At 43.7% G+C, this 72,089-nt stretch overlaps 2 protein-coding genes across 2 annotated transcripts; one reads left to right on the top strand and one right to left on the bottom strand.

Moving 5' to 3' along the window:
- The first annotated feature begins 22,017 nt into the window (after window positions 1–22,017).
- LOC148030404 (uncharacterized) lies at window positions 22,018–69,496 on the top strand. Its single transcript, XM_087686728.1, has 3 exons — window positions 22,018–22,896; window positions 23,187–23,309; window positions 69,129–69,496. Exons 1-3 carry the CDS (start codon window positions 22,129–22,131, stop codon window positions 69,348–69,350), a joined length of 1,113 nt encoding a protein of 370 aa, XP_087542854.1. The 5' UTR covers window positions 22,018–22,128; the 3' UTR covers window positions 69,351–69,496.
- On the bottom strand, window positions 48,257–48,838 carry LOC148030405 (uncharacterized). Its single transcript, XM_087687094.1, has one exon. It carries the CDS (start codon window positions 48,836–48,838, stop codon window positions 48,257–48,259), a length of 582 nt encoding a protein of 193 aa, XP_087543220.1.
- Window positions 69,497–72,089: the final 2,593 nt, after the last annotated feature.

The raw sequence follows: 72,089 nt of genomic DNA, 5'->3' as shown, positions 1-72,089 counted from the left end.
TGGGTGGTGATTTAGTCACGATGCCTACAGGTCTTTGGCAAATGCGATATCTTGTACTTGCTCGTGAAGTCTTGACTAATCAAGTGGAAGGGTGAGCTCTACATACTAAGAAAACAAATGTAGTGTGTACTTTTCTCTTAGAAGAGATCTTTTATCGATATGGTTGTGTGGGAAAAATTACAGCAGATAGGGGTGAATTGGATGCAGATGAAGCCCATAATTTCTTTCCATGGCTAGGGATAAATCTTGCTTTAACTTCAACTTATAACCCTAAAGGAAATGGCAAATGTGAAAGATGTCACCCACCTCTTGTGAAGGCATTGGCAAAAGCATGTGGAGACAAGGGAAAAGAGTGGTCACGATTGCTCCCTTGTGCTTTGTGGGCTAACATAACAACTCAAAGTGCTATTACAAGATATATACATGGTGAATTGATGTATGGTCAAAAACCTATCATGCCGATAGAAGAGATGACAATCACATAGAGTGTGCTACCTTGGGAAGAGGAGTTGAATTGGGAGGAGTCATTGGCCTTACATATTAGACAATTGGAAAGAAAGTCAGAAGACATAGAGGCAGCAATTGCAAAGTTAAGGACAACAAGGATACATAACATGAAACGGTTTGACAAAAGTCATAGATTGAGGCCAAGAACCATACAATATGGGGATTGGGTACTGGTTTATGACATTAGTTTAGACAATTACCATAGTGCCATGCGTAAAGTCTCCAAACGATGGTTCAAATGATACAAGGCATAGCTAAGAAGATATGGAAGATGAAGAAGCAAATGATATGGTTGTAGAGGATGAGGAGGACTTAGAATTTGGTGACAATTAGGACTTTGGCATATACCAGATGATGTGCAGATTCAGAGGGAGTGGATGTTGTGCGACTACGTAGGCACAATGTGAAAAAACCTAGAGTGCATCATCATCCGGCTTTCTTATTAATCTAGAGAGTCAATGTCACCATAGTCATTACTGCTAGTGTCCATAGTATGGTTAGTTTCAAAATATGGGATTTTTGGACAAGTTTAGCTTAATTTTGATATTTTGAATATTATTTCTTATAAATACCCTAAAAAGATGTAGAAAACTTATAGAATAGGGTGACATGCAAAAAAGCAAGTTGCTTTCAGCTTGTTTGGGAGATCTCATACAAAAAGAAGGGTTTTCAAAATCACGCGGCGCCGTATGATCGCAGCTGACAGGCAACAAACAGCACTTTGAACTGTGAGAAAAAGAAGAAGTGATCTGGAAGAATTCTGAGGAGGTGTCTTGCGGTTTTACCCCTCTTTCGAAGCTAATAAAACCATCAGATTTGCGGTTTGAGCAATTGAGAAGAAGTTAATGTGTGCATTTTTGGTCTACGAAGGTGGTCCAGGAGATCTAATGCTTAGAGATTGCTTCCGAGCAGTCCCACATAAGGATATTATTTATCTTCTCCAGCTCTATCAATATATAGTGCTTTGTCTTTATCTTTTGTACCTCTTGTCTATTCTTTTTTTTCTCTTGTATCTCCTATTCTCTACTTCCTTCTCTCTTTGATCCCTGGTGGATATGACCTTTTGATTAAAACCCCACTGACAACGACATTATTTGCATCATAACATGCGTCACCATTTGCAATGCCTATTGGAATGATTTTGTAGAGACGTGTATGCTAATGGTTTTAGTGATGACAAGAATAGTTTTTTAAATGAATAATTTCATTGCTTTAAACATTGGTATATGACTCGTATCTTGTAGTGCTAGTTAAGTTAATACAATAATAAGCACAACAAGGATATAGGAGTATAGTGACAGTCATTTCCAACACAAATTAGCGGCATCGCTATTTGCGTCAAGTGAAAAAAAGCAGGCTGAAACCCAAGCGTGGCATTTTGTGTGAAAGAGCAAAAGAGGGAGCCAAAGGGAGAGTGAACTACATCTTGCGTTTGAGAGGGAGAGGGAGAGAAAGAGAGAAAGAGGAAGAAGAAGAGCTTCTCACCGCCGTTGCCGCCACTATTTGTGAAGAAGAGGAGGAAGTGCATGGAGGGTGAAGAAAAACCGCCAAATCCATCCTCGGGCCTTTAGGGTGAGTGCGGTGTTCCCTCTTGGTTTGTTTTTGTTTTTTCTCCTTTTCTTTTGCTTGTTTTTGTTAAAAATGATGTGTACTGAGAGAGAAAGAGAGAAAATGAGAGAGGGAGAGGAAGAAAGAAAAAGAAAGAAGGAACGAGAGAGAGATGGAAAAAACATGAAACATAATAAAGAAAGAGAGAAAGAGAGAGAGAGGAAGGGAGAGAGGAGAATAAGGGATAAAAACAAAGAGAGAGTAAGATTTTATTCTTTAATTTCTCATTTTCTTATTTGTAGTAGTAGTAATAGTAGTAGTAGTAGTAGTAGTTCTTTAATTTCTTCTTTTCTTATTTGTAGTAGTAGTAGTGGTGGTGATGGTAGTAGTAGTACCATACCTCTATGAAAACGTGGCTTGCTAGGTACGAGCAAGCTATCAAAGATCGGGAAGAAGAGTGATCTGAATTTCGACATAGTATACACCATCGACCGATTTGATATCCTGAGTACATGGAGGATATGTCACGGTTTATGTCAACGCGATGGTTGCATGGAGCTTTGACCGTAGTGTCTCATGAAGGGGTGGAGGTCTCAATAGAGGAGTGGAAATTCTCGAGGGGATGTAGTCCAAAGGTGACGACGTGTTTAGGGTTTGTTGTATCTACATTCTATATGCAACAACTAATTGACTATTTCAATGTACAATACAAAATATACAATGCAGCGTGGTCACGCAGATGACATTTCTGCGTGGAGCTTATCAACAAAATGTGCTCAATAATAGATTGTGGTATCATGGCAAAGTTTAAGCAAGAGAGCTAACGACGAGTAACAGATCCAAATATCGTTATAGATGAGATGGAGTATTTTGAAAACTTGCAAAGTATTATCATGATAGATTACTTGGTGTGCAAATCGGATGCCGTATGCATACGTAGCGAGCACCGGAAGGTCCCCAAGTACAAAGAACTCTACTTTTTGCTCAAAATCCAAGAGAAAAGACTTGCACGACATGAAGCAAGAAGACCAATTGGGTACAATCTCCCTCCATGCCTTATGTGAGTGCTCCACAAAGCATGTATTTAATATATTATTCATCTCCAAGCTCAAAAATAGCCCAAATTTACAATTAGCATGCTTTAGCTTTTGTGTTTACTTTTGTCCAAATAAAGAATAAAGCGGTTGGACGCCCCAAGTGTCGGGCTGTGCCCAAATACAATGACCAATAATGAATATTTGAATCGTGTGTCCATGCATATACAAAATAATAAATATATATCAAACGCTTTAATAAATAAGCACATTAAAATAAATATTAGCGCCACGTCTAAGACGCGCACCCATTAAAAATGATAATTTTTTCTAAATAACTTGAATACATGCTATCGCCTAGTGCTTTCCAGCGGCACCGCCGCCTGCTCTACACATCAACTAAAGCACTCATAATTGTTAGAAAATAATAAAATTAAACCGACAAAAGTGAATACTTAGCAGTCTTCAGCTACAAAATAAATAAATAGGTTAGAACTCTGTCCTAACCTTGATTTAATATGAGTGCGCACTCTAAACTCATAAACGTCCATTAATTAAAATATGTATTTTGCGAAATCACATGATATGGAATCACCCACTTGCACATTAAATTAACGAGATGCCTGAAAAGGACAGATATCCCCATCGATTTTTTGCACAAGGAATCCACCTTCTATACGAGCGTTGGCAAATAAATATAATTTTATGGAATCCACTGTTGAATATGCCTCCTGACATCATTACTGTAGCTTCTCCATGATCCTATTCGATGTGCAGTGGTTCAAAGTGGTACTTGAAGGAGCTGGAGCAACAGTTCGACGAGATCCATCTGGATTTCTCGAAATAAATTTTGAAAAAAGATGGATGGATTTGCGTGACACATTTGTGTTGCCAGTCCATTGTGAACATATGTATGAACTCATGGTTTTTTAAATTTTATTACGACATGGTACATGTTACAAAAGTTAAATCTCTCTTGTATGTGATTTTGAACAAGTAATTTTCTATCCAAACCCCCGAAAACTTCAATGGTAGTATGTTATACCTTCAGCTCCCCAAAGTGCAAGAGTATATTATTAAAGCAATGTTCCCAGCATAGATGAGGACATTATGCAAATAGAGGGGTCGATATTGCAAGGGGTGGAGGCCGCTGAAAGCTTGGACCATGTAGAGGAGTCAGAATCGGGTAACAATGATGGAAATACAAGAGTCCAAGAATTCTTTGAGAACGAGGTGGACTCATTCTTTTGGGGTGACTTGTCTATCAACCTTCCAGTATATGCGGAGTTGTGTCAGGAGATTGACATGGGACCATAGGGTACTTCATACTTGGAGCATCCACCTACTCAATTCGTTGACAAATTGCTTACAAGGATACATAAGATATGCGTTTTTAAGTAAGATTATTTTTCAAAAATTTATATTACCATACTTTGCTTGATTTATATTGATTATGCTAACATCAAATTTTATATGTGCAAGTGACCTTTGTGGATATTTAGATCATCACGATGAGTCAAGGGATGAGCGATGAGGAGCTACAGGAGATCTTCCCACATATATCTCTAGATCAGATGGCTCGATTCAAAGATATGGCGGACCAGGAGTTGTCTCCTCGAACACCATTAGGCCGTTCTATTAGATCTACTTTGGTGTGCTCTAATGCTTCAATTTCCAGTAGAAGAGGTTGATACTCTAGACTTGGGCTGGACGGAGGGACACTATAAGGATACAGAGGCATAGCGACAACGCTTTTCGACACAAATTAGCGACGTCGCTATTTGTGATGCAAATAGCGATGGTACTCAGACGAAAAAATGCGGGCTGAAACCCGAGCGCATTGTTTTGCGCGAACGAATGAAAGAGAGAGCGCATTGTATTTGAGATGGAGAGGGAGAGAAAGAGAGAAAGAGGGAGAAGGAAAGCTTCTCACCGCCGCCGCTGCCGTTTGTGAAGAAGAGGAGGAAGTGTATGGAGAGTGAATAGGAGCCGTCGTCGCGAAGACGAGCTGCCGAATCCATCCTCGGGCCTTTGCGGTGAGTGCATTGTTCCCTCTTGCTTTGTTTTTATTTTTTCTCCTTTTTTTTACTTATTTTTGTTAAAAATCATGTATATTGAGAGAGAAAGAGAGAAAATGAGAGAGGGAGAGAAAGAGAGAAAATGAAAGAAGGAATGAGAGAGAGAGGGAGAAAACATTAAACATAATAGGGAAAGAGAGAAAGAGAGGGAGAGGGAGGAAGGGAGGGAAAGGTTATTGTTATTATTATTGTTGTTTTATTTCTTCTTTTCTTTTTTTCTTGTTTGTTGTTGTTGTGGTAGTCGTAGTAGTGGTAGTGGTAGTGGTAGTGGTAGTGGTAGTGGTAGCGGTAGTGGTAGTAGTTGTTTAATTTCTTATTTTCTTGTTTGTTGTTGTTGTGATAGTAGTGGTAGTGGTAGTAGTAGTGGTTTAATTTCTTTTTTCTTGTTTATTGTTGTTGTGTGGTAGTCGTAGTCGTCGTAGTCATGGTTGTAGTAGTAGTAATTGTAGTTTTCTTGTTTGTTGTTGTTGTTGTTGTTGTAGTTTTTTCTTCTTTTCTTGTTTGTTGTTGTTCTTGTTGTTGTTGTTTTTTATTATTTTCTTGTTTATTATAGTGGTAGTGGTAGTAGTAGAGAGAGAGAGATGTTTTGTTAAAGAAATTTGGTAGTAAAGAGATAAAGATATTTTGTTAAAGGAAATGAGAGAGGGAGAGTAAGAGAAAAAGAAAGAAGGAACGAGAGAGAGGGAATAAACATACAACATAATAAAGAAAGAGAAAGAGAGAGAGAGATGGAAGGAGAAAAGAGAATGAATTGATAAAAAATAAAGAGAGAGTGGTGGCGAGATCCGATGCAATACCACGAGACGGAAAACACTCCGACATACATTAATTTGTGGGTGGGTGGAGACTTTACATACGTTAATTTTGTTGAGTTACAAGAGAAAAAATCCCTTCTCAAACAATTTAAGAAAGAAAAAAAGAATGATAACAAAAACAAATTGTTTGTCGTAATGTAGACCAAATGGAAAACGATGAAGGTTATGATGTTCAAGATCGCGAGGCGTATCTTAATCACCATGTGCCATGTCCTTGCTCTCAATGGAAGCTGGATTAGACGAAAACGTCAATTGTCTATAGAATATGTACGATGCTTTGGTGAGTTTCAATCTGAGATCATTGATCAAACGATCTCAGATTTTGAGCAAATGGTAAGAAAAGTGTATATCAATCATGCATTGTATTCGCAAGCTAATTGAATACCATATACAAAAACATTGGGTGTAGCTAGCAAATTTTCTATCCAGGGAGGTGATGTCTCGTCCCAAGGAGGAATGCATCCTTTGCGGCCAATTAGAAGAGTTTGTGGGCATGCGATGGATGGAGTGCCTAAGCCAATCCACCACTTGGAAGATACTACCCAATCTATACAATCAATACTGGAGGAGACAGACAGCCTTCCAAACTTACCTATAATCTTGGAGCCTGAGATGGAGACAATGATCGATACATTGATGCCCATGGATGTCGAGACTTCTGATCCGCTTAGAGAGAAAGCATCCATACTATTATATGATGGGTGCCGAGTATCTCTCCTAAAGACATTGCTTGCACTCCTAAGTGTGTAAGCAAAATACGAGTGGAGCGATGCGAGCGTGACTGAGTTGTTCAAGTACCTTGTACGTACGCTTCGTTGATTTCTTTTCGGCACTATCGTTAAAAACATTTGTGATTTTTCAAGGTATTTTATGAATTTTTTTTCAGGTTACTGAATTATCATATATTACTACTTGCAAATACCATGCCTGAGTCTCGTGATGATGTGCGACATATTTTACGAAATCTTGGCATGGACTACAACAGTATCCATGCATGTATCAACAATTGCATACTGTTTCGAGGAGAATACGAGACTATGGAGACATGTCCAAAGTGTGGTGCTCACAGGTATCAATAGGACTTGCAAGGGCAAACCATCCCTCAAAAAGTTCTTAGACACTTTCCGCTTATCCCCCACATAAACCACATGTTTCGTATGTCCAGCATGGCGAGCTTGACAACGTGGCATGCACACAATAGATCCACAGATGGAGTTCAACGAATATCAACGGATTTACACGCATAGAGCCACCTTGACTCTACCTTCCCAAGCTTTGCCTGAGAGCCAAGGAATCTTCAGCTCGGTCTTGCTATGGATGGCGTGAACCCATTCGATCTGCACTCAACTTCTTACAGTGTGTGGCCTATAGTCCTTGTCAACTACAATATCCCTCCATGGCTTTCTACGAATAAAGGACATCTCATCCTTAGCTTGCTCGTTCCCGATCGCTACAAAGTCAAAAATATGAACGTGTATCTTCATCCATTAGTCGATGAGCTTAAGATTTTGTGGGAGAAGAGGGTCACCATGCAAGATATGAGCAAGTCCGATGGTCGATGATCCACCAATATTCGAGCCATTCTCATGTGGACCATGCATAACTTTCCAGGATTCAGAGAGTGCTCAGGTAAGTAGGCTTCCGTTCTCATTGGTAATATCTATCATAGCTCGTTCAAGTTTGTATTCACTAGATAGAGGTATTGAGACATGTCTGGTTACCTCAAGCTATCATGCATGTCCATTGTGTGGGCCATAGTTAGACTCCCCAAGGTCGCAAACCATGAAAAAGACAGTATATCAAGGACACGCTACTTTCTTGCCAGAGGGTCATGAACTCAAGGAAGGTTTTCTTGGATGACCTCCAGCACGTATGAATACCCAAAGCTGGTACAAGTTGAAAATGGTCCACACGGAGTCATATCTAAACAGAATGTGACGGTTCCCAATTTTCTACGAGTTGCTATATTGGACCCACTTACAGATCAACCACTTATTGGATCCCATGCATATTTTCAAGAACGTGGGCAGCTTGCTATGGGACCACATCACAGGAAAGAGAGACACTATAGAGGCGCGAATGGATTTTAAGGAGGTAGGCAAGATGAAGGCACTTTGGCCGTAGTCGAGTGCTGATGGTTGCTTGCAGCTACCTCACGCTCCTTGGGTTTTGTCCACTAAAGAAGAGCACATTGTGAAGCAAATAGTCAAGTTTATCCAAACTCTGACGGGTATGATGCGTTCTCTTAGTCCATGTTTTCTAAAGACGACCAATTATCAGGGCTAAAATCCCATGATTGGCATAAGATATGTCAAGTTTGTACTATGAATATATTGTAAGTGGCATGCGTATTTTGCTATTTAGAGTGTAGTCATTGTTCACAATGCTTCCTCGTTTGTGACAGTTTGTACTATTGACATGATCACATGATGTCTTACTCCAGAAATACACGGGGTGATTTACAGGTTGTCGACTTTAGTACAATGGATCTCATAGAAGAAGATTAAGACGTTCTCTATTGAATCCGCAAGGTGGGGAACAGTGGAGACTGTATGTCTCTTTGAGAAATACCTGCCTACCAGCATACTCACGATACAAATCCACCTTCTTGTGCATCTTGTAGATGAAGTGGAGATTGCTCGACATGTTCGAACACGATGGATGTTCTTCTCGGAGTGCTTCATGAAAACCCTGAAATACTTTGTGTGATAATGAGCTCGGCCAGAAGGTAGCATAGTTGAAGGTTGGTTGGTATCTGAGGCGTTATTGCATATTTCACGATGGCTACCAACGGTGGATTCAAACAACATTATGCTGTGGTCGCTGAAGGACGATGATAGACTAACTGGAGATGTGGTGGTTGGAAATGGGATAGAAAAAAGAATGGATGCTGCAATGGATGAGAAAGTAAATCGCTTTTGTATGTTGCACCATGCCTCTATGGAGACATGGCTCGTTAGGTACCAGCAAGCTAGGGAAGATCGAGAGGAAGCGCGATCTAAATTTCAATGTAGTACGCGCCATCAACCCATTTGATATCCCAAAGGACATGGAGGAGATGCTGCGGTTTATGTCAACGAGATGGTTACACGGAACTTTGACCATAGTGTCTCACGAAGGGGTGGAGGTCTCAACCGAGGAGTAGGAATTCTCGAGGGGATGTAGTCCAAAGGTGATGACGTGTTTAGGATTTGTCGTATCTATATTTTATATGCGACAACTAATTGAGTGTTTCAATGTACAATACAAAATATATAGTGCAGCGTGGTCGCACGAACGGTATTTCCATGTGAAGCGTATTGACAAAATGTGCTCCACAACAGATTGTGGTATCATGGTAAGGTTCGAGCAAGAGAGCTGACGACGAGCAACACATCCAAACACGATTATAGATGAGATGGAGTATTTTAAAAACTTGCAAAGTATTAACACAATGGATTACCATCGCTTCTCCATGATCCTATTCGATGTGCAGTGGTTCAAAGTGGTACTGGAAGGAGCTGGAGCAACAGTTTGACGAGGTCCATCTGGATTTCTCGAAACAGATTTTTAAAAAAAGGACGGATTTGTGCAACATGTTTGTGTTGCCTGCCCATTGTGAACATGTGCATGAACACATGTGTTTTTTAATTGTATTACGACATGGTACATGTCATAATAGTTAAATCTCTCTTGTACGTGATTGTAAACATGTAATTTTCTATCCAAACCCCCGACAACCTCGATGGTGATACGTTATACCTTTAGCTCCCCGAAGTGCGAGAGTATATGATCAAAGCGATATTCCGAGCATAGATAAGGACAGCATTCAAATAGAGGGGTCGATATTGCAATGGGTGGAGGCCACCGAAAGCTTGGAGCATGTAGAGGAGCCAACATCAGGTAACAATGATGAAAATACAAGAGTCCAAGAATTCTTTGAGAACAAGGTGGACTCATCCTTTTGTGGTGACATGTCTATCGACCTTCCAGTATATGTGGAGTTGTGTCAAGAGATTGACATGAGACCATAGGGTACTTCATACTTGGAGCATCCACCTACTCAATTCGTTGACAAATCGCTTATAAGGGTACATAAGATATGCATTTTAATTAAGATAATTTTTTTAAGATTTATATTACCATGCTTTCTATGATTTATATTGATTATGCTAACATCAATTTCTGTATGTATAGGTGACCTTTGTGGATATTTAGATCATCACGATGAGTCGAGGGATGAGCGACAACAAGCTACAGGAGATCTTCATGCATGTCTCCAAATCAGATGGCGAGATTCAGAGATATGGCGGACCGGGAGTTGTCTTGGACACCATTAGGCCGTTCTATTAGATCTACTTTGGTGTGCTCTGATGCTTCAGTTTTCAGCAGATGGGGTTGATGCTCCAGACTTGGGCCAGACGGAGTGAAAGGTAAGAATGATCGAAGCTTGCACTCGAGAGCTATGGTGGGAGAGCAAGAGCAAGAAAGAGAGAGACAAGAAATGGGAACTCCAATAGTCACAATGTGTGACCGGACCTTCCTTTATTCGAACTATCACTAAAAGAATAAAGAATAAAGTGACGGTGACTCGCGCCCACCACCTATAGTGTGCAGTGGCGGTGATTGTCAGTGTAGTAATACACGGGCAGCTAGGCAGAGTCGCCTTTACCCCCAATAACCTCCCACTTAAAGGCAAATCTGCCCTAGTGAGGAGTGAAAAAAGAAGAAGAAAAAGACAATACAACATGTACACATGTACAACAGGATGAGGAAAGACGTCATCTTATCCCATGCCCATCAACCTCCTAAGGAAGGCAAAGCGCTTTGTAGAGAGGCTTTTCATGAGCAGATCTACAGGATTCTGGTCAGTCGAGATCTTGACAAGATCAACAAACTTGTCCTCAACGACCCCACATATGAAGTGATACCACACCTCAATGTGTTTCGTCTTCGCATGGAAGACCGAATTCTTGGCTAACTAAATAGCACTCATAGAATCCGAATGTAGTGTAGGGATAGCATCAATACCAAGGTCAGCAACCAAACGACCCAACCAAATGGCCTCCTTGCAAGCCTTAAAGGCTGCAATATACTCGGCCTCTGTAGTAGAAAGGGCCATGCATTTCTGCACCATGGACATCCAAGAAACAACACCTCCACCATAGGTGAATACATAGCCGGAAGTGGACTTTCTACTATCTGCATGTCCTACATAATCAGAGTCAATGTACCCCACGACTCCTATATCCTAGATGCCATAGCATATGCACATATCTGTAGTGCCCTTCAGGTACCTCATGATACCCTTCACGGCATCCCAATGCTTCTTGCCAGGTGTAGCCATATAGCGTGCCACAATACCAATTGCAGAGGCAATATCTGGACGAGTGGCGATCATGGCATACATAAGACTGCCCACTACGGATGCATAGGGAATCTTGGCCATCTCGGCCCTCTTCTCATCTGTCTGTGGACAATCAGCCTGTGATATCTTCACATAAGAAGGCAATGGACAGCCAATAGGCTTTACGTCCTGCATGCGGAAGCGCTCAAGGACTTTATGAATGTACTCCCTCTATGACAAGTAGAGGAGTTCCTGATGCCTGTCGCGTCTAATGCGCATACCAAGTATGTGAGAGGCATGTTCCATATCTTTCATCTCAAAGCTCTTCTTGAGCTAGGCCTTAAGAGCATCTAGCTCATCATGAGCTTTCCCTACTATCAGCATATCATCTACATAGAGCACCAAAATCAATAAAGAACCATCACAGGCTTTCTTCGTGTAAAGACACGGATCCATTGCACTCCTGCTGTAGCCCTGTGACTGCATAAAGGCATCAAACTTATGATACCACTCCTTAGGTACCTGCTTCAAGCCATAAAGACTTTTCTTCAATTTGCACACTAGGTGCTCCCTGCCAGGTTCTGCAAAGCCCTTAGGCTGCTCCATATAAATCTCATCATGCAAGTCCCCATATAAGGAAGCCATCTTGACATCCATTTGGTATAAATCCAAGTCAAGCTGAGCAACCAAAGCCAAGACTAAGCGTATGGTGGTCATCTTAACCACAGGAGAAAAGATCTCATCAAAGTCCACACCATGCTCCTGCTTAAAACCCTTTGCTACTAGTCTAGCCTTGTATGCCAGCTTGGGGTGTCCAGGGGTACTTTTCAGCTTGTACACCCACTTGCATGGCAAAGCCTTCTTGCCCATAGGCAAGGAAACCAAATCCCAAGTGTCATTCTTATGCAAGGAGTCTATCTCAGACTGCATAGCCCTCTCCTAGGAGTGACTGTCACCCCTGCGCATAGCCTCATCATAAGTGAAAGGCTCTCCTGCATCTATAACCAAGATAGAATGCATCGAGGACTAAAATCTATCAGGTGGACGTCTGTCTCTAGTAGACCGTCTCATGGCAGGCTCTGCTGCCTGCCCAGCTGCCTGTCCAACACCCTAACCATGAGCATCTGCTGCAATTGTAGGCTGTCCAACTGGCTGTGCGAGAGCTCTCGGCTCCTCTTGAAATATGACCCTACAGATCTCAACAACTCTCTCAGGGTGCCGATGCATCTTGTCTTCATGGAAGACTACATCATGACGGCGGATGACTTTCCACACCTGCGGATCCAAGAGACGGTAACCCATCTCGCCTGCATCTCCATAACCAAGGAAAATACATTTGACACTTTTAGAATCCAGCTTACTTCTCTTGTCCCTAGGCACATGGCAAAATGCCTCACATCCAAAGACACGGAGATGCGCATAAGAGGGAGGTTTTCTAGTCCATAGCTCCTCTACAACCTAGAAATCCAAACCACTAGAAGGTAATCTGTTTATGATGTGTATAGCTGTACTAATTGCCTCAGCCCAAAAGCTCTGTGGTAGGCTTGCCTGGCTAAGCATACTGCATACACGCTCCTAGATGGTTCTATTCATCCACTCAGCCAAACCATTTTGGGGGGTGGGGGTGTAGGGGGCGGTCAACTGACGCTTAATACCTCTCTCATCACATAACTACTCAAAAGCACATGAGACATACTCACCCCCATTATCTGTCCTTAGGCATTTTAGTCGATACCCAGATTGGTTCTCAACCAATGCAAGCCATCTCTGAAACACAACCAAGACATCGGATTTTAGCTTAATAGGATAAGCCCAAACTTTCTGTGAAAAATCATCTATGAAAGTAACAAAATACTTTGCACCACCCATAGACTGACAAGGCATAGGCCCACAGACATCCGAATGTACCAATGCCAAGGGCTCACTCATGCATGGCCTATCAAACTTCTTATACGTAGATCTAGTTTGCCTGCCATAAAGAAAATGCTCACATGAATCAAAACATGCATAATCAAGGGGCGGTGAGTATTGCAAACCAGAAAGCATTTTCATTCCCTCCAAAGACATATGGCCCAAACGGGCATACCAAAGAGATACATGTGGGATAGAACCCACAGACAAAACATGATCAAGGAAAGAAGCAGATACAATCAAGGGATAGAGGCTGATAGCTTTGGCACCTCTTGCAATCACAAGTCTGCCACGAGTGATCTTTCATGCAGAGTCTCCAAAAGATACATGATAACCTACATCATCAAGCTGTCCAACTAACATGAGACTGTGTGTCAAAGCAGGTACATGACATACATCCTGCATAACAAAACTGCTGCCAGAGGGAAACTGCAATCTAACATCACCAATGCCCAAAATATCAAGAGAGTTGTCATCATCCAAGCGCACAGAACCCAAAACAGCACGGTATGAATGAAACCACTCTCGGCAAGGTGTCACATGAAAGAATGCACCTGAGTCCAAGAGCCAACATTGTGCATACATAGAGTATATTTCTATCATCTGTGAAGCACTAGAAGAAGCTGCAAGGATATAATCATGATCAACATCCTCAGGCTGCATAACATTGATCTCTTCAATTTTAACACTGGACTTTGCATGCACTATGCTGCGATCAGAAGACTTATCTTGCAATTTGTCTTTCCCCTTATCTTTGCGCCTTTCATTGCACAGTTCACGGCATTGTGGCCTAATATGGCCATTTTTTCCACAATGGTGACAAGTAACATCTGCATTCCTGCCATGGGATTTGCTACATAACTTCTCACGAGACTTGGACCGATATTTCTGAGAATCCCGTCCACAGCCATTGCCACTCCCATGCTTTTCATATCCATCATTCATGCCTCTAACTGTCATAGCATGCGACACACAAGAGGTATCCAAATTCTTACAGTTAACCTCTTCCTGCAGAAGAGCACTCTCAACATCACATAATTTCAAGGTAGCAGTAGAGGCACATAATGCAGTGCGGAATACATCCCATGACTCATTAAGAGTACCAAGCAAGAAAAGAGGAGTGACATCCTCTGCAAAAGTGATGTCCTGCGAAGTCGAGTTCTTGAGTATAGCATGGAACTGGCTCAAGTGAGCAGACATTGTCACATTCTCCTTCATGCGCAGATCCATAAGCTGCTTCAGCCAATACATCTGACTCGCTGGATCTTTCTTGTCATAGAGATTCTTGATTTTATCCCCACAACTGCCATGCACTCTGTTCTTCCTCAAATACATTGTAATGAACCTGTTCTATGAGAGATAATACAATAGTGGACTTGCATAACTCATCAAGCTCCAACCATTCCTCGTCTGACATAGTTGCATGCAACTGCCCCACCGAACCTCAATGGTTTGATCTACGATTTTTGCATCGACACTTGCCAAATCTGGCTCTTCCAATAAGAGTAACTCGTACCTCAAGCTTAGTGATGTTGAAAATAGCATGATCAATGGATGAACTCACTATACTGCAGGTTGGAAGACTGTAGACAGTTCAAAAGTACTTGCTGTTTACTACAGAAAATGACTAAAAAATCACCAAAATCGAGAGAAAATGGCAAGAAAAGTGTAACCAAAGTTGTTGCCCACCAAGTACTAGTGAAAGTACATCATTTCAGAATATTTCAGCATGAAAAATCCATGTCAATCCGGAGTTATATGTTTGCTGTAATAAATGACAGCAGGGTACTGTGAGAGTCAATTTTTGACCAAATCACTGCACCAAGTCAATAAATGATAACCAAGACATAACCAGCTATAAATGGGCATAAATCAACACCAAACAGTCATCAAGACCCTGAGCAAACATCCAAACATGTCACCAAAGCATCCGTCAGTGAGTAGACATACCCCCTAGACAATAGGGCAAAGTATACATAACACTGGCAAGACCTGACACCAGTAGTGTATGCTCACAAGAGTGCAAATCCCAAGCTCAGGTCAAAGGCAACTCCAACATATCAGTGCATGAACCATGCAACATTTCAGTGTAAGACATCCTAAAGTCTCAAGTATCTGCAAAATGCTCAAAATAGCATAAATCTCCTGCTCAATGTCGGTCAAGCATACAAGATGCTCCCACTGGCTCAAAAGGCGGATAAACGAGCTCAACAGCTTAAGCAAACCAAGTCAAAGTACCAAAGACAAGTAACCAAGACAATGCCTCAATAGCATCTAAGGTCGTAATGGAAAAAGCCAAGTCGTAATGGAAAAATCCAAGTCAATGTCCAACTGCTCAAGTGAATACTCAAATGAATGTCGAGACGAGCTCAAACAACTGCCATCTACAACCAAAGCATAAAGCATTCCCTAAGACATCATAACCCATAGTACTGGGTAGCCTAAGCATAAACCATGTCATAGATGAAATGCTAGTTGTAAAGAAGTGACAATCAAACCCAAATCGAGCTCTAATCTCAACTCAAAAGAATTCCGGATCATAAAAAAGACATGTGGCATAGTCCAAATACATCATGACATCATACCGAGTAGCCGGGAGCACCCCGTGACCGATAGGCATAACTCAACTGTAGCATAAATAGCTTCAACCCTGAAGTTTTTAGCAGTATATAACCTCTGTAAACTGAGCAAATCAGTGCTCAATCCAAGATCAAATCCATAGGCAAACCATAGCATACATTCCCGTATGTATAGGCACCAACTGGGCATAATCGGACATCAAATGCCAAGACTTGTAAGCATAAAATTGAAGTAACAGGTGGCTGCCCTATTAGGGACAAATCTGGTATTGTTCAAAATAGTCAATGGCTGAGCTAAATCAGCTCCAAATGTGTCTCACATAAGAGGCATAATATCCACAAGTGATCTGGTATCAATAGACATCAGTAGAAGCATCCATAAGCCATAGGCATACAAATACATGCTGTCTCAGACCTGAATCTATTGCAAAATATTTTGTCATCAGAATTTGACAAATCCGATACTACCATTGCGTTCGAAGCATGCCAAAACCCCAACTTAGACTCTTATCGTGCTTGAATTGGGTTCTGAATGCCCGAGATATGACAAAAAGAGTGATTTTTGGGGCCAGATTTTGAAACAAGCACAAAAAAAATGTGAGCTGGCTGGGGGGTCTGCTATCCCACGTGCCAACAATGGGCCCCAAAGGGGGCAGAAATGGGGGCCAAACAAGGCCTACACCAAGCCTCAGCAAGTCTTGATAGGTTGGAAGCAATATCCAGGTGAAGGAAGCTCCAAGAGGTGTGAGCTATGGCTGCCCACAACATGTGAAAACCCTGTTTACCTAGACATGTGGACTGAAGTAAAACTCTGAAATAATGAAGCAATACCTCAATGTCAATGCCCTGATGGTGCCTCAATAGGCTGGGAATAAGCTCGAGAAGTCGAGGAGTGACGGGAGCTCAAGAGAATGAGCTATGGCTGTCGGGAAGGAGACCCAATGCGAGTGGAGAGTCAATGGGAAGCTGAGAATGCCACAAGCCAAGCTCAAGAGTCGGGAAGCAGTGCTCTGATACCAGTTGAACGGTGAGAAGGATCGAAGCTTACACTCGAGAGCTATGGTGGGAGAGCAAGAGCAAGAAAGAGAGAGACAAGAAATGGGAACTCTAACAGTCACAATGTGTAACCGGGCCTTCCTTTATTCAAATTGTCACTAAAAGAATTAAGAATAAAGTGACGGTGATGGGCGCCCGCCACCTGCAGTGTGCAGTGGCGGTGACTGTCAGAGTAGTAATACACGGGCGGTTAGGCGGAGGCACCTTTACCCCCAACACGGAGGGAGTGGTTCAGGGGGATGCTGTGGAGATCTGTATGTAGTGAGCCCGCGGTCAGCTCGGGATACAGGTGCTACTCCTCGCTCTCGTGGCAGTTCGAGAGAACGTGGCTTAGGTGGTTAATGTGGAGGTACCGACGCAGTGTCTCCGTCTCATTGTTCTACTAGAGTTGTGTCACCTGTAGGATTTGTCACACTTGTGGGGACGTCTACTCCAATCACATCTTTTGCTCAGCCGTTCGCAGGTGGTACCCCTATGGGTGCTACTCCGAGAGATACTACCCCCGTAGGTACACCAGATATACAGGGGTCTCCTGGATATGCCTAGGAGCGTGGTCGTAGGTGGGAGATGACCCATCTTAGGGATACCCCAGAGGGGTATGCCTACCTTGTAGATGATAGGATAGGAGCTATCATCATGAATGATGAGGGGAGGAGGGTGATGGCTCGTATGAGAGAGTTGTGCTAACAAGTTTTTCAGCACAACGTCTTGGATCATTGGAAGAACATACTAGAGGGAAGCAAGGACTACATAGTAGTATCCTTGCATGAGGAGTTTTCGGTACCAACCGCAGCATATAGTTTTTCAACGGGTTGGATGATGGAGTGCATGCATGCATACATGTCACACAGACAATCGAACACACGCAAGGCACTCAAGAGTGGGGCTTCAAAGTCTGAGTGGCTAGACGCGGACGACTGGTGCTAACTCAGGGATGAGGCTACAGATTCTCCAAGACGTTGGAGACAGCAGCGCGAGGCGGCGAGGGCACGACTAGAGGCCGGAGTGGTCCATTATCTTGGGAGTGGCGGCCACAGGACATATGTGGAGGACTTTGTAAGTTTTTCTTTTGTTCTGCTTGCTTTTTTTTTTGGCAATATCCTTTGTATTGACAATCATGTTTCTAACAGTTGTATTTTATTTTCTTTGCAGCACTCCATTATAAACCGTGATCCCACCGGTCTTGAGACTTGATATACAGAGAGGCACAGCCTCGCTGCATTGATTGACCGATTGTATGGAAGCGGCGGCCCTGTAAGTCACACATATTTCTTGTCCGTACTTACTAAGTTTAATTAAAATGCATTATTGTATGGTGGACTGATGTGTAGTTTCTTTTTTGGTAGAGTCCGTTCGATGCTCCTTTGCGGCAGGACGAGGTTTCGGATGGCGAGGATCTATAGCTTGCCCTTGGATTCCTCGAGCTCACATACTCTTCTTTTTTAGTCACATGATCTGTGTAGACATTTTCTATGTAGTAGTAGTATCTTGCCATGATTGTATTTGGTCACTTTCATTACGCGATCATGTATTTATTTTATGTATCAATGTTATGATTTAAGTACACTTTGCATTTATTTACACGAGCATTGTACACATTACTGAAACTATTTTGTATGGCCCAAATAAAGCATATAGTGCTATATGTGGCAGGGCAGCTTGCTGCCCTGCCACAATTTTTTTTTCCATGTTACCGTTACTATTAGCATCGCAAATTTACTACACATGTCGTAAAGCGTCGTCATCATCATGGGTATCAGCGACGCTAATACCAATGCAAATAGCAACGCAGATAATAATTCTAATACCGACTGTTCTACGGCGTCGCCAATAACGACATTTTTTGTGATGACGGGAGCCAATTTCTTTATGAACATTTTCGTCACTTTTAATGTCAGTATAAGGCCTATATCTTGTAGTGGGAGTGGTTTTGGGGGATGCTGCAGAGACATGGATGTAAAGAGCCCGTGGTCGGCTCGGGATACATGTGCTACTCCTCACTCTCGTGCAGGTTCGAGAGAGAGTGGCTCAGGTGGTTGTTGTGGAGATACCGACGCAGTGTCTCCGTCTCGTTGTTTTGCTGGAGTTGCATCACCTATGGGATTTGTCACACCTGTGGAGTCGTTTACTTCAACCACTCTAATTTTTACTCAGCCCTATGGGTGCTACTCTGAGAGATTCTACCCCCGCAGGTACACTAAATGTACAGGGGTCTCCTGGATATGCCCAGGAGCGTGGTCACAGGTGCGAGAGGACACATCTTAGGCATATCCCAGAGAGGTATGGATATATTGTAGATGATATGAGCCATAATCATGAATGATGAGGGGAGGAGGGTGATGGCTCATATGAGAGAGTTGTGCCAACAAGTATTTCGGCATGACTTGGATCATTGGAAGAATATACCGGAGGGAAGTGGGATTGTATAGTAGCATCATGAGGAGTTTCGGGTACCCACCATAGTAGATAGGTTTTCCATAGGCTGGATGATGGAGTGCATGTGTGCATGCATGTCTCACAGACGATCGGATGCACGCAAGGCACTTAAGAGTGGGGCCTCAAAGCCCGAGTAGCTAGATGCAGATGACTGGCGCCGACTCAGGGAGGAGGCTACAGATTCTCCAGGATGTTGGAGACAGCAACGCGGGGCGTCGAGGGCACAATTGGAGGCAAGAGTAGTCCATCATCTTGGGAGTGGCGGCCACAGGACTTATCTTGAGAACTTTGTAAGTTTTTGTTTTGTTTTGCTTGCTTTTTTTTTTTGCAATCGTGTTTCTAACATTTGTATTTTGTTTTCTTTGCAGCACTCCATTACAAACCGTGATCCCACCGGCCTAGAGACTCGATATGTTGAGAGACATGGTCTCACTGCATTGATCGACCGATTGTATGGATGCGGTGGCCCTATAAGTCACTTATCTTTCTTGTCTGTAGTTAGTAATTTTAATTAAAATGCATTATTGTATGGTGGACCAATGTGTACTTGTTTCTTTTTTTGCAGAGTCCATTCGATGCTCCTTTGCGTCGGGACGAGCTTTCGGATGGCGAGGATCTATTGCTCGCCCTTGGATCCGTGCAGCGCACATGTTCTTCTTTTTTGGTCATGTGATTTATGTAGGCATTTTCTATTTACTATGTTATTACCATCCTTTGTATCTTGCTATAATTGTATTGTTGCTTTCATCACGCGATCTTGTATTTATTTTATGTATCAGTCTTATGGATTTAAGTACACTTTGCCTTCATTCTGATGAGAATTGTACACATTATTGAAACTCTTTTATATGGTCCAAATAAAGCACATAGTGTTATTCGTGGCAGGGCAGCTTGCTGTCCTGCCACAATTTTTTTTTCTATATTACCGTCGCTATTAGTGTCACAAATTTATTGCATGCGTTGCATAGCGACTGTTCTATGGCATCGCTAATATCGATGTTTATTGTGACGACGAGGGCAAATTTCTTTATGAACATTTTCGTTGCTTTGAACATCTGTATAAGGCCTGTATCTTGTAGTGACACTAAATTAATACATTAACTCTAAGTATTAGTAATGCTAGTTAAGTCAATATACTAAGTTAATACACTTAATAATACAATAACTAAATAATACATAAATACAATACACTGATTGGATTATCTACACTATAACTGTGTAATCTAATGCCAATACATTGTAGTATAATACTATAACTACATAATTGAATTAACTCACTATAATCGAATTTATAATCAAATTCAATTGATAATAATAAAATTAACTGTAATATAACTACATAATCGACTATTATATAGAATAGTATAACTACTAATCGTATTAATATCTATCATCATTATAATTGACTATTTTCATCATCATATAATAATCGATTATAGTATATAATCGAATTAATCTATTATTATTATTATTATTATTATTATTATTATTATTATTAGTAATCAACTTAAGTATATAATCAAATTAATCGACTATTTTCATTGTCATTTGATAACTATGGTATAAGTTGACTATACTATATATAATAATCAAGTATACTCGAATTAATCCACAATTTTCATATAATCAAATTAATGGACTATTTTTATCGTCATCGAATCAATCAACTATGAAAGTTCTTCCGGTGAGTGACTATTGTGCAACAATACTGATGGGTAAGAGAAGGGTGCCAAGAACGTCCCGATGACTAGTGCATCTGGTATGAGATACTACTACCCATGATTCAATACGGTATTATAATTAACCATTATAATAATTGAAATGGAGTTAATAGACTATTTTCATTGTTATTGACGACTATAGTATAAATTGACTATACACGAATGAAATGACTATTTTCAACAACTATACTATACATTATGCACCTGTTGGAATCTTTGCCAACACATGCATCACACATTGTCGTTTGGCAATAGTTGTGGTCGCAGGCATCTACATGGATTCACATAGCAAAGGTGTACTCTTTACATGAGCAATATATAAAGAAGAGCAATGTGTGCTCTTTATGTGAGCATTGCTTTTGTGTTAAGCAATATTATGAGCATTGTTTTTGCATTAGGCGATGTTAAAAATTGATGAGCCAATGAGTTTGCAAATAGCTATGTTTTAATAAGAAAAACAACGAAATGTGGCTGAAGCCATGATGGACTTGGACTTGGCAAAAAATGCATTGCTTTAGAGTGCTAAGACTTCCACTGCGTTAATTGAATTACATTTAGAGAAGCAAATGCCAAGCCTCTTACTATTCTTTTAGGGTAAAGGGGCCAATAACGTAATGCCCTTCAAAAGGAAAGCACATCCACCCCAATCGAGTGACAATTTTACAAGAAAGAAGTGGCTTTTTTAGTCATTTAATAATATAATATGATTTTTTTAAAATTACAGATGAGCTTAACTTAAGTCAGACAATTGAGCCATGTAAAATTTTTCATATTTTAGATTTTGTAAAAACCCTAAAGCAATGCATCCTCAAGTGACACTCTATTGACCTCTCATTGTCCCTCTTTTATGAACCTTTTGTTTGTAACTAATGCTACTTGATAAAAATATAAAAATAACCCAATATTTTTTCTTTGAGCTCTATATAATATAAACAATTTGAATATTAAAAAATATTTATGCAACGCATTTGGAAAAAAATTTTATAATAAAGGATTGTTAGATGAAAATCTATTGACCCCTTTACCCTATCCTGCAGTTCCCATGGTCTGCTGGCCCTGAGATTTCCTGTTTTCTTCTTCCTTCTCCAAAGCTCTCCTGCACTGTTCAGGAATCAGGATGTATCCCTATAACGGCCACAGCTCGGGAGAGTACCATAGCCAACACGGTCACAGCTCGGGAGAGTACCATAGCCAACACCACCATCACGAATCGAGCTTAGCAGATGCAAATGCCTACCATAGCTATCCGCATCCTCACCATCACCACTATCATCCGGAGCAGCACACGGATTCCTACCATGGCCGTCCTCAGTACTCTGATTCCCCTGAAAATCATCCATCGTTCTATCCACCAGGACCTCCCCCTCAAATGCTGCATCAGTATCCACCTGATCCATTCGCAAGGTTCCCTCCCCCTGCCTATCCGCCCTCTGTGTACCCTCCCCCTCCTCCTCAAGCTTCACAGCCCCCCTTCTACCCCCCTCCAGCCGCGGCTCCCTCGATGCTAGGCCAGTACCCCCCTCCCCCAGCGCAGTATCCCCCTCCTCCTCCCCAAAGCTACCCCTACCCACCCTCGGAACCCGCAGATCCCCGGCCTTACACCAGACCCCACACACAGCTCCATGTGCCGCAAGCTCAAGGCCATGCCCCCAATGTCCCTGCCATTATCGCAACAGAAGCAGCGCCGAAACCATCCCTGCCTTTGGCTGCCCCACACGGCAGCAGCCACCACCATGCGGCTGCAGACGTTCACCTGCCTTCTCAGGTTGAGCTTCCGAAAGGCCAACTTGTCAGAGTTTTCTGCAAGGCCGGCCGGAGCTTCAATCTAGCAGCACAGGATGGTCGGCTTGTAATGGGACCTGCAAACTCAGAAGATGATTCTCAGGTATTGTAAGGTTCATTTACCAATTACTTGCACTTAAGGCTAGATTGGCACGGTTTTTTTTGCCGATCTTAACATCTAACCGTACTTTTCATGTAATTTTTAGACATGTAGGATTTACGTTTCATACAATGTGTTCAAAAGTATTTTCTCCAATTACTTGGCATCAAAATATAGGACGTTATGGTCATCCAATTTACAGACATGCAGGATTATTATCTTATATACTATATACAGAAATGTAAGGTACATTACTGACCTGAATTCTATCGATGTGATGGGAATGGCTGCAGCAATGGCTTAGGGATGACAAATTTGGCTTCCGTGTAAGAGACAGTTATGGCCATCCAGCGTTTATGCTTATAAACAAGGCTTGCAAGAAGGTTTTGAAGCCCGCCAAGGAGGATTCACAACAGGTATATATCGTATCCCCCTTTTCCAATAAGCCACCAATCCAATAAAGCTTTGATACAACGCACTTTGAAAACTCACACTAAACAGCTTAGCTTGCATTGTACATGCTTGAAAACGCACCCTCAACGAGGCTGGATTGGACTTGCTTCAGTTAGATCAGTGACTTGAAATATTTGTGGCTTGGCTGCTGCTGCCCTGACTGCCAGAGGCTGCCACAAGCCTGCTGTAGCTGCCCCCTGGACTGGAGGAGCTGTCTCCAGCCCTGACAGTCTGCTGCCTGCTGTTCGAGTGATATCGTTGTCAAACTGGGGACCTGCTGCATTTTCTGCTCTCGAGGCTGAATCTTCAGCTGCCAGGAGAACTGCTTATGTCATCATTGGCCTCATTATCTTAGTGAAATTGGGCTGTGTTTTAGCCTGCAAATCTGCATTTTGCTGCCCTGGAATCTTTGCCCCGACCAGAGGACTCAGTTTGGCTCCTTCCATTGCTGTGCATGTAATCTGACATTCGGGAATTTCTGCACTCAGCACTCTTCCTCAGCCTGCTCCCATGAGAGACATTGGCTGGAAAGCCTCCACTTCTTGAGCTCCCACATGGTATCTCATTCAGCATTATTCATTCATTCCTTGAGTTTTTGAGGTATTGCCATTGTTAGTCACCATCGTACATGTCTATGTTTCCTCTCTTCAAACTATACCTTTTTCTATGGTATCAAAGCAGAGGTGTCCTTGAGGTAAAAATCATATATCTTCCGTGGGTGAGTAGAGCTTTCCAAGAGCAACATGATCTACTCTTTCACATCTTAGATTCCTACCCTCTATTTTCCCTCTTCTATTGCCAGTCTCTTTTGAGAGTGAACTCCATACCTTGTGAAAGAGGATTGTCATATGAAAATTGTTTTTGGAAGGTTGCACTTGGCAAACTTGCCCATGCAAGCTGAGAGAGGGTTGTTTGGGGCTGGCTGAGTGTAGAGGCAGTCATTTAGAAGGGTGAGGAAGGATCATTCCAGCCACATTGATGGCTGTAGCATATGTCCATTGGAGAAGGAGAAGCAAGGTAAGCTCGAACCCGAAGTTAAAGTGGTTATAGTATGACCATGAAGGGCTACAAACTCTATGACCCAAAGAAACGAAAGGTTGAGGCAAGGATGGATGTGGTATTTGATGAGGCTGTGGCCTTCGATGATCTGATTGATGGTGCTTCTGCTATAGGTGGTTCTTTGTCATCGATTGGAAAAGACCCCCTCCCTCCCTCCGCCCTTACATCAGCCCCTCCCTTTCCTTTGAGGTTACCCATCAGCACCTTTTTTTCATTATGATTCCTCCCCTCCATCCCTATTTTCTGCCCCTCTTGCTCTCCTTCCACATTTGATGGCTCCTCCTATTCCTTCCTGGAGTATTTCTACTCTTTCCCCATCCTTTCAAGTGTCTTTTGGGGGGTTGAGCTGTCCGAGGGGGAGCTGCATTCTTCTGAGAAGGGGGATGTACCTTCTAGTCATCTGACATGAAAATAAACAAAGTAGTAGGTGTGGTTAGTGATGTACACTGGACACCTTGTTAGTCCCAAAGCTGGCACTCCTTGTTGTATTTCTTTGACTTGTATTGATAAGGGTTGAGTACATGGAGATCCAACTCGATCTCCTTCGATCTTCAATACATCTTGTTGTCCATAGGAACTGACAAGTCTTCAAACCAAATTGCCCCTTGGTGTGCTTGGGCATTAGCCTTCGATTTGCTCCTTGGATGACAAATTTTGCCATGAATATAATGTTGGGTGGTTGGCCTCTTGAAATTCATCGGAATCCCCAAATCTTAGGTTTTGAATTTTAAATACCAGGTTCCAATTTCTAAGCACTCTTCCTAGGGTGGCTAGTAAACCCTAATTTTTGCTGTAAATTAGGGTTTTGCAGCTGAAATTCTTCAATTGCACCCTCATAGCAACTAAATTTGGCCAAGATCTCTTGATAAATTGGTTGAGAGAATAGAGAGGAAGTTGAAGAGAGAGAATTGGCTGAAATTTAATGCTGTTGTATTGTAAATGGGTGATTGATTGCAACCCACTATCAATAGGAGCCCTACATGCAGCTGCCTACCCTTGTAGGCCCCAAAATTGTTGTCACTTCCATGCAGATAGCTTGTACGAGCTACCTATCTCCAATGGCCTCCTAATCAGCTGGCAACTCCTCTTTGGTAGTCTCCAATGGTTGGGCTAATCACCAATGGTTGGAAAATTGCAACAAGGGCTCTCACCTCCTCTTAACCTCCACAATGTTGGAATGAGGTAGCCTAATTAAATTAATTTTCAGAATATTTAATTTTGAAAATTAATTTAGTTATTAATTATTTCTCAAAAAACTAATTGTGCTAGCCAACAATTAAATTGGCTAGGCCAATTTTTCATCCATGTATTCTTGAGCATTTATTAGCTCTTGAATTGACATTAATTAATTAATTAATTAATTAATGCCTAGTTCCTAATGTCATCATTGAAATTAATGACTAATAATATCTTCTAGGCCAAAATCTAACATCGGGTACCACCTAGTACTTGTCAAGGATAACGTATCATAGCTTTTGCCTTTGATACCCACTAACTTCTCAAGGTCTTTGGCCTATCATTATAAAATAACTAACTTGAACATTACGAGTGCACCTTACATTTGCACATTTAATTAACATTTAACCAAGTGCTAACCAAAGTATCAAAATTTCATGTCCTCGTGACAAGGTGGGGAAATTGTGCTACCTCCTTGAAAAGGACCCCCTCTCAACCTCCATGTAGTGGCATCACTATTATCAAAGGGAGCTAAGGTTGTTGGATGTAAAACACATAGCTGTGCATGGTTTAATCTTAGGTGTGGGTCTAATACCCTTGGCCTTTAAATGACAATTGTCATCTACATGACTAGATTTTTGGCAAAATGTATAAAACCTATAGTCTTTTGTTAGATTTATTTATCCTCATATGTGAACACACATTATTGTGTAAAAATATATGTTTAGGTGTGAACACCTTTTATAGCCTATATATATAGGGCCTATTACTTGTACTTGCATATCACACTTATCATTATCAATCTATGTTTCAGTTTGTGTACTTGCAAGAGCTCTGTGTTCCCCCCCCCCCTCTCTCTCTCTCTCTCTGTGTGTTTCTGTGTGTGTGTGTGTTTCCCATCATCCCCCCCCCCCCCCCCCCCCCCCCCCCAAAAAAAAAAGAGTTCCATCCACCATAGCTTATTGGTCATGCGAGCTCTATATCCAATAGTGTGTAATGTTCGGCTGGTTCTCTTCACGCGGCCATTTTTCTTGTTGCCTAGTGGTTGTCCACTATGCAATGCCCTAAAAGAAAGTAGTAGTAGAAGAATAAGAAGAGGAAGAAGTTCCCGCAAGCGTGCAACTATTGCCTTCATTGTACCTATTGTGCAATTGCCTTGAAATGACAGCTGATTGACATTTGCTAATTGTTGATTCTTGTGCCCTGGTCTGCTTGCCATTCTACCTCGACACATCAATATTAGTTCGCCTCACGTTTGCTTGACTAATGTTTGCATTGACTTACGTCTATCTCAACTGCTTGCTTGATGACGCATTTGTAGTACACGTGCCGTTGCTATGTTGACCTAGCTTATTAACAGTGCATCGCCTGCCCAACACCACATCACATCAACTTGTGTTGGAAATTGAACCAACTATGGCGGAGAGAGAAACGAGAGAGATAGTAGATAGTGTGAGTTGAAACAATAGTATACCTGTTGAACTAAAAGTAATAGAATGAAAGCACAATCTTAGATCTAAGATAGACCAAATCCCTAACTCAAGTGAAGTTAGATAACTCTAGAACTAAGTCTAAACGTGGTGACAACTTATTAACTGAGTTGAGTTTACATGACAAACTAATTGACTAAGAGATTGGGCATTCCCCATAAAATTGGAAAATTCCAACAACCCTGTGTAGTGCCAATGTGATAGAAGTACAGGAAGATCAATCATCGAAGGGTAGCAAGTTCAAGGACTTTCGAAAAGTCTCAAACTTCTCATGAGGAAGTGCTTTGGCGAAAATGTCTGCAACATTCTCATGTGTAGGGACAGACATCAAATTGATCTCTTGCACAACATCTCTCTTTGACATAGTGGTAATGTACCTCAATGTGTTTTGTGCGAGCATCAAACATAGGATTCCTTGCCCTTACAATAGCACTCTGGTTGTTAGAAAGAATGGGTGTAGGACCCTCCAAAGAAATCTATAGATCAGCCAACAATCTACGCAACCATGCACATTCCATTGTTGCTGTGAAGGCTGCCTTGTACTCGGTCTCACAAGGTGAGGTAGCTACTGTAGGTTGTTTTCTACTTAGCCACAAGATGCACGAGTGGCCCAGAAAGAAACAATGTCCACCAGTTGACTACCTAGTGTCTAAATCACTAGCCCAATTTGAATTGCTATAAGCTTGTAATTGTAAGTCTCCGCCTTGGGAAATAATAAAGCATATCATTGAGTATGAAATCAGCCTTCCTTTAGTGGAGAGGTGGTAATAATCTAATAATAACTCAATTACAACAAGCAATAATTAATTAAATGCTGAAACACAAACATTTACCAATCAATCTTAGACATTGGACGCCCTGTTGGCCCCAAAATTGGCGCCCCTTTTGGCATTTATTTATCTTTAATTGCAATTGAGTTTGAATACAATGGGATTCCTTCAATCCTCTTCATAATCCAAAAGCCCCTTGCTGTCAATAATGACCACCAAGGCTTCAAATTGATTTGCTCTATGATTTACTCGGGAAATTGGCCTTCATCGCCTCCCTGGGAATTGAATTTTCCCCAAATTCGAATGTTATCTAGTCCCTCACTTGAATCTTACTAAGAATTAATTCTTAGCCCTAAAAATTCTAGTCTTGAGGCTCCAATCTCTTGAGATGCTTCCCGAGGTTGTTGTCAAACCCTAATTTTTGTTGTAAATTAGGGTTTATAGCCCCAACAAAGAAAAAAAAAATCTCAATCTCTAGGGATTAGAATGCTGAGATCTTCGGAGCAAGGCTGGGAAATGGCTAGAGAATGAGAGAGAATGCTGAATAGAGAGAAAATTCAATGGATCGTGATGGAGAAGGGTGTTGACACCAAGTAGATGATGGTAACGCCTCCAAATGCAAGGCTTGATGTTGGAACAGGGCACCTAAAGTAGAAGAGGAAGGGTGAAGGCAGCCATGACCCACAAATCGGAATGTTCTCTTGAAGGGGTGTGAGTGCAGTGGAAGGGATTGGTGAAGGGAAGGGTGTTTGATGACAAAGAAGAAGGGTGAAGAATGACTGACGAGAGAGGTGAGAAGGAATGAAGTGACTTCCTATTTATAGGCATAAGCTGTCTAGGGTGGCGGACCGCTATGTGGGCGCCCACTAAAAAGGTGGCCAAAATGTGGATACCAACTCTTTTTGGGACTGTCAGTGTGAAACCTTGAAATGCATGAACTGAAAAAGTGGTTTCTCAACACCCCCCCTCAGGCCCAAAAAGGGATGAAGAAAGAGGAGTGAAGAGAGATACAAAGATGTAGAGGATCCCAAAGATCCAAGATTTCCACCTGAAAGGTAACTTGTAGTAAGGAAAAATAGATGGGATGAATTGTAGAACCTGACTCCACCTCGTGAAAAAAGTCACTAGCTCTGTAACTCCATGTTGGAAGGAATTCGAATGCCTCGTCACCAAGTTGTAGTTGAACCTCCAAGGCCCCGATCTAGGCAGACTTTGAAGATCCTAAGTATCAATAGGAGAAATGATTGCTCAAAGACAATCTCCCAAAAGAGTAAATGGTAGCTGACGAACTTCACGATAAGTAGGTGCCCCCCCTGAGGGCGGAGGTGCAAAGGTCCCCTCTGAAGCCAAACAAGTAGAAGCCTCCTCTGAGGGCAAAGAGAGTATAGCCCCCTTTGAATCCTCCTCTACGAGACACAGGGAATCTAAAACCTCATGGATCGTGGGCTCTGAATTATTTGATGATAAAGGAAGTTCTGCCGGTTGTGTCGAAGAAGGTTTTCGGGGTATCAAAGATATCAAAAAACTCCCAAAGGTAGCTTCTCAAACTTGAGTAGTCGAGGGTGGGGAAAAGGGAGGCCCAGGTTGAGCAATAGTCACTGTCTCTTAGTGGAACAAACTGCGAAGCCGAAGTAATAGAAGGGGTCAAATAGCCATTCTCTCTCGAAGGAGCGGAGTGGCGAGGTGATGGTATCCAACAATCACTGTCTCTTGGGGTAGCGGATTGCAGAACTGCAGGTTTTCGAGGTGGCATCCCTGAAACCCTAGAAAAAATAGAAGCAACCTCCATAGTGCATTGCATCAATCGTGAGGAGACTATGGTACGAATTGATCCTCTTGTGGGTGGGAGAGGAAGAGAAGGACATCTCTGTCTCCTGGTGACAGATCAGAAATGAAGAGAGAGATCAGTAGATGATACCGAACCCGCAAATCCTTTCATGTTGGGGAGTGACCTGGGTAACAAAACGAAAATCCTAGACAGAGTGTTGGAGCTATCAAATGCAAGGAGAGCAGTCCAAATGGTGAGGCCAAGTGGATAATGATGACATCTGATGATGGAGGATGAGCCGGGCTGCAAAAACGTAGGTCCTAGCAACCTCTGTGATAGATGACTGACGCCAAGTGATGGAGGAGTTAGGCTGTAAAAATGTAGGTCCCAACAATCCCTATGATAGACGAGTGACACTAGGTGATGGAGGAGAAGCCAGATTGCAAAAACGCAGGTCCCAACAGCCTTTGGGACAGACGAGTGATGCTAGTGATGGAGGAGAACCTAGGCTGCAAAAATGCAGGTCCCAGCAGCCCTTGTAATAGATGAATAATGCTAGGTGACGAAGAAGGAGCGAGGTTGCAAAAACGCAAGTCCTAGCAGTCCTTGAGATAGACGAGTGATGATAGGTGATAGAGGAGGAGCCAAGTTGCAAAAGCACAGGTCCTAGCAGCCCCCATGATGGACGAGTGATGAAATCGTTGATGCTCGGTGATGTAGACCGTCGCCAGAGGCTAGGATGTTGACGCCAACTTGGAGATGATGATGCCAAGCAAGGAGGTCTCCATACTGAGAAACACATGTGAAGGTGGAGCCTGATGGAGAAGGGTGCTGACGCCAAGCAGATGATGGTGAGGCTGTAAGTGCAGGGAAGAATATGAGAATGACAATACTTTGAACTTAACTAACTTGATCAATTATCAAGCGGAGAAAAGAATCAGCTAAGTCTAGGTATGTACAAAGGTGAAATACATATATCTATCCAACTCCCATCATCTATCGGCAATGAGTAAACTGCTCTGTTGGAAGACCCTTTGTGAGATGATCTGTAGGACTATCATCTGTATGCACTTTGATAAGCTCAATGCTCTTGCTGTCAAGTACATCTCTAATGAAGTGATACTTCACGTGTATGTGCTTTGTCTTTGCATGAAAGACGAGATTTCGTGCTAGCATGATAGCACTCTGACTATCACAATAGAGAACATGTAATTCTGTAATGCCAAGCTCTTCCACTAGACGTGAAAGCCTAAAGTCTCCTTGCATGCCTTAGTGGCAGCCACATACTCTGCCTCTGTAGTAGACAATGCAACACACTTTTGTAGCATGGAGATCCAAGAGACCGCTCCTCCTGTGAAGGTAAGCACATATCCAGAAGTAGACTTTTTGCAATCCGCATGACCAGCATAGTCTGCATCTGTAAAGCCAGCAACAGATGCCTTCTGCTTTCCAAAGCAGATGCACAAATCCTTTGTGCCTTTGAGGTATCTCATAATACCTTTCACTACTTTCCAATGCTTTTTACCAAGGTTTGCCATGTATCTGCTAACCACTCCCATTGCAAAGGCAATGTAAGGACGTGTATCAACCATAGCATACATCAAACTGCCAACAGCTGAAGCATATGGTATCTTGGCCATTTCAGCCTTCTCATCATCAAATGTAGGGCTGTCCTCTGCACTGAGTTTCACATATGGAGGCAATGGAACCCCAATTGTTTTCCCCCCCTCCATATTGAAACGCTGCAAAACCTTGGAGATATACTCTTGTTGAGGTAGATAGAGTATTTCTTTTGACCTTGTTGAGAAACCCTTCACCTTTCACCCGCAGTTTGCGTTTTTGCGTTTTTGCGTTTTGTGTTTAGGGTTTGCAGCCCCAAAAAGGGGTGCTGTCCTAGACTGACTAAGCCTATTTATAGGCCACTCTCTCATTCATTCACTACTGCTGATTCATTCAATCCGTCACCCCTTCTCTCCAACCTCTCCACTACCCTCACACCCCTTCAGGAGGACATTGCGGTTCGTGGTTTGTGGCTGTCTTCATCATCTTTCTTGTGCTACGGCACCCTTGGTCCCTTGTATCACATTCACTCCATGATTCAGAATTTTATCATTCCATTCATCAGAATTTCTTCTCTCTTCTCTTCCCTTCTCCATGTTTGTCGAGTTCACTTCGTATTCCTTCCTGCAAAACCTACTATCTCGCTGGTATGTCATCCTTTGACATGGTATCAGGGCTGGATCTGCTCACCTAGCAGCAAAGATCCTCCATTCCAGTGAAGGCAAAGACCGGTGGGGGTTCGGCATCCACTTCTCTTCTTCTTCTGCTGCATCAACATCTCGTTTTTGCAGGTTTCAGGTGTTTTCAGCTTGCTGCCCACACCCCTTTCGCGGAGGACATCGCAGTCTTAGCTGTCCCTTGCTGTCATATACAGTTTGGCGCCTGTTTCCAGCCTTCCACCCGCAGTTTGCAGCTGTTTACAGCAAAGCGATTGTTGCTGATCACTCTCCATTCAGAAAACAATCTCGTTTTTGCAAATTTCAGGTGTTTCAGCTTGCTACCCACACCCCGTTCGCGGAGGACATCTCAGCCGAAGCTGTCCATTGCTGTCTCCATCAGTTGGCGCCTGATTTCCAGCCCTCTTCACACAGTTTGGAGGTGATTTCAGCCAGGGGATTGTTGTTCCTGTGCAGACTTGCTGCCGTACAGCCTGCCACGTCATCACAGACCTGCTGCCTACGTTTTTAGTCTTTCTCTCTCTTGCAGGCTGTCCTACCTACGTTTTTAGTATCTCTCTCCTACTGCCTGCGTTTTTAGTCTTTCTCTCTCCTGTAGACTGTCCTACCTACGTTTTTAGTCTTTTTCTCTCCCGCAGACTGTCTTGCCTGCATTTTTAGTCTTTCTCTCTCCTCAACTGCGTTTTTCTATTGGTTGCAACCTCTTACTGTTGGTCACATCCTCCTCCCACTGGCAGCTCACTTCCAGCCCTTCCACTACCCTCCCACCCCTTGAGGCGGACATTGCGGTTCGTGCTTCACACTGCCCTCACACCCCTTGAAGCGGAAATCGCGGTTCGTGGTTCATGGTGGCTGACCTCTTTTTTCTTCAGCAAGGCACACTGGTATCCATGGCTTCTTTACCAATAGATGACCAGACTACTGGGTGCTTCTATTGTGGCATCACCTGACACACCACCAATGCTTGCCGACTTCGACCCTTACTCCCCGCCAACCCTACTGTCTCGCTGGTACGCCATCTTTTGACACCACGACCTACGGATCTACAGTCCGCTCCATCGAGAGACAGTGATTGTTTGATACCATCTCCTCTTCAGTCTGCTTCTTTGAGAGACCGTGGCTGCTCGACTCCTTCCTTTTCTTCGGCTACCCAGTCTGCTCCATTGTGCGACAGCGATTGTTGCCCACCTCTTACTCATTCTGAGCCCCACCCTTCCCCACCCTTCCCCACCCTTGACTACTCAGGTTCGAGAGGCTACCTTTGGGAGCTCTTTGGTACCCCAGATATCTTCTTCGGCCCGACCGGTGGCACTTTCTTTGTCATCAAACATTTTGGAGTCTGTGATCCATGAGTTTTTGGATTCCCTATCTACTTCAGAGGGAGATTCAGAGGGGGATGTTATTTCTTTGTCCTCAGAGGAGGCATCTACTTCTTCTTTGACTTCAGCGGGGGCCCCTCCACCTCCCATCTCACAGGGGAAACCTACTCCACTTGAAGTTCTTTACCCATCCTCTACTTTCTTAGGGTAGCTGTCTTCGACTGGTAATCTCTTCTACTGATACCCACGATATTTAGGTATTACCTAGATCGGGACCTCGGATGTTTAGCCGCGACTTAGTGACGAGGCCTTCATATTCCTTCCAACATGGATGCACGGAGCTAGTGGCTTCTCTCCCGAGGTTGAGTTTCGGGTTCTCCAGTTCACTCTGTCTACTGTTCTTTCCTGCAGGTTCCCTTTCTGGTGGAAATCTTGGATCTTAGGGATCCTCTACATCTTCTTTCTCCTCTTCTCTTCTTGCCTTGGTCACTTGGTTAGCATGGAGTTACCTCCCAAGATCGAGAACAGGTATATCCTTATGGTTCTCGGCACTACACAAAGTCCGATATTCCTTCTATGCCTCGCATGTTTTCATCATCTTTGTACTAGGGCGCTTGGGAAAGTGAACAATTTCCCCACGAGGGACACTGTCCAAGTGGCACCTGCTGCATGAGTATTCTTCAGCATGTAGCATTGCATCTCCACCTCACTCTTCTATTGTTTCCCTTTTTGGGCTTGAGAGGGGGTGTTGAGAAATCCTTCACCCTTCACCCTTCACCCGCAGTTTGCGTTTTTGCATTTTTGCGTTTTGCGTTTAGGGTTCGTAGCCCCAAAAAGGGGCGCCATCCTAGATTGACTATGCCTATTTATAGGCCACTCTCTCATTCATTCACTACGGCTGATTCATTCAATCCGTCACTCCTTCTCTCCAGCCTCTCCACTACCCTCATACCCCTTCAGGAGGACATTGCGGTTCGTGGCTGTCTTCATCATCTTCCTTGTGCTACGGCACTCTTGGTCCCTTGTATCACATTCACTCCATGATTTAGAATTTCATCATTCCATTAATCAGAGTTTCTTCTCTCTTGTCTTTCCTTCTTCATGTTTGCGGAGTTCACTCCGTGTTTCTCCTTGCAAACCCTACTGTCTCGTTGGTACGTCATCTTTTGACAGACCTATCTCCGAGTATTCACATGCCAAGAATGTGATTTGCGTCGCCAAGATTCTTCATGTCAAAGCTGCCATGAAGACTTTGCTTCAGTGAGTCCAAGGCATGAGTATCCTTGCTAGCAATCAACATGTCATCAACATACAGAACCAAGATAATCAGACTGCCATCTGTTGCCTTCTTGTTGTACAAGCAGTGATCGACTTGACTTCTATGAAAACCTTGAGATTGCATAAATGTATCAAACTTATGATACCATTCTCTTGGTGCTTATTTCAGCCCATACAAACTCCTTTTGAGTTTGCATACTATCTTTTCTTTCCCTTTTGCCACAAACCCTTCAGGCTGCTGCATATATATGTCTTCATGCAGATCACCATGTAAAAATGCAGTCTTTACATCCATCTATATGAGCTCCATATCTTCAGCTGCAACCAAGCCCAAATTGGTTCTCAATGTAGTCATCTTGACTACAGGAGAGAATATCTCATCAAAGTTAGCTCCATGTTCCTGTTTGTACCCCTTCGCAACCAATCTTGCTTTGTACTTTGGCGAGGAACCAGAAGTCACCTTCATCTTGTAAACCCATTTGCATGGAAGGGTTTTCTGCCCTTTAGGCAACTGCTCCAAGTCCCAAGTGCTATTTTTCTCAAGAGATTCCATCTCTGACAACATGGCTTTATACCATTTCTTGCTGTCCTGTTTGTTCATTGCTTCCTTGAAGCAAGACGGTTCACCACAGTCTGTCAACATGGCATAATCAGCCACATTGTTTGCACCAGGAATGAATCTATCAGGTTGTCTAGTAGCCCTAGACGATCTTCTAACCCAATTATCATTGTTTGCTAGCTGTTCTTGCAAATTTCCATTTTCAGCTTGCTGTCCTGGCATTTCAGCCTGCAAATCAGTATTAACAACTTGCTGTCCTGGCTGTTCTTGCACATCCAGTGGCTCATCATTATGAGCAATAGCTGGTAGATCATTTCTAGCATTATTTTCTACATTTGCAGGTTCATTTATAGCAGGTATTTGCTGTTGTACAGCGGGCACATTTTGCTGTCCGAAAGGTATTTCTTCCCGGAATACAACCTTGTGGACCTCCTCAGTCTTTTTGGGCTGTTTATGCATGCGATCTTCCTAGAAGATAACATCATTGTTGCTTACTACTTTCCTTTTCTCAGGATCCCATAATCTATACCCCATTTTACATTCATTACCATATTCTAGGAAAATACATTTATAGGACATTCATTACCATATCCTAGGAAAATACATTTATAGGACTTTGGCTCAAGTTTGCTGCGTTTTTCCTTACGTATGTACACAAATGCTTCGCAGCCAAACACTTTCAAGTGTGCATACGAAGGTGGCTTGCCCGACCATGCTTCTTGGGGAACTCCCCCCTCCCACAGACCTGTTTGGTGACCGATTAATCAACTGTATGGCTGTCATAATGGCCTTTGTCCAAAAACCTTGGGATAATGTAGCATGAGATAGCATCGTACGGACCTTATCCTGTATGGTCCGATTCATATGCTCTGCAACTCCATTTTGGGGTGGATTACGAGGGACAGTGAGCTCCCTCTTTATCCCTTTGCTGTCATAAAATGCTTGAAAGGCCTTGGACACATACTCCCCACCATTGTTAAAGCGAAGACACATAAGTATCTTATCAGTCTGATTTTCAACCAATGCCAAGAATTTTTTAAACTTGTCAAGCATTTCATCCTTGCTACGAATAGGGTGAACCCATACCTTCCGTGTAGCATCATCGACAAAGGTGACAAAATATTTCTTTCCCCCTAAAGATAACTTTAGCATCTGACATATATCGGAATTTACTAACTCTAGAGGAGAAGATTTCAGCGAAGGAGACTTCTTATGAGACGTCTGTGCATGTTTACCATAAATACAATGATCACAATGCTCAAAATCAGCATAACGAAGATAAGGCAAGTAACCCAAACGAGAAAGCACTTTCATTCCAGTTTGACTCATGTATCCAAATCGGCATGCCAGAAAGAAACACTTGGCTGCTTGATTATTGCAGCAACATGGTCACGCACACTAGATACATGGAGAGGATATAAGGTATTACTTTTACAACCTCTGGCAATCACTCTAGATCCCTTACAGATCTTCCATTTCCCATCACCAAAGGTGGTATGAAATCCATTGTCATCTAGTTGCCCTGTGTTAATCAAGCTCTTCTTGAGCTGAGGTACATGCCGTACATGTTGAAGTGTGAAGACAGAACCATGCTGAAACTGCAACTGCACACTGCCAATACGTGCAATGTCACATGCATAGTTGTCCCCAAGATGGACAACACCATGTGGACCCCTTGTATAGTCAGAAAACCACTCACGATGAGGGGTGACATAAAAGGAAGCACCTGAATCTAGAATCCAAGTGTGCATGTCATCATCCGTATCTGCAAGTAAAGCATGTGTACTAAAGTGTGAAGAGACAAAGAGTACATCATTCCCACTATCACTGTCATGAGTGACTACATTCACCTCTTCAATTTTGACATTGCTCTTCTTAGATTGACTCTCTTTTTTCTCTTCCTTGCTATCATCTTCTTGCCCTTTCCTTTCTCTTTTTTTCATTTGTAGTAGTCACGTTTAAAGTGACCCTTCTTGCCACAATGATGACATCCAATATCCTTGCCATGTGATTTACTGCGTCCCTTGCTATCAGATTTGCCTTTCTGTTGTGATTTGCCCCTAGTATGCAAAGCACTGGAAAACTTACTAGATGCATTGTTCTGCCGATTCATTTCTTCCATGAGTGGAGCACTTTCTACATCAATCTACAAAAGCATCGCAGGCTGAAAAGAGAGAAGGGAGAGATGATGCTCTTCTTTTTCCTCCCCACCATCATTGTTACTGCCATATCCGGCACTGTGATTTGCAGAGTCTCTCAAGACCATTGGCCTCCTGTGCATCAGTCAGGAGATGAATCTAATGATGACGGATTTGGGGATGCTGATTCTTCCCTTGGAGCAGCCATAGCCTTGTAGGAGCAGAGACGATTGCAGCCCCCTACGCATGGCAGAGCACGAGATTCTACCGCAGGGAGCCTATCTCGCAGGCTCAGGTCACGGCGGAGATGGAGGAAGAGGTCAAGAACATCGACATGGCGCCTCAAATTTTCTTTAGAAGGGCAAGGAAGGCACGATGCAAGCCGTCATCAAGGATGCCATCCTTGTGGGGTACTTTGTGACGCTGCCTAACAGTAGAGAAGGATACCTCCCTGCGTAGGATTTATAAGTGGCTTGGCCATTTTGGAGCGCATCTTCAAGGGTGGATAGGAGGTTACTGTGTGGTGTTGCATTTCGTGGAGCAATACATTCTCGTGAACTTATGGGCATACCTTGTCAGAAGTGGTGCAGCAATGGAAGCATAAACAACATGCTGAAATAAACTGCTGAAACACAAGACAAGAGAAAGAATGAATGAATGAACATAAATACAGATGAGAACTCAGATGTATGCTCGGGAAATAGAATCCACATCGAACACGAGACAGTAGCATACAACAATGAGTCACGGGCTGTGTGGGCACCCTGGCATTGGCTCCTCTCTCCCCAGAAGAATCCACAAATGATGGCTGAAGTATATAGAGGAGGAGGAGCCCTAGCAATATATAGGCATAAAATGGGGGGAGCAATAAATGTAGTCGGCCAGCATTTAATGCTGGTTGACCAGCATTAAATGCTCCTCAATCCTAGACAACACTCCAGAAAATGCTAAATAAATACTACATAAAATGTTGTAGCCTCTGCAGCACAAACTCACACCTGAGTTGACTAATCTGCTAACACCCTCTCTCAGGTCAAGGGTGATCTGATACAATACAATATTGCACAATGATAGGGAATCATAAACTATACAACATAGAACCACTAGAAGAACCATGGATATCCAAGCAATGAGTGGCCATCCCACCACCAAAGATGCCTCGGAGAGTATCTGACGTTGATGTCGAGCATAACAACTCTACTTAAAAATAGAGAAGAATCATAGCAGCTCTCTGTGTTATGTCACCTATGTTACTCAGGACATACAAGACCAATCTGCCAAACATGTCTCTAAACATGTGACCATGGAATCCTCGCCTTTGGCCAAAATTGCTTAAGTGTCCCCTCATGTGGACTCCAGATAAAAGCCACCCGCTCTTTGTCAAGTAACCAACCCATCATGAACTTGGATGTCAATACTAGCTCCAAGATTTGTACCTGCTAGACTTTGGTCGATGCGTCAGGGATGTTCCTCTTTGGATCCTGTGCATCTGTATAGACATATAGATTAGGCACGGCTGCCCCATCTCACCACCCTCTCACACTCCCTCTCTAGCACTGGAGAGTCGTGAAGGATGTCTGCATCACTACCACTAGAAAGCAGCTAATGAAGGGGCCACTAAGCCCTTCCCACGATCCGAAGAAGAGGATCCCTTCAGCACCTTGGAGTTCGCCATGGTTGGAGGATTGGAATCGGAAGCTGAGGCAGATGACGACTTGTCAGAGGAGTCCGCATCCCGCTTCATCTCTTGCTCCTTTTTCTTCCTGGAAGCCGCTAACTCTTCGCAGTCCTTCCTTAAATGACCTTTCTTGCCACAGTGGTAACATTGGGTCTTTGACTTCTTCATCTTCGAACCCCTCTCTGAAGCTGCAAGAGCCTCACTTGAACCTCCATAATGTGACGGAAGCCGCCCTTGTAGTTGCAAAGTAGCCTCATGCTCAAGTAGCATGGAGGACACGTGAAGAAAATTGACAGGAGTCGTAGATGTTTGCGCCCGTAAAGCATTCGCCACTCCATCAAATTCCCAAGGAAGCTTGTAGAGTACCGTACCAACAAGATGTGCTTTGATAGGGCAGATTGCATAGTGCGAAGCTGGTCCTGGAGTTGGGTAACACGAAGTAGGAAGGATTGAATTGTATCTTTGGATTCAAACTTTAGTTGCTGGAGCTGGCCATAGAGAGGAACGGCCCTCATGGTGGAAGGAGCCTCGTACATCAATTGTAACTTCGACCATACGTTTGAAGCTGTTGTACAAGAGGTGACCACCGGTAGGACTTATTTGGAAATACACCGAAGTAATGCCGAATAAGCATGGGCATCATCCGAATCCCATGTAAGCATAGCCTCCTCATGGTTGTCTTCATCAAAAGCAGATGGAACAGGAGAAGGTTGTCAAGGACGTGCCATAGCTCTGTTAACCACGTACCATAACCACTTCTGAATAAACCAAGCCTTCAGCACCGCACTCCACGTGTAATAATCAGGTCCATGGAGCTTGTTATTAGTGGATGTGCATGGAGAAGCCCATCTGGAGAGGATTTAGAAAAGAAGTAGAGAAAAGAAAGGATTGGGAGACGGAACACAGCCAAACCACGAGCACAAATTGCAAAAAGCAAGAGTTCACATGCAGTATAACCCAAAATCTGATCAAACTAAGACAAAAGCTGCTGTAAAAAGTCAAGAAATCAGTCAAAAACTGTCAAAAAGAGCAAAAACGGCCTGATGATGTAAGCGCCCAGCCAGGAGGAGATGTAGAAACACCAAAACGCAGGCCGAAATGGATGCGCAGGTTGTACGGATGCTGATGGCAGCAAAAAACGTAGGCAAAACTGGTCGCCTGATTGGAGCAGCAGCTGCCTGATCAGCAAGAGGGAAAACAGTCTTGAAATCAGCAATTAAAGACAGCGAAAACACGAATCTTGAAATTTGATACCATGTTAGAAGTGGTGCAGCAATGGAAGCATAAACAACATGCTGAAATAAACTGCTAAAACACAAGACAAGAGAAAGAAAGAATGAATGAACACAAATATAGATGAGAACTCGGATGTATGCTTGGGAAACAGAATCCATATCGAACATGAGATAGCAGCATACAACAGTGAGTCACTGGTTGTGTTGGCACCTTGGCACCGGCTCCTCTCTCCCCAGAAGAATCCACAAATGATGGCTGAAGTATATAGAGGAGGAGGAGCCCTAACAATATATAGGCATAAAATGGGGGAAGTAATAAATGCAGTCGGCCAGCATTAAAGGCTCCCCAGCCCTAGACAACACTCCAGAAATGGCCAGATAAATACTACATAAAATGTTGTAGCCTCTGTAGCACAAACTCACATCTGAGCTGACTAATTTGCTAACATACTTGCCCAGTCTTTTGATGTAGAGGCAAAGGATGATGCACGAGCCTTTGTATGTGATATCAATCCAACTATGCTCAATGTTGGGAGAGGGCCCAAGAGAGAGGACTTGGGGGTGCACAATCATTAGTGTGGCTGGAAGGAGACGCAGAGGTTCTTAGTTTTCAAGATAATAGTATGCATAGATATACGATTGCATTTGGCATAAGGAATGTGACCCATATTGATAAGGTTGAATCATTGAAAGATGCAACTATCTCACAAACTAGAGTGGATTGGACTAGGGCAAGGCCTATTACCATAAAGGTAGGACTGGGCTTTGCAGATTCAGGACCTTGAAAGACAGCATGTCAACATGACGTGTTACAAGAAGATTGGAGCAAAATGTTAAGTACCATGCACCAACAAAAGGGACAAAGAGCATAACCAAGGAAAAGAGCATGAAGACAAAGAAGAAATTCGAAGAATGCCAAAGAAGCATGAAGAAGAAGATACTTTCCGTTGCTACAAACAAAATGTTTTTAAAAAATTTTCCATCATGGATCTTGTTTTCCCTTAGTGGATTTGCTTTCCATAGTGGATGTAACAAACCCTACCAAGATGTAAAGTTTCAAGCCTTAACTTGACTAGGCTGCTAAAGAGCTAGTCTCTTGGTCCATGTTTACATGTAGGGGGGCCAAAAGTCAGCAAGGGTAGAGACTCATAATTTGAGGGGGGTGTTGAGAATAGCAAATGATGCTTAACATGAATGCTCATAGAGGCTAGGTGTGTGCCCAAAAGAGGCTTGCCCACAAGAGGCTTTGTATGGAAGATAAGAGAAAAGATGTATGCTCTAGAAGCTCTATGAGAGATGCCCAGAATCCCATAAGCACAGTGAGGAAGAGTGGTACTATCCAAGAGCTATAAAGGCATTACTTGTTGACACTCATTTCAATGCAATAGAACAATTATTTTGCGTCACTCAAGATTGTGTTTATGAGGCCAAGTTAATCTATCTTGGAACCTAATTCACTTGAGTTATAATTCTTTATCTCGATTATGTTTTATGTTTCTAACCTCCGTCCGCCATAGCTAGCATAGCTCTAGATCCGTGTTTCTTAACAATTTAACTCATCCTAGTATTCTTGTTTCATATCTGCGGGCTTTGCCCCTTTGGTCTTAATCGGCTTTGCTTGCTTATTCTGCAATAGAATATTATAGCATTGTTTTTGCCAGACTGCAAAGTTATGTGTGTGAGAGTGTGCTGCGGAAGACACTGCAGCCACGGAAGAAGGATCCTTCTCCAAAGCATGGATATGAAGGAACACTGACTCATGGGTAACAGCTAGTGTAGAGGTGGAAGAAGGCTCCGATGTAGATCCACCCTTCGCTCCCGGACGAAGGTGAGGGTACTTCTTCCAACATTTCTCCTCGGGATGTGTCCCTTTCCCACAGTGTGGGCACTTCGGTCTCTCTGAATCTGAGTCAGAGCCTGAAGAACTGTCCTTCTTCTTAGCCTTTGACTTCTTCTTCTTCTTCTGTCCTCGCGAACCTGCAACAAAGGCTCTAGTGGAGTCGGATCCACTAGCACTGACCTCTCTGAGTCGCTCGTCATGCTCCAAGACAAGCGGGGATAGCTCCTCCCATAGAAGCTGGGCACGGGTCCTCGACGTAAGAAGGCTGGTGTAGAAGACATCAAACCGAGGCGATGGCAGCTGAGTCGAGAGAATCATAGCCATGTCTTTAGAAGATATCGTCCGATCGAGGGATGCAAGCTCATCCCTCATATCTTGTAATCTGTTGATGTGGTCCTTCATGGAAGGACTGTCATTAATAGCGAGCATCCGCAACTTCTTTTCGAGAGATATCCGGTGGGCAAACGTCTTCTGTTGATAGAGAGACGCGAGCTTTCTCCACACGTCTGCTGCAGTCTTCAGCCTGTGAACATGAATAAGGATAGAATCCTGCAAACTCAGAAAGAGAAAAGATTTGGCTCTAGAATTAAGCCGATCCCATAAGGCTGCACGATCCATAGATGCCCCATTTGTGGGATCCACCTTAGGCCGGGGAATAGGAACAGAAACAAGCTCCCAAAGATCGAAGGAGTCCAAGATACACTCCACCTTGCAGGACCATAGAGAAAAGTTGGAGCCATCCAACCGGACCTCTTTGGGCAGCTGAGGAAGTACGGGTACCTGTACAGGGGGTACCAAAGGCTGCATCTTCGGCCCACTGGAAGGGTCTCGCCGAGATACATGAATAGAAGGGGGACGGGAAAGAGGAATAGACTCCGGACGACGGTCCTCGTGATAGAAATCACGCCTCCGTTCAGATGAGTGTCGAGACAAAAGCTCGTCATTTGAGTCATCAAAGCCCGTAAACTGATGAGAAGACATCTTCCAATCTGCAAAACACCAAACACCAAAGAAAACTTTGCCGATGCCGAAGAATGACCAGCAGTATGGTCACCAATCACCAAAACGCAGGTTGGGGAGGCCTACAGACACTTGGAGCTGCAAAACGCAAGGTTGTTTGATGAATATCACCAAGACAGAAGCCGCCAGCACCAAAACGCAGCCTGGGAATAGATCGCCAGCAAGAAACGAGCCGTTTGGAGATGGAATGACAGCCAGAACAGCAAGGCGCAGGCTGAAGGAGTGTCGCCCAGCTGTAGGAGTGGCCGCCCTAACTGAAAACGGAAGCTGGAAGAGGTCGTTGATGACGTGGCAGCCTCTGGAGGGGGGGCGCATGCAGCAAACGCAAGGCTGGTGACATGTGGCAGCCTCTGGAGGGGGTGCCTGCAGCAAACGCAAGGATGGTGACCTCCTGGAAGGGCCGCCTTGACTGTTGGGGATGAGGCCAACAGCAAATGCAAAGATTTTGGGTGATCTCCCGTGTAAATCTCAGCTCCGTGTACTCTCCTTCGTCTTTGATACCATGTGAGAGTGCGCTGCAGAAGAAGGAATACGAACATGGAGGGAGAGAGAGAGAGAAAGCAGAAAATAGGGAGAGAAATCTGCACTGACTGAAATGAATGTTGAATACAAACGGGAAGGCGGAAGGAGACTGATCAGTCCTTGCACGCAGCCCACAGCGTCAGTGAGGGCACCAGATCAGGCTGATGATGATGGCAGCACCACCACGGGGGAGAAGGAGTGTCGGAATCTGCAAGAAGACAAATGATCAAGTGGGGAGGGGGGCTGCCTATAAATAGGCAAAAGGACAAACCCTAAAAATGCCCTAAAATGGGTGTCCCATATCAGTGACCAAAAAGTGGCCGGGCAGCCAGTGGCTGCCCACTAAAAGAGGTAAAAAAGAAATACACATCCTAAGACAGCCAGTCAAGAGTGACTAGCCTCCCCCATCATAACACATGACGGACATGTCAGAGCTCCTAATGTCCTCGTCTGACTCAGACTGAGGCTCACAGGCAGGAGATGACAAGGCATGACAAACATGACTGCTAACAATGTGCTCCTTCAAGCTTCTTAATGTGCATGAGATGTCTGCTGTCACTATTGCCAGCCATGATTTTCAGCCCATATGCAACCAAAAAATTCAGCAAATGCAGGCCCAGACTGTCACACAAGTGACCAAGGTACAAATAAGTACCAACGAGGTAAAAGCAGAAATTTCTGATCTGCAAATAAATTTTTAGAAGCACTAAACCTTGTGCTACAGCACTCCACAGCTGATTACACCTGTTCCAAGGACAAATACATCACATTACATGAGAAGTCCCAAATTTTAGCTGCAATTTCTGTTGTACATGCACCCACGGGCACAAAATTTGACTCGCATGGTCAAAAGCCCCAAATTTTTTTTGCTCACAGCCATACATCTGCACTGTCTCTGACATGCATAGAATAGACCAATTTTGCCAAAATAGAGCAATTTTAGCAAAACCCCCAAAATTTTCCAAGTGCTAGATGTTCAAATTGCATGGAATTAAACCCGCGTGTACATAAAATGACCAAATGGCACACAAATTTTACCCAAACTGCAAAAGCCCCAAATTGCATGGGGTCCAATGTGCATCAATGTCGAGAAATTGGGTAAATTTCAGCCCAATTTTTTGCATGTACATGAAAGGCCCCAAATGTCGAAGGCAAAATGTCACAATTTTTTGCAATTTTTGAGACAAATGGTCTTATTCTGCATCACAATCCCCAAATCCGAAAAAAGCCCCAAAATTTCGGGTCAAGATTGCACAAATCTGAACTTTGTGCTTATGTCCGTGAACCCTCATTAGGAAAGAGGGATAAAAGCTGATTTTTTTGAGGGGAAGGGGTCCGTTGACCCGTTGTGCAGGTCGCCACGTGCCTGTCACGCGATTGCTGCCCCGTTGGTCCGTTGCCAGCCATCATGCCTGGCAGCACGTAAGCTACTTGAGCTATCCGTTAAATCTATTGGTCATACTTGCTTGCCTCGTCACCTTGTGCCACGACGCTGCCTTGTCGCGTCCAGCTGCTGCTGTCGCCTACTTGTCGAGCTTTTTTGGGACTTCTACAGCACTTGCCCGCTTGCTACACTTCCTACTTGCCTGCGACACTTTTTACTTTGATTCTTACTTTGATACCGGCTTGTTGTGACAGAGAGTGCGAGGATTGAGATACGCAATGTTTTCTCACAACACAGAGAGAGAGAGAGAGAGAGAGAGAGAGAGAGAGAGAGAGAGAGTGTGTGTGTGTGGAGTAGAGAGGAGAGTGAGCACGACTTCTTGGGTACAATGAGGAGTGTATCTCTTTAGGTTTTTAGATATATATATGTATATATATATGTATGTATGTACATACATACATACATACATACATACATACATACATACATACATATATATATATATATATATATAAGTACAAATGTGCTAAGGGTGTGTTCACACTCGTGCATATATAAAAGGCACGATGACCCTTTATTCCCAACAAGACCTCCAATATATAGGTGTGAGGCTTGGGTGCTCAAAAGTGGAAAGTAGAGGTTACAAATGACAAGTGTTTGTTGAAAATGACAAATGTAGGGACACTTATCTCTTCAAAATGACACATGTTCTCTTCTAGATGTCACATGTCACTTTTCTAGAGAAAGAAGCTTCCAAACCTTCTTGTTAACCCCAAGTCGAGATAGTGGAAAAACGAAGGAAAAAGCAGAAAAAACATGGAAAAAGAGCAAAGAGACGCAGGTGACCTCCAAAGCTAAGCCAGGGTAAAAAGCGCAATTTTAAATGAAGGGCGCCTCAAAAAACTCGAAAAACTCTTATAAAAGAGCGCCAGGCTCCCTCCTGTGCCAATTGTAAAATACTAGATGGGTGTAGGCTAGAGGCATAAGGCTAGAAGAGGGAAATGGAAAAAAGACCTTGCCACAAGGCCCGGTCATGTAAAAAAGAGATGGGTGCCCATGGGATTTTAGGATTTGTATATATAAAGTTCAAAAAGTGAATGAGAGCTCATTCTTTGGTGTGTGGCTAACAAGAGTCTTCTTCTTCTTCTCTTCTCCTCATCTTCTTGCTTGTGTGTGCTCTTGAGAGAGGGAGTGTGAGAGTGTGAGGGAGTGAGTGTGTGAGAGTGAGGGATCAAGAGGGTGAAGGTCTTCACCATCTCCTCTTCTTTTCTTCTCTTCTTTTCTCTTTTCTTGCACGGCGGCTATGGAGGATGGAGCTTGGAGATGGAGGAGGCTTGAGGATGTGTAACCGGCCTGTTCACTGGGAAGGGCGGTAGTGTACAACCAAAATAAATAAATGCTTTCACCCAATTTAACAGTCGCCCACTTTACCTGAACTTAAAGACAGAGAATCAAAAAGAAATACAGGATGCTAGAATGCTCCTGTTGCAACACAGACACCTTGTTGGCCCCTAAGTTAGGCGCCCGTTGCAATATTTCTTTATTTTTAGAAGGAGAGAAATTACAATGGGCTGTCTTTCACCTATTCTGGGTGAAATTTGGCAGCATAACAGTACAATTACTGACCCAAAACAAGCCGACCAGGAGGGGAAACTCTGCCCAAGTCTGAATCATCTGGTTGGAGTGCAGAATTGACCATTTCAGTCTGCTGTAATTACTGGTTCAGACCTGTTCTGAGACCTGTTTACAACACATACTGTTCCCTGTACTGTTCTGCCCACTGTAATTACTGGTTCAGACCTGTTCTGAGACCTGTTTTCAGTTCATACTGCTCCCAGCACTGTTCTGCATCATCTGTGCCAAGTGCCCCTTGATTCTGACATCAATTGAGCTCTGAAATAACTTCTGAACAGTCCAAAAACAGTACTGATTCAGTGCTGTTTCAGACATTTACTTGGTGAGGTTACCACCCTCACCTGTCCTTGCTGGGACAGCATACAATTGCTCCTGTTCCTGGAGAAAAGAGGCTCTTGCCTCATGCAAAAACAGCATATTCCACACAGCTGTACCTGAATCAGAAGAAAGGCCCTTGATTCTGCAGCATAACTGTACTGTCAGGGAGAGAAAGAGAGAGTAGGAAGCAAGCCCTGCCCTCTGTGCACCATAGACAAGGTAGACCAGCTCTCAAGAGCTCTCCATCTGCAGCTATCCATCTCCCTTTCACAAATCAGCCCCCCATGCATTGAAACTCGTTTTTTGTGCTGCCCTCTCTCTCTCTTTTGGGAATTTATGCCCAAATTGTGACACATGGCATACATGTAACAATTTTCCTGTTTAAACCTTTCGGTCTAAAATTCTCCATCCTCGGTTCAAAATTTGACCTCGGCAAAGACCAAAGGATTAATCCTCGTACAAAAACGAAGATAATGACGTGAACAGATTCTGGGGTCCAAAAATAGTAACTCCCATATTTTAGGAGTTGCTTCCATTGCATCCCACTAGTCTTCTGACCATCTTTGCAGACTAAGGCTACATCCAAATCTGTAATGTAGCTCAACTGAAAGTGAATTTCCACTGATGACCCCACATGGACTAATCTCTTGAAGATTTGTCCATCTTCACTTTGAACTAGTCTCTTCCAGGCTAGTTCTTCAACACACTTGTCCATATACACTTTTACAAGTCTTTTCCAGGCTTGTCAATCTACAGTGCCATCAGTCTCTTCCAGACTTATACTGGACCTTAACTGTCCAGTCTTGACTCACTAGACATTCCTGTCCGTTTCACATACTGGCCATGTAACTCAGGCGTTTAGATTTCAAGAGGGATCCTTCCAAAAAGAAAATCCAAATAAAATATGTAATAAAGAAATCAGCAAAAAGATACTAGTTGTCACAGTCTTGCGACATACCTTCCTCTCGAAATCGCAAACGTCCTCGTTTGCATGAATGTCATACATGCTTTCAGCTAACCCAGTGAACTTACACTTGGCAGCACATGTACAACACATACATGCTATCAGTCAACATTGTGAAGTGAACACACTGTTAACACATGTATGTTCTAACTGTGAAACATGGCAGACTATCATCATGTGACTCCACATCACTGTTTCCAGATATAGTGGCCGGTACACCACAATGATATCCCCATAGTGGCAGATTCTCATTTGATGACTCCACATCACCCTGACTAGAGATCTAGTGGTCGGTACATCAAAATGATATCCCCACTGAGTCAATTCACAGAATACAAGCCCGATCAAGTAACCATTGTTACAACATGTATTCAATTCAATAGAAGTAAAAACTGTATTCTTGCAAGCAATACTTACTTCTTTAGCACTGAGAAAACCATATGGATACAATAAGTGCTAACCTGTACAAAATCTGTTTCTGTATATAATTTCTTTCTTAAGCAATTGTCACTTTGACAATCTATTTTAGCTTAGAGATACAAGGGGTCAAGGTAGGTTGCAAGCGAAATGCTTCAAGGTAAAGTTCCAACACATTAGGTGACTCTGCAAGTTCACCTTCATCCATCCACTTAGCATCTATAGCTGGATAGTTCTTGAACTTAACCAAATACCTTCTAGCAACCTTGCCTTTCACTTTCCTTTCTTTGTGTGCCAATACCTGTTCTGGAACAAGAATTTCATTAAGTTCCTCAACTTCGGGCTGTTCCTCAACTGGCATATCTTCTGGCACATCACCCACATAAGGTCTAATAAGACTTACATGGAAAGCATTATGAATCTTCCAATTGTCAGGCAATTTCAGCCTATAGCTGACATCACTAATCTTCTCTGTTACTTGAAAAGGCCCATAGTATCGCATACTAAGCTTAGTGAAAAGACTTTCCTTGCCTTTCCGCTTCTTTAAGCGTGCCTTTTCAAACCGCAACAGTACCCCATCACCAAGTGAAAATATCAATTCACGACGGTGATGATCAGCAGCTTTCTTTTGCTTTGCCTGAGTCCTTTCAAGGGCATGCTTAACTTTTTGATACATTTCCCCCATACTCTGCACATATTGATTTGCTTGAAAGATCTTATCCTTTGTATACAAAATGGGAGAAACCTTTTTACCACCTTCAACAATTTATTATTGTATGCATACTCGACCAAAGGCAAATACTGCTCCCACTTTGACTTGTGCTCTGACACATAGCACTTAAGCAAATCCAAGACAGTAGAATTTGCCTCTTCTGACTGTTCATCAGTCTGTGGATGAAATGACGATGAGAACTTAAGCGTTGTGCCCATGTTCTCAAATATGCCTCTCCAGAAAAGACTTGTCATCTGTGGATCATGGTCACTGACAATAGATTGTGGCATACCATGATACTTGAAGACATTGCACATAAACAAACGTGCCATCTGATCTGGTTTTATCTTCTTCCTGACAGGAATGAAATGAGCCTGTTTGCTAAACCTGCAAATAATAGTCCATATCCCATCATTTCCTATCTATGTCCTTGGAAGATCAAAGATAAAATCCATAGCTATGCTTTCCCATGGTTTATTTGGAATAGGCAATGGCTGTAAAAGCCCTAGTGCTTTTTGCTTGTCAAACTTGACCTTCTGGCAAATCAAACACTGCCGCACAAAAGCATCCACGTCTCTTCTCAAAGTAGGCCAATAAAAGAATGTCTCTACTGCTTTGACTGTTGCATCAATACCACGATGCCCTGCATATAGTGGAGAATGACTCTCTGTCATAACTTTCTGTCTCAATGGCATAGTCACACATAGTCTACCATGCATCGACATGAAACCATCCTTGAGAAGATAATGCTCATGATGTTGTCCATTAACAAGCTGATTAAAGATCCTTGCAAAATCTTCATCATCAGCATACTGTTCCTTCATATCATCAAGCTCATGATGATAAGGAATTGACACAGCTGAAATTTGTGGGTTCCTTGACAAAGCATCAGCCACAACATTCTTTTTGCCTTCCACATGCACAATCTGAAAATTGAACATTGACAAAAAGTTTGCCCAACGCATATGCTTTTTTGACAGCTTAGTTTGAGTTAAGAAATAACGCAATGTCTGATGATCTGTCTGGACAACAAAATCTGCCCCAAGTAGGTAGTGTTTCCAACAAGAAAGCGCATGAATCACAGCCAGCAATTCTTTCTCATAGACCTGCATAGTCTACTTTGGCCCTCGCAAGATTTTGCTTTCATAAGCCACTACCTGGCCATCTTGCATTAACACTGCACCAATGCTATTGCCACAGGCATCACACTGGACAACAAATGACTTCCTAAGATCTGGCACTAAACTTGCTGAAGGTTTGGGCTTCTTTCCTTTCCTGTCCTCTTTATCATCATCAGCTGCTCTCTTATTCTTGTCGGGACAATTAGACGCAATATGACCAGTCTGCTCATAGATAAAGCATTTCCTCTCAGCCATTAAAGCCTTTCTCTCTTCAAGAGACTTGCGCACAAAAGGTTTCTTCTGGTCCTTTGGCTGCTGTCCAAAGAACTTGGCTGGCTTCTTCTTGAATTGCCAAGATTTACCTATGCTCTGAGAAATCTGAGAAACCTGTTTACCAAATGGCTTCTTTGCTGAAAATTTTTCAGATTTGTCCTGTTTAATGCTGCCCCCAAAACCACTTGACTGTCCCAACAATAATGCATTTCCCGTGGTGGCATTCTCAATTAACTGAGTCAAAGTGGTGACCTTTGTCTTTGTACAATAATTCCGAAGTTCCTTGGGCAGCCCACAACAATATTTCTCTATCTGCTCAGTTAATGGCACAATGCTGTAAGAAGTGACTGGAAGCAAAGCCTCCCAAAACTTCTTGTTATAGTCTTCCAGATCCTTGCATTTAGATGCATCCAAATTGTGCCAAGCTGACATAACATCAATCTTAAATTCATTGGTCAACCAAGCAGAAGCAAATACTTGCTTAAAATAAGTCTAAGTGGCAGGAGCCTATCCTTGCATCAACAGTGTACTCCACCACTGACTAGCATTGCCCTTAATCAACAAAAAGATACTAGTTGTCACAGTCTTGTGACAGGATGCTTGAGCTCGCATCTAGGATCGTGGAGCTACCGGGGTGTGTGAGAGAGGAGGCAACTCGTATCGGCATCAAGGTAAGCTCACTACACTCATAGGATCAACGGTGCGTCGGCTAGGTGAGAGATAGCCATTAGAGCTCGTTTGGAACGCTTGAAACAATAAGTGGTCCGTGGGTCTTGGCGGTTGAGCGAAGGCTTCCACATTTTGGTTCTGTTGCCGGGACCAACGGATTCAAGCTTGAGCACTTGCTGCCTCATATTGAGCATCGAAGTAAGGGATTCATCCCCGAAACGGAGCTTGAGATAGGTAGGAAGTTTGGGTGTTTTTGATCTTCAAAATAAGTAAGTATTTTGATATATTTTGTTTGTTTGATGATTGGGAAACGTGGAGAAATTATTTCAGTTTTTTGCTTTCGATTCTTGTTGCATTTAGAGTAGATTAGGATTAGGAAATTGCACCAGAGAAGGGTAGGGTTTACTATTGCAAAGCAAGGCAAAACAGGGCAAAAATCGTGCAAAACATGGCAAAAAGCTCGCTTGTGATGCCTAAGATCGGCAAGTGAGTGATTGGGGGCATCGACACCATACTCGGGAAGGGGCATAAGAGCCAAGAGACCAAGGGAGAGCTCATTTGTGACCATTTCAGTGTGTGTGTGTGTGTGTGTGTGTGTGTGTGAGAGAGAGAGAGAGAGAGAGAGAGAGAGAGAGAGAGAGAGAGAGAGAGAGAGAGAGAGAGAGAGAGAGAGAGAGAGAGAGAGAGAGAGCTAGCTAGCTATCGCCCGATTCGATCCGATCTCACCATCGACGAGCCTACCGCTCTATTCAGGTATATGAATCCTTTTCCCTATCCCGCTAGGTAGGATCTGGAGGTTTGTGCTTGCTACGATTGAGTAAATCGCAAGAAACGAGCGAAATCAAACTCTCGCTATCGACGTTGCGCCGCGTTCGGCCCATCCGAGCGGTCACTTCTGGGCCGAGTCCCAGAATCGGCCCTCGGTCCTTTTTTGCTCGGCCCACTCGGCTCGAAACCCTAATTGGCCCTCGGCCCAGACCTACTCAGTCCGTTCAAGTCGACCATTCGGACCATCCACCAATTCGGCTCTTGGCCACGTGTCATTCTCGGCCCTCGGTCCAAGTGCCTCGGCCCGTCCGAGCCAACCTATCCGAGCGACTTCGTCCGAGTCTGCGCCTCCGCCCGTTCGAATCTACCCTGTCCGAGTCCCGAATTCGGCCCTCGGCCCATGTATCTTGGCCCGTCCGAGTGACCCACTCAGACCAGTTGGGTCGAGTGAAAATTTTTATCACATTCTCAGAAATTTGACCTGACCCGGCTGGAGCTCAACAGCGCAAACTGTCGAAAGTCCTTTTGACGCTCCAAACTTGATTTTGGCATATGGAATAGACGGAATCGCAGGGAGTAGCCGCTTGGCAGCTTGAAGTAGGCAGCAGCGGGACCCAGAGACCTAGACGCAAAGCGCTGAGCAATTAAAACCTGATTGGCCAAGAACAAATGAGGCAACATACTAGAAAGACCCTGAACCTTGTCAAGGCGGCCAGAAAATTGACCAACAAGCCTATCAGGCCCGAAACAAAGCGAGAGTGCACAAGACGCTTCGAGGTTATTTGCTGCACTTACCTTGAATTTCCGCACTTGAATGCACTTAAAGAAATTAAAAGCCTGGTTGAGCACAAGTGCACGAGGAGCGACACGCACGTTGAGTGACCATAAATTGAGGATTGTATTCGATAACTGAAGGAACTCACCCAGATAAACCACTCAAGGAACCCACCAGTAGGAGAGGACTCAAGACGTAGACAAACCATCAACGTGCGAAGTAGGACCAAGTAGGTGGCGTCAACGACGTGGATCTGACAAATCCACTCAACCTGATCGACAGCTTGGCGGAGCACGACAACACGACTATGACAGAAGAAAGCTCAGACCATAGGTCTAATGAGGAACTCGACTTAAACGTCTTCCCGGAGACTATTCAGCAGCTGGTCAGCGGCTACAATGTACTCGCCCGGTACCGCGGCAGGACGGCAGGCGCTATCATCGCAAACCTAGAAGAAAAGAGAAAACTAGCCCGCAAGGCTTTGCAAAGCATAGTTGAATACAATAGGGACCAGTAGGCTAGGAGCCAAAGGCAAAGCACGGAGTGAGGTACAGCGAGTGCCGAACTTAGCAGGAAGAAACCAAACAGATTACGAGAGAGCCCTAGAAGGAGACTTGACGTTGAGCGAGCTTCTCATGAAGCGGCTGCTAGATAACACGGCAGCATAGCAAAGTGCTGCGGCACTAGTGAGCCAGTTTAAAATCCCTATCGTGGCCAAGCAACTCGACAAATACCAACCCCACGACGATCCATACAGCTTTGTAGAGCAGTTTGAGCAAGTCTGCGAAGCCAACAGTCTCAACGACCTGACTCAACGCTCTCAAGCGTTCGGGCTTTGCTTAGGTGACAAGGGAAGGACTTGGTATATAAGCCTAGATGCCGCAGAACGAGCCAACTTCAGTGGCCTCAAGGATCTCTTCATTAAGAGATTTGCCGAGCCTGGATACTCCGACAATCTGCTAGTACGCTTGATGAACGTCAAGCAGAAAGAGAAGGAGGACATTCGAGACTACGTAACCCATGTGAGGAGTCTCTTCAAGAGAATCCGTATGGGCGAGTGACCGACTGAAAGAGCAGTTTCGACTGTATTTATTAGCGGAATTCGAGACGAGGAGTTATATAAGGCTTTGGCAGGCAATTCGAGCTTGCAGCGAGATGCGCTAGCTAGAGTGTTTGAGGAAGCTATCAGAGTCGATGATCAGCTGAAGGAGCGGAGCTCCAGGAGCGCGAACCTAGAAGAGACCAACTCGCGAAGCTCAGAGAGAGTGTCAGTCTCTAGTGAGCGATCGGTCCCATCCCAAGATAAGGGAAAGGCTACCGAGATGAACCAAGACTTGGCTGATGTAAAGATGGAGTTAGCCAGGTTGCAAGACATGCTGAGACGACCAACACGCCCACACGTCCAATGCGTGTACTGTGGTGGAAATCACTTACTAGCCGAGTGTCAAGACCCTAGGTCAAGGCCTTGTGCTAACTGCGGTAGGTTCAGTCATGACGTTGCGCATTGTAGATTACGAAGAAGAACTTCCGTTTTCGCAACCCTACGGCCAGCCTTACCTAGTGAACAAGCCTCAGCCATTCTTTGAAAGGGAAGCCCCGTTAGCCCTTGCTGCGCCTAATGACATTAAGCCATCTGTTCCTAGGATGGACATAAACCCTACTAGCATACCCAGACCACCTGGTCCTTACGTGATCCATCCACCGAGCGATGCTTCAGTCCACTACGTGGAAGAACCAAATGAGAAAGAAACTTACATATGCCCTCATGTCTCGCTTGACGATGAGGGCAACGCTGTCCTCATGGATTATCGCCCTGTGCCGGTGATGGCGTTAGGAAGAGGATGAGGTAGAGGACTAGGAGGGCAGACGCAGGATCCAATCACCTATTGGACTTGTGGTCACCGAGGTCATGTCTCATCACGCTGCCCTGAAAGGGAGCAACAAAACAGAGACAAGGCTGACCAAAGGTGTGCTGAGTGCGGAATCACTCATCTCTTCGTCGATTGCCCAAAGCGAAAGCCGTCTTCTAGCTCAGCCAACGTACCATCTGTCCCATTGGGGCTGTTTGGAGTCGAGAACCTCGATGGGGAGGCGACACCTATTCCGTTACGGGTCATGACACGTGCCCAGACAAAGCAGACCGGCATATCACTGCCAGGACCTAGCAACCTTGACGTAGCTTCAATAGAGAAGAGAAGTCGCAGGCGGAAGAAGAAGAGGTCGGAAGCTAAAATCGCACTAAAAACGAAGAGTGCTACAACTCTGCCTGTTGGAAAGGTCTTTGACGCAGAGGCAGAGACTTCAACCCCTAAGACGGCCGAAAAGGGAAGTGCTAAGGTAGGGGTTACCCGTACCCTAAGTGACAGCTAGAGGCCATAGAAAAAGTGAAGGAATGGGTGAAGGAGGCTCAAGAGCATCTAAAAGACACTGAGCCCATCATAGAAGATGAGATCGATGACCTCTCCAGCATAAGCATGCTAACCTCACCTCCTCAATCACGATCGGGGGAAGCAACTGCACCACAAGCAGTGCCGCTAGGGCCAAGCCTTGGTGCTATAGGGCCGTGGATCAGTCACGGACATTGGTCAGGACGATCCAGGTTAGGAGAGAGACGAGCACCCAACGATCTCCTGACCACGTTGGTGACTACCCCTGTAACACTTAGCCTGGGAGATCTGCTTAGGCAGCATCCCACCCTATGGCAAGATCTTAAGCAGTGGGTTGAAGGGTCACGAGAACAGGTCACGGCAGACCCTCATGACCATGATGTAGAGACGCAAATACCGAGTTTGACGCTGCACTCTATGCCTAAATCCTTACACGTCAATGCCTTCTGGGAAGGTTTCAAGATGCATGCGGTCTTACCGGTTTTAGCCCTAGGCGATACAACGAGAAAGGGAATCGTGGACACGGGAGCTGGGGTTAGTGTGCTTACCTACGCGGTGCTTCGGACTTGGGGAAACCTGCCTGTTGAAACTGCTAGGTTTAATGTCACATTAGCAAACGGCATGAGAGTCAAGCCATTCGGGGTGCTTAAGAATTGGCCAGTGAAGATCGCAGGTGTCCAATTCTCTGTGGACTTTATAGTCATGAAGGGAGTGGACTACAATATCCTATTAGGCCGACCTTGGATGCGTGAAGGGAGTGGACTACAATATCCTATTAGGCCGACCTTGGATGCGTAACACTAGAGTCATCGAAGATTGGGGTAACGGCTTGATCTTCCTTGGCAATAGAATGGATGCCGTGAGAATAGAGATGGACACTTCGAAGACCTCACCAATCGACTTAGATGCCATCTCTGCCATGCTCAAGGGTAACGCCCAGGTCAAGAAGTCCTACGGGCCCTTGACCAAGTATATCCCATGCCCAGAGGACGAGCGGGATTGGATGCACGTTCTCGCTATAATCGACCTGCCGTTCTCTGATCACGAGGCGTATGAGCAAGCCATCAAAACAAAAGCAAGTCTAACGACACACTCTCCGCACCAGTCTGCATGATGGCAGGAACCCTTCGGGGAAAACCTAAACCTGTCAACTTCCAAGTCCCAACCAATAAAAGGGAACTCCAGGAGATACTGGAATATTTAACGGACAAGCTAGCTTGCAATCCAGTTGCCAACTTCAAACCACTCCAGGATCTCCTAGATGAATCCAAGCGGCAATGGACCAGAGTGCATGACTTAAACCTCATATATAACTAGGCTCTAATTCCTGACCAATGACGAGATATATCAAGCCCTAGGAGACGACGAGCAGTCTGACAAAGAGGACTCTAACGACGAATATGAAGACTGCCAATCCTTCAGTGACGAAAGTAAGGGTGAGGTAGACACCGTGGAGTATGACACTGAAGGGCAAGAAATAGAGCAAATATGAGCAGACTCCAAGCCGCAGAAAAAGAGTATCTTCAGGATAGAGCGAGGAGTCATGTGCATGGAATGTGATCGTGCCTAGTTGGAACACGTGGGGGCCATAGATCTTGAGCAAGCAAGCCTAGTCCAGCGAGGAACGACATCAATGCTTAGGACAGAGTCACCGTCCGAATTGCGCCCACTAGGGGAGAGCACCTCTTCCAGCGACGGCGGGGAGTTCAACTCTGAGTCGGAGATTAGTTCGGATAGTGATTCAGAAATCCCTAGGCCGCTCACGGCCAGATGCACCAAGGGGGATCTACCCATCCACCTGAGGCGCAGACGATTAAGGTAGAAAAAGGCAAAACAACCCAGGGATGCACAAACGAAAGAACAACGAAAACCGCAGGACCTTGCTAAACGATTTACAAAATTCAAAAAAGGGGATAGGGTGGTAGTTCTGTTAGGTGCCAAGCGTCAAGGGCAAACGAGCGAACCGATTGAGGGACCAGCCAAGGTCAACGAGATAAACCTAGCCCAGGAAGGGGAAACACCCCGACCAGTCTTCATTGCCGATGACTTGACTGAGGAAGAAGAAACGAGTCTTGTCGCTCTTTTACGAGAGTACATAGACGTGCTCGCCTGGTCCTTAGAAGAGCTTAAGGGGGTAGATCGGAGTGTTGTGACTCACAACATACCCATGACGCCAGATGCAACGCCGGTCAAGCAGCGACCGTACCCTATGAATCCAAAACACGTTCACGCTGTCAAAGAGGAGATCGATAAGCTGATGAGAGCGGGATTCATTTACGAAATTGAACACACAGACTGGGTATCACCCATAGTCATCGTGATGAAGAAGAATGGAAAAATCCAAGTGTGCGTCAATTACAAGAAGGTGAACGCTGCTACTAAGAGGGACAATTATCCCTTGCTGTACACCGAGCACATGCTTGAGAGAGTGGCGGGCAAGGAAGCCTACAGTTTTCTGGACGGCTTCTCAGGGTACAACGAGGTGCAAGTGCATCCTACGGACAGGCACAAGACTGCCTTCGCCACTGAGTGGAGCGTCTTTGCTTACATAGTCATGCCCTTCGGGTTGACGAATGCCCCTGCCACCTTCCAACGTCTCATGTGCACCATCTTTAAAGACATGCTTCGCAAGGAGTTGGAAGTCTTTGTCGACGACCTCTGTGTTCACTCGACCTGGATCGTACACTTAGATAAACTCCGCGCAGTCTTTGAGCGGTGTCGCTTATATCGTTTTTCCTTGAACCCCTTAAAGTGCCAGTTTTGGGTAAAGCATAGATGCATCTTAGGGCACGTGGTGTCGAAGAACGGCATTGCCACTGACTTCTCGAAAGTTAGGGTTATTGTTGACCTTTCACCCCCAATCAACTACAAGGGAGTTCAATGCTTCCTAGGCCATACGGGGTACTATCGGCGGTTTGCACTAAACTATGCATTGATCGCCAGACCCTTGTACAAGTTGCTGATCGTCTTCGAATGGACCAAGGCATGCCAACGAGCATATGAAGAGTTGAAAAAGGCTCTAACCACAGCACCGATTCTACGAGCCCCAGATTGGACCATTACTTTCCACGTGCATATCGATGCTTCTAAGTTTGCTATGGGGGCAGTGTTGTGCCAACCTGGCGAACACAACTTAGATTATCCAGTGAGCTTTGCTAGCAGACAACTCATTGAGACGGAAATGAACTACTCGACGACAGAAAGAGAAGGATTAGCCATGGTGTTTGCTGTGAAGAAATTCCGGCACTATCTATTGGCCACATCTTTTATCTTCTTTGTGGACCATCAAGCCTTGCTCTATCTAGTAAACAAACCTTGCGCTATAGGACGCATAGCTTGGTGGCTCCTTCTACTCTTGGAATTCGACTTCTCCGTGGCTGTACGAAAAGGAAAACAGCACTGTATATCTGACTATATGTCGCGCATTCCCACGGGAGAAGCCGCTGGACAAGGTATCGTTGACGAATTACCCGACGCCTATCTTTTTAACCTGTCCAACGAGAGAGATTTATTCAAGGGTGATCTAACGCCATATTGGGCGGATGACATAGTCCAAGTGCTTGAACACGGATTGCCTGATCGACCGATAGAAAAAGCCCGACTTAGGCGATTAATCCTTAAGATCCAGCCCGCAGGCACCAGAAGCCGCGCCTCCCGCAGTCCTGGAAGGAAAAGGCAAAGCACCCCTCCATCCTATCCCCACTCTCATGGCACCCTCCACTGAACCCACTATGCTCACCCCTAGCATTCCCACCAGCTTGAAAGTTTCCAACCTGGTGGCATGGATGCAATACTTCATCAGTAAAAAATGGCCCAAGGGAAGAGCATGGAAACCATGACCACAGGGCCAAAAAGGCCAGCTGCAGATGCAGAATCGAGGGAGGACCAAAAGCGTCCGCGTGTGGAGGTCTCAACCACCCCCATCCACGCAACAATGACGCCACCAGCTAGTTACGACGAATACGTCACCGAGCTGCTCTCCCAACTAGAGAGGGCGAAGAAGGAAAAAAAAATGGCGGTGATTGAGTTGGTGGCAGAGAAAGAGTCAGTGGCGGCCTTCCAACTTGAGAAAACCCGCATCATAGCCATGCAACAACGTCAGATATTTGAACTCAAGCAAGAATTGAAAGCAAAAGAGAACATGGAAGAAAGCTACAAACAACGGCTTGAGGACGAGAATCAAGAACTTGTGCAAATGCAGCGGGAATACAAGCTCCTCCTGATGCAACATAAGGAACTGGAGGCAAAAACCGCCACCATTGAGCAAATGATGGAGGAACTAAACGCCAAAGAAGAGGAGAGAAGACAAGAGAGGGAGCAACAACGAAAAGAGATCGAGTCCATGACCGATCAACTACACCTCGGAAGGAAAGAGCATGAGAACATGAGCAAAGAACTCAGAGCCCAGGAGCAGAAGCTCATAACCCTAGCACAGAAGTAGGGGGAGAGCATGGAAGGAATGAGCAAAAGGGCCGAGGAATGGGCCACGCAGAACGAGAAACGGGTGAAGGCACTGGCGCGGTGCCTCGCCTTGGTGGAGAAAGAAAAAATCTTGGCAGAAAGCAAAGCGGAGACCGCCCAGATAGTCTTCGTTGCCCAGCAACAGGCCTTCCTCAATACATTGCTGGACACAACTCGGCCGGAGGGAAAGGAGTCGTTGGAGGTGGTGCAGAAGAAACTGAGCATGGCACGCAGAGCCCTGCATGCGGGGCTACAGATACCACCCCAACCTGCGGAGGTTAGGTTGGGCTTAGAAGAACAATGAAAGTACCTGTTGTTGGTTGGCCTAACCCCCCAGGAGGCGGATGCACTCGGCTTTGAGGAAGGGGCGCAGTTAGACGACCGGTAGGGGAAGGACACTGACATTGAATTCGTCATAAGAAGAACCAGCGAAGAAATAATCCCACAACCCCCCTTGCCACACAATCAGAAACAACAACAACTCGACCCGCCCTTGGACAGACAAACCATGCTCAAGGAGCGACGGAGAAAATTAGTGGAAGAAGTCAGAAGGTAGTTGCAAGCCAAACTAGTCGTGCGGCCATCCGTGTCCCTCCCACCATGCCCCGATGACCTCCCAACGCAATTCCACGCGGAGCTGGTGATCTGGGAACGACAGGAAATCGAAAAGGACCCTTTTTCTTTTAGTTTCCTTGTGCCTAATAGCCTGAGAAGGGTCCTGCCAATTAAGATAATGGAGGAGGTGATCGCGGCTGGCAGCTGACTGGGCCAAAAATGGCTGGAAGACAGGGCAAAGACTCCCACTCTGTGGGGCATGGAGGAATCAGAGTTTTGGCAAGACAAGGTGTTCGAGATACCACACACTGTAAGGAGCTACAACTGCCAACCTCTCTGCAGAAGGCGAATATGCGATATTAACATGCTAGCCTGGATGGCATTTTGCAACACCCTACCCTACGAGAGGAACGACCCCCCATTCATAGTGTATCCTCGTAGGGTAGACGTGGATTTTGTTGCCACCCTCCATGGGCTGCACGACTTCTCCATCATCTACAACTCCAACGCCACCTCCTTCGAGAATGCCCTTCTTTTTGATTTAGGAAGCCTAAGTGACTTTACGACACGCTTTCTCGCAGACTTCTTCTCCTGTCTAGATTCCGCCTTTATAACTACATGTAATTACCTTAGGCTTCTTAAGCTATTACTCAAGCAAGATTCGACACCGCAAGAAAATGGCTTGCCCCCTCTCTTTTTTGATCCCAATTTTATTGATGGCACGCCTGATGATGAGAGCTAGCCTACTCTCCTCCTTTTGCCTAGCTCTCCTAGAGGATATGAATAACAGCCAGTTTACTAGGTGTAATCACCCCTTCCTCTCCACCACCTCTCTCCACGTCCGCATGAACCTGAAAGGGTACATGCAAAGCCACTAATTTTTGCGCAAATCCCTTCGACCTCCTTCCCCCCCATTCAGATAAAGAGAATTAGGCCTAGCTGTCAGTTCCACTACTATAACTATTAAAAAAAAAAAAAGAATAGTACGAAAACCACTTTCCATTGACTGGACAACATTGCCCACTTGCAGAAGCACTTACCACCACATAAAGCACGATCACAGCACCTAGGGATTCTTAAGTTAGGCGTGTCCGGTGGCTTCGGTCGGCCGGCTCCACTCCCAAATCCCTAGCCCTTTTTGCTCTCCTACTTCACGCTTAGGGCACATCAAGGGCAGGACATATCTAGGGAGGTAACACTCGCCTATGGTTAGACCTGTCACCCTAAGCCACTTGCACCGCACCTCCCTTGGCACAAATGGGATCCTCAAGTGTGGGACATCACCCAGGTTCACCTGCGGTTAGACCCACCTCCCCATTCCACCAGTACGAGCACAATGCACTAACACGATGAAATAAGCACTCCCCTTAGGAACAACACCGCACCTTCTCCTTTCAAACATCAAAGAAAGCAACAAACCACCGATTTCGGAGGCCCCGTCAACCACGCAATACCCATTTGGCTCATCCGACAAAAATTTCACAGCTCTTATAAGCACCTAAATCTCCAAGTGGCCCTCACCATTGCACCACTTGGCCAATTGCCTGCCAACCTACAACAACACCGACGTGCCATGGGACTGGCACCCGTCTAGGAGGGGAGTAATGTTAACCCCAAGTCGAGATGGCGGAAAAAGGAAGGAAAAAGTAGAAAAAACATGGAAAAAGAGCAAAGACACGTAGGCGACCTCCAAAGCTAAGCCAGGGTAAAAAGCGCAATTTTAAATGAAGGGCGCCTCAAAAAACTCAGAAAACTCTTGTAAAAGAGCGCCAGGCTTCCTCCTGTGCCAATTGTAAAATACTAGACGGGTGTAGGCTAGAGGCATAAGGCTAGAAGAGGGAAATGGAAAAAAGACATTGCCACAAGGACCGGTCATGTAAAAAAGGGATGGGTGCCCATGGGATTTTAGGGTTTGTATATATAAAGTTCAAAAAGTGAATGAGAGCTCATTCTTTGGTGTGTGGCTAACCAATATGTCTTGGTAATAATTGATATACAAAAGGTTTGTTACATGCCAAGTGAAAGATGCTCCAAGCACAAGGTTTGATGCTAGAACAGGGCGTCTAAAGCAGAAGAGGAAGGGTGAAGGTAGCCATGAGCCATGAACCACAATGTTCTCTTGAAGGGTATGAGGGCAGTGGAAAGAAGTGGTTAAGGGAAGGGTGTCTGATGATGGAGAAGAAGGTTGAAGAATGACTGAAGAGAGAAGTGAGAATGAATGAAGTGAGTGCCTATTTATAGGAATAAGCTGTCTAGGGTAGCGTACCACTGTGTGGATGCCCACTGAAAAAGTGGCCAAAATGTGGACATAAACTCTTTTTGGTGTTGTTAGTGCAAAACCCTAAATGAAGTGTGTGAACTGATGAAGTGGTTTCTCAACAACTACCTTGTGAGAAGTTTTAGGCTTTCGCAAGTCCTTAAACTTGCTATCCTTTGGTGGTCATTGATCATTCTTGTACTTTACCACATTGGCATTGCACGGGTTGTTAGAATTTGTCAATTCTATGGGCAGCACCCAATGGTTTAGACTTTAGTTCTTTTTTAGTTCTTAGTGGGAACACAACTAAAGTTATAACTTGTGTCACCACTCTTAGAGTTAGAGTTAGAGTCAATTAACTCTAGTTGAGTTAGAGTCAGTTAACTCTAGTTGAGTTAGAGCTAGGTCTATCTTAGACCTATCTTGTACATTTCATTCTCATTCTTTCAGCTTAGCAAGTACACTCTACTCTTTTGCTCTCTTTTCTCTCCTCCATAGTTGGTTGTCATTTTCCAACAAGATCAACATCAAATGCAAGTTCAGTAGTCCATACGGTCACAACAGCAGCAAACACAGGGAGAGTCTGGTCGCCTCACTGAAATGCAGCTTTTGGAGGTGTGGGCGGCAAGTGACAGCAGCAAATGTGGGTACATGCAGCATTGTAGGGCTGGAAATAGGTGCTGGATGGATGTAGACAATGCTGGGTAGCGTTAGCTAAGATGTCCTTCATGAACGGGGTGTGCACAAGAAGCTAGAGCTTGAAACCTAAAAAAATGAGATTGACTGAATGGGAGGGCAGGTTGTCTATTTATAGAAAGTTTGGGGCCTCCCAAATCAGGGTTTTACATATGGGATATCGAAACTCTCTCCCATTGCTCCCGGTTTAAAAGAATGGTTAAAATTCATTAAATAACTTGAGATTTGGTGCTGTTTTATTAAAACTAATAATAGTTTAGCTCAACATGGAGAGGTGGAGTATCCAAAGTAAGCAAAGCATCAAGATTCAACCATCTGACACCTCTAAAGAGTCACAAGTCTGTCAAAGCTCGTGTGACCATAGTGAGCATGCCAATGCCAAAGCTTTTCATTCTGCATAGCCGGCATAAGAGTGCTAACTGCCAAAGCATCATGAGAATTCCTCTTATATGTGTCTAACAAAAAGAGGCCCTTATACAAGGTACCCCACAATCGAAGAGCGTAGTCAAGCTCTTTGTCTTTGACAATATAGTTGTCCTCCTCAAAGATGACTTGAAATCCATGCTTATTGAAAGCTGAAATAGACAATAGGTTCTTTGTGATACCAGGCATAAACAAGACATCTAGAAGCATGAAATGTGAGCAATCTGCAACAGTGATCAGCATTGAACCAATGCCATAAATATCATAACTGTTGTTATTAGCACATGTAATACGCTTCCCTGTAGGGGTTGAATGTAATGATGTGAACAAACACTTTTGTGAAGTAATGTGCTTGGATGCCAAAATACCAAGTGGGGCATGCATATGTCCCATATCAGCCTCTGGCTGATGTTTTACATAGTGCTTTGCTGTTCCCTTGCCTTTATATTTAGAGAGCATGGCTACATCCCCTTAACGCATAGCAACATTTCTTCGAGTCTATTTCTCTTGTAATAAGAGGCCTTCCAATCCCATAACAAGGTGTGGAAGCCAAGATAAGACCCAGGGAGTGAATTCAGAGTGGCATTCACCATTTTTGCATCCAAATAACCTCATCAATATATAGTAGCTGCTCACGTAAGCCTTGCAAGTGTGTAAGGTGATCAGTCATGTTGCCACTCTTATCCATATGTGCATTAGCCAATTCTTTTCATAAGTAAGAGATTCTGGCTTCATTATGAGCTGCAAACATGCGTTCCAAGACATCCTGAGCTGCTTTAGAGGTCTTGTATTACCATATATGGTATAATAGCCCTCTTAACTAACAAGGCAATCAATGACGAAGCCTATGCATCCTTTGAATCCCATTTCCTTTGATTTGCTGTAGGAGGAGCAGGGGCAAGCCGCAACAACATTAACAACAACAACAGCAATTGGCTGTCCTCTAGCACCACGTTGAGGTGTTTGAGGTGCAAGCTTGCTCGGTCTTTGCAAATCACTTGTGACATAATCCTAGAGATCCATCACAATGAGTAGATTGCACACCATAAAACTCCATAGAGGATAGTTGGCGTGATCTAGCTTGTCCTCTTTAGTGATGACTCCCAAAATGTTGTTTTGATTTTGGGTATTATGATTTAACATCATTGCAAATTAATGCACAAATTGCGCAACCAAACACTTCTGAGCTGAAGTGTGAAATGTACTCAACCGAGTACTAAAATGCTACCACGGGATACTAAAGCAAGAAAAACCTGTCAAAACTATCAATCTCCTTGAAAAGTATGCCCACTCTACATAAAACAACACCCACTCTGCAATTTACAGCAATTCTGTGCTGTACTACTGCATATGCCTCGCGATGTGTGCCAAACATTAAATGCAACAACTCAATGCTCAAAATTCCCAATTTCATTGCAATTTTCCAAATTTGAACAGATTTCTTTGCCCAATTTCACATAAACAACAAAATAATGCTATTGCAGCACTTGTCCATTGCTTTGGGATGCATGCTATGCAAAAGCTCCAAATCTCGTTGAAGAGATTTTGAGAAATTGCAAAGATTTTATACTTACTATATGAAAATCTAATGGAATGTCGCCTCGATATGCGTGTTGACAGCAAACAACTTCAGGACACCTTGAGATGAGTGCTAAACCAAAGCTGTTGGAGATGTGGCGGTACTAGATATCGCAAGAGGCTATAGAGATGGGTGGTGGTAGTAGGTAGATGGTGGAGTTGCTAGCGGTACAGAGGTGAGCTTGGCAAGGTGATGGCGCAGTTGGAAAGTAGTTGGCACTGGCAAGATTGAGGGTGTAGGGCTTAGGTTGGTGGAGGCAACAAGGGGTAGTGGCGCTGGCATTGTGACAGTGGCAAAGGACAAGGCAGGTGTGGTAGACTTCTGGCGGGTAGTCGCAAGTGTTGTAGGTGGTGGCATTGATGGCATTGGTAGGGAGCTGATTGCGGTGTAGATTCGGAGCCAATCTAGGTGGAGTTGGTGGTGACAGGGGTAGAATGGCGGCTAGAGCTAATGCAGCTCCTCTCCTCTTCCTTGTAGGCTTTGGTGGCTATAGGACCTTGAGTGGAGCGGCACCGATTAACGGCTGTTGTTGACTTGAACTTGTGTGCGTACAACTTTGATACCAAATGTTGGAAATTGAGCTATGGATGAGAGATAAATGAGAGAGTGAGAGTAGATAGTGGAGTAGACAGTGTGAGCTGAAATGAGAGTGTATTTGTTGAACTGAAAGTGATAGAATGAAAGTGTAACCTTAGGTGTAAGGAAGACCAAACCCCTAACTTCAACTGAAGTTAGCTAACTCTAAATGTGGTAACACAACTTATTACCTTAGCTATGTTCACATTGCAAACTATCTGACTAAAACATTGGTTACTGTGCATGGAATTTTGTGCAAATTCTAACAACTTGTTTGTCAGATTTGTCACTGTTAGATTTGTCCCTGTCACAAATAGAGTCTGTAATCCAAACCTCAAAATTAAAAGGTCCTTTGCTTGGATTTTAATCCAAAATGAGTTGTATTTCTTTTTATTTTATTTTCTTCCGATTCACAAGGAGCTATATTTGAGGGGGGATTGTAACCACTTCTCACGTGACCTCTGAGTTGATCCCGAAAGCTACACCTACGTATTTGGCCTTCGGTCATGTGCCCGATGTCTTTTGAGCCACAATGACTTTTGAGCAATCTCGGAACCATGCACACGTACCTTTGAACCATGTCTTACTTTGGGTCCCGGAGCTTCTTGGTAGACCATGTCACGACCATCCTCATGTTACACCTGCTATTTATGGATCTTCTTTTTGAGAATCATTGTACGGGATTAGACACTACCTCTTCGAGGTAAGGCCTTTCCTTCTCTTTTTCATATGTTTTGTGTAATGGATTCAGTCACCATGAGTTGAAGGGGGGTTGGTTAGATTTATTTATCCTCGTATGTGAACACACATTATTGTGTGTAAGTGTAAAAGTGCATATTGAGCTATGAACACCTTTTACACCACTTAGTATTAAATAAGGGTCAAAGGGTTAGCTATACATGTTAGGCTATATATTTAGGCCCTATCACTTGTACTTGCATATCACACTTATCATTATCAATCTATCTTTTAGTTTGTGTGTACTTGCAAGACCCCTCTCTCTCTCTTTCTCTCTCTCTCCTTTGGGGCCCTTTTCCAAAACAAAAAAAAGTTCCATCCGCCATAGCCTATTGGTCACATGCGAGCCCCATATCCAACATTTTTAGGTGATTAATGCAAGAAGAGGGGTTGTGATGTTTTAACTTTACAACTCTGTTTTCCTTCAAGGAAGGAGACAGATCATTGGCATCGAAATGTGGTCCATGCTTAGGATTGATTGGGGAGGGTGGGATTGGGTCTAAGTGATTCCTTTCCACTCCTTGATTCTTTCCATTTAGGAGGTGACATATCATCATTAGAGGGGGGTTTTGTGATTTTGAGCAAATGGGGAGGATGGTACAATGTGCTAGAGGAGGATTTCTGATAGAATCGGACTAGAAAATAGTGTGTGATGCACTTCTAGGCCTTTGGGAGATGCATTGTGCGTGGGCGGCATTCTTGGTAACAAAGCACTAGGGTGTAAAGTGGTTGTGTTTAGTAATGGCCTAAAGCCTAAAGGCAGATAAGTTTTTGTGTTTTTGCCGTGTAATATAAGACTAGTGGCATGGCATGCTTTAAGACTATGAAATGAGAGTTGGAAACTTATGGATCGTCTAAAGTAGGGTCTTAAAGTTAATGTAGATGAATCTAAATGTACATTGAATGTGGGAGATAAGGACGGGAATTATGAATATGAAGCACCAAACTCATACTCAAATGAAATAGAAGATAAAGGTGCATCCTTTGGAGAATCTATGATCATAGAGTGTCCAAATGTATGATACTGACACAGATTTTTGTTTCCGTGGTGAACTACAGTTGGTTCTTGTATAACAAGAGGAGCAATGTAGACATGATCAAGATCACACAAAAATGGATTGTATGAACCTACCATCGAGCTTGATTGTGATGAAGAATTTGGACTTTTGGTTGTATCCCAAGTGGTTTGTCTTTCCTCAATTGAGAGGTGATCAGGCTTGTCAGCTTAGTGCCTTGACTAAGATGCACTTAGTGAAGAAATATGCAAAGAAGAAGAGCTGGGCTTTAGTGGATGATCCCTAGAAGAAAAGTGACTAGAAGATGATGATGAAGCATTGTCCTCTAGGTCAAGACCATAATGCCTCGCTAAGGGCCTCCATTGGAGTAGTGGCTTGAGAAAGCATTAGAGGATCCCAAGATGGAATCATGTATGGGTTTGAACCATCATGAGTCAATCCAGTGTTTGTCAAGAACAAACCAAGTACCCTGCAATAGCCTTAGGGCCTCCATTGGAATCATGGATGGGTTTGAACCATCATGAGTCAATACAGTGTTGTCAAGAACAAACCAAGCACCCTGCAATAGCCTTGGGGCACCAGCTTTGATACCATGTGGAGATATGTTAAGATTTGCATTGAGAAAATACAGTGTATGAAAACCACTAAAACATAATAATGTAGAAAAAAACACAAAATGCAAAAGAGTAGAATTTGCTGAAAGTAAATGAGTGAATGTGCACAATGCTCAAGGGCAGAGCAATCCAACAGCCATGGACTCGTGGGAGTGGGCTGAGGGAGATGCCAATGTGTGTCATCAACAGCAGATGGATCTTGAGTGCAGTAACCACCAGTTGGAGTGGATGATGGTAGGAAAGTGCTGAAAACTCAAAAACAACCTATTGCAGACGATGACCAGCAGTCCGGTGTGAGCTAAAAGAACAAAAATTCAGGCTGGTGCTGACAGTGACAGGGGCTGGAGGAGTTGGTGACATCAAGGCAGACTGAGTGGCAGTTTGCTGGAGGAGATGGTGCAGAAATTGCAGGTACAACAGCATGAAAACTCCACCAGATCAGGTTGGCGGCAGATGGGCGGCTTCAGCAGTGGCTAACTGATGGCATTAGTAGGCTGGGAACAAACAGAGACCACTTGAGGATAATGGGCAGCTGTAGGATGTCCATGGCAGCGGCTGGAGATGGAGAGCAATAGCCAATTAAAGAAAATGGCAGCCATTGGAGGGGGGAAGACTGAGGATGCAAGTGACTGCAATTGGGTAGACTGTAGAAGTGATGACAAGGGATGCAAGTGACCTAGTGCGCACACTATATATAGTGATGGATCCAACCAATACTCGGGAGTTTGCTTATGGGACTCTGAAACACACTAGTGCATTTGAGTTTTGGGCCTGTTTAATGAGCTCATGAAGGTTTAAGGTATAGTGCACCTTTTTAGCTTAACAGAAGTTTGGGTTTTCCATGGCAGCTGTTAGCTGAACTGTTGTGTGTCAAGCTTAAAGTCTTGGATGTTTTGACTGCTGGATGCCTGCAAATTGTCTAGTGGGAATGGCTGTGGTTCCATCTTCATGGCTTGTAGAGTAGCTTGGCACTCATTTGATTATTGGGCATTTAAAATTCAAGTTTTGAAGCCCTATGACTGAATGCTCATCCTTTGCAGGTTTATGTGTTTGCTAATTTACTTTCAGAATGTTTTGCTCCACACAAATCTTTGGTTCACCCTATATTTTGCAGTAAAGTCATCAAATCTATTGTGTCTATTATACCTGGTCCAATCTCCTACAAGCAATGAAACCTGTTAAATGAGTGTTGGTCAATTCATAAGCTTTGGTTTTTAACTGAGATATGTGAAGTTAGTTTGACATGAAAAGAAGGCAGTGGTTTATATGTAACAATGAATAGGTGGCCTTGGGTACTTGTGAATGTAGGCTTAACTTAGTCTTTTTGAAGGTTCTTAAAAGGGTCCTGCTCGCAGGTTGTGCTAGTAAATTACAATCCAAGCGTGGAGGATGATGGACTTCTTTGGACTGAGAGCCAGGATTTTGGAGAGGGTTTTAAGACACTAAGAATGGCAAGTGACACTCTACTTAACATGACTGTGTTACATGGCGAGCGAGGGGTTAAGGAAGGCTCTTCCGTAGTACTAGACACATGGCATAAGAAGGATAACCAGTTGTGGAAGCTGTTTCCTTTATGATTTTACAGTTTTCAGCCTTCAGGAATGGCTGCTTGTCAAGATATTTTTGTTTTAAAATAATGTATGAATTTCTTTACACTAATTGGTGGAATCTAGATTGTTACACCAAGGCTGGTGGTTGCATAATGTGCATTGAACTTGGAATCTGCAGAACTGAACTTACAATGTAACACGTCTGATCAACATTATTGCATGATAGTCCTTTCAGCCTTTGTTTATTTCAGCTTCTTCCATAGTCTTACATTCTGAATGGCTTATGACACAAGAAATGTACTAGTCAAGCAGGCCTTTACTGATCAGCTGGTCTGCCAACTTAAAAGACATGACTTACCGTGTTGGCGTGCCTTGTAGCTTTTCCCATTTGTTTCTGACCATTCTTGGCATCCCATCCACTTGTTTCTCATGTTTTTTCATGCCAGCTCCAACTCATCTGCAACCCCAGCCAGTTGCAAAAAATCCTGCGTCTTTTTAGGCCAAGCACAATTCAGCTCTAACCGCTCCTTCCACAAGTACAAAAGGCAACAGAACCAGCCCCCCCTTTTACCCTTCAACCCCCTCTCTCACTATTTAAACCCTTCTTCTCAGTTTTTTTGAGTAACATAGAGATGACCTAACAACCTATTCAGGCACAGAGCTACTGTCCAAGTGCGGCAATTAAGGGCAGCCCACTTTGTCCCTGTAGGGCACCCGTGCCAAGAAATTGGCTCCACATATCAAGTCTATAGGAGGGGTATTTCCTTCAGCAAATTTACAAATTAGAAGAATCTCTTGGAGAAAGAATGGAGCTGAGGTGGATGATAACAACCAAGAAGATTGAAGATGGAGTCAAAGAGATGACTTTGAAGATCCAACAAATACACAAGGTCCTAGAAAGAAGGGAGAAGAGAATCACAGAAACAATTTCAGTAACAAGAAAATGAATTATACAAGTCTCACATTTCATGTTCTTACTGTAGAAGGCCTTCTGAATGATCTGTTACAGATTTGGCCTTTTTGCGTTTGAGGCTATAGTTAATATGGGTTGGGTTTGGGCAGGAAGATGTGTGTGTGTGTGTGTATGTGTGTGTGTGCGTGCATGCATGGGGAGTTCTTTTTAGAGGCCAAGATTGGTCTATGAGATAAATGAATATACAAGAACGATCCTAGTCTCCAATATCATGTAAAAACCGAAAGAAACTATCTCTAGTAAAATGTGCATCCTTGAATGCTCTAAGAGTACAATCGTGATGAATAATGGGTAAATCTATCAATAGCTACATCCAGTGGGTATTTAAGGTTATAATATATCAAATATCTGGCAAGGGGTAAGAAGGGTTCCCATAGCTACTCCATCTTGCTGAATTCTTTGCCATGTTTCGATTTGGAAAATTGATCATGTCGAGGCTCAAATACTTTTTGGGAAAAGGTGTTGGACTCTTTTGATACTCATCATATGTTGGGCATTATGAAGTTTATTGTTAAGACAATATGATTCATGTAAAGTTGAATGTAGATTGGATCTTGTAACAACCACTACTATTAATGAGATCTCAAGTAGCCCTCTTGAGTATTCTATTGTCTTAACTAATGACTAGAGTAAACATACATGCTAGCTTGTAGAAATTGGACTCCTAGATTAAGCCATATTAGGGTAAAAATCACGTTTTTAATTAATAATCAACTTTGTGGATCAAGGATGCCAATTTCTTTGTGAAAGGTTGGAAGCTACCACATGATCATTGTTGGAAAGTGATGGTAAAAGAGCGGTTTTAAAAAGTAGGGCAAACAATGGTGTGTGCTTGAGGGCAAATGGTATTTAGTCTTAAGAGTGTGAGAACAATGTAGGAAGATCATGCAACAAGTAGGGCTAGGAGTTGATACACATTGGGTGAACATGTTTGGTGCTGATGCAAATTATGATGGCTACCCACTAAAGAGCTTTTTCAACAGTCAAGCACAAGTGCATATTCCCTCTTTTGACCATAGATTCCATTCTTTGTCATTTCTTCTAGTATTTGCTATTCTATGGTGTCCATTATTCCATGAATGTAGGTATATCTTTCCTAGAGTTGGTACATTGGTTTATAATCCTAAATTTGGCCACATTTTATATGTTAGGGCCACTTTAAGGTATTTCATCCTTGAACAACTATGTAACATTTTGAAGGTAGTTATAGAAGGAAAAATCATATGGTCCTAACAATGGATTAATGTCCCCCTTCTCATTTATTTTCATATTTCTTGAAGCAAGGCCATAAGGTGAAGGTGGTTGGAATCTTTTCCATGGATATGATGAATTTAGTATATTAGTTTCAAGTGATTGATTGATAATGCATGAAGGTGCTAATGTGATGCAAGTGTGATGAGAGCCCTTGTAACCTCTATTGATTGTAAGCATAATGGAAAAATATGCATGAGAAAAGTACATAACAATATTGGAGAAAATGCATTATCTTCCTTTTCTAAGGATCATGGATAAAGTCCACACTCCTTTCTAATAATAACACACAAAGTGCATCACTTTATCTTGTTCATGGTGTCTATCTTTTCATGAACACAATCTTCACTTTTGAATCCCTCCATTGGTGACTTTATCACCAACTTTCTCTTTTTCTATCAATGCTTTGGGTTTTAAGTGCTATGTTCACGATGTGAGGAATTCAAAGATTGTGTACGTTGTTGTGAAGGTTTTATATATGCACAAGTGCACATGTTCTTGTTAACTATGCTGAGTCTAGCTCTACTAATAATGATTCCTCT

This window comes from Lygodium microphyllum, chromosome 10 (genome assembly GCF_053477565.2).
Source record: "Lygodium microphyllum isolate KBCC chromosome 10, Lygodium_microphyllum_v1.1.10, whole genome shotgun sequence".
Classification (NCBI taxonomy): domain Eukaryota; kingdom Viridiplantae; phylum Streptophyta; class Polypodiopsida; order Schizaeales; family Lygodiaceae; genus Lygodium; species Lygodium microphyllum.
Note: the sequence above shows the minus strand (reverse complement) of the source record. Positions and strands in the feature narration are given on the sequence as shown.

What these genes read in the sequence shown, in the direction of transcription:
- LOC148030404 (XM_087686728.1), top strand. Translation starts at nt 22,129, where the DNA reads ATGTATCCCTATAACGGCCACAGCTCGGGAGAGTACCATAGCCAACAC. An exon ending in ACTCAGAAGATGATTCTCAG is followed by an intron (nt 22,897 to 23,186) that starts GTATTGTAAGGT and finishes GAATGGCTGCAG; the next exon opens with CAATGGCTTAGGGATGACAA. An exon ending in CCAAGGAGGATTCACAACAG is followed by an intron (nt 23,310 to 69,128) that starts GTATATATCGTA and finishes TCCTGCTCGCAG; the next exon opens with GTTGTGCTAGTAAATTACAA.
- LOC148030405 (XM_087687094.1), bottom strand. Translation starts at nt 48,838, where the DNA reads ATGGGGGAAATGTATCAAAAAGTTAAGCATGCCCTTGAAAGGACTCAG.